The 60948-nt window shown below is 38.2% G+C and overlaps 3 protein-coding genes, 1 long non-coding RNA gene and 1 pseudogene across 5 annotated transcripts; 2 read left to right on the top strand and 3 right to left on the bottom strand.

Annotated features, from left to right (window-relative positions):
- Window positions 1-23072: 23072 nt before the first annotated feature.
- Window positions 23073-24460, bottom strand: LOC130743185 (uncharacterized). The gene is made up of 3 exons (XR_009021392.1): window positions 24222-24460; window positions 23836-24126; window positions 23073-23728 (listed from the first exon to the last, which is right to left on the bottom strand). It is a non-coding gene; the product is annotated as an uncharacterized LOC130743185 (long non-coding RNA).
- Window positions 24461-28866: 4406 nt separating this feature from the next.
- On the bottom strand, window positions 28867-32069 carry LOC130743184 (putative pentatricopeptide repeat-containing protein At3g08820). 2 transcript variants are annotated; one of them, XM_057595324.1, is made up of 3 exons: window positions 29570-32069; window positions 29250-29496; window positions 28867-29079 (listed from the first exon to the last, which is right to left on the bottom strand). In XM_057595324.1, exon 1 carries the CDS (start codon window positions 31957-31959, stop codon window positions 29926-29928), a length of 2034 nt encoding a protein of 677 aa, XP_057451307.1. In that variant the 5' UTR covers window positions 31960-32069; the 3' UTR covers window positions 28867-29079; window positions 29250-29496; window positions 29570-29925. The 2 variants fall into 2 exon arrangements, with proteins under 2 accessions (XP_057451307.1, XP_057451306.1); XM_057595323.1 differs by having other exon boundaries at window positions 29250-32069.
- A 1186-nt stretch (window positions 32070-33255) lies between these two features.
- On the top strand, window positions 33256-49255 carry LOC130745576 (clustered mitochondria protein-like; annotated as a pseudogene).
- A 2893-nt stretch (window positions 49256-52148) lies between these two features.
- On the top strand, window positions 52149-55108 carry LOC130748308 (cytochrome P450 705A12-like). The gene is made up of 3 exons (XM_057601487.1): window positions 52149-52826; window positions 53205-53529; window positions 54256-55108. The coding sequence occupies exons 1-3, from the start codon at window positions 52234-52236 to the stop codon at window positions 54904-54906; spliced, it is 1569 nt and encodes a 522-aa protein (XP_057457470.1). The 5' UTR covers window positions 52149-52233; the 3' UTR covers window positions 54907-55108.
- Window positions 55109-55525: 417 nt separating this feature from the next.
- LOC130748309 (sm-like protein LSM7) lies at window positions 55526-59592 on the bottom strand. Its single transcript, XM_057601488.1, has 5 exons — window positions 59411-59592; window positions 59199-59280; window positions 58450-58521; window positions 57190-57242; window positions 55526-55806 (listed from the first exon to the last, which is right to left on the bottom strand). The coding sequence occupies exons 1-5, from the start codon at window positions 59411-59413 to the stop codon at window positions 55717-55719; spliced, it is 300 nt and encodes a 99-aa protein (XP_057457471.1). The 5' UTR covers window positions 59414-59592; the 3' UTR covers window positions 55526-55716.
- Window positions 59593-60948: the final 1356 nt, after the last annotated feature.

The following is a 60948-nucleotide window of genomic DNA, read 5'->3' on the forward strand; positions in this document are numbered from 1 at the left end:
CTCGAGCTACAGAACTCAGAATGACACGAAACCGGCGCCAAAATTTCGACAATTGAAAGAGCTACGCAATGGCTCAGGTCATAGAGACCCAAAAATTATTTTTGGACACGGAACCCAAGCAATTAGGTTTCGGCCACTATGGAAAATAGGGTTTTCGAACTTTTTCTTCGATCTAAATCAATTCACAAGGTAGTTTTAGGGTAAAACTAAGGCAAAGAAATTGTCGGAACAATTTTCGGACAATCGGGTCGAAATACGACTATCCAGGGGCATTTTGGTCCAAAATAAAGGCTCAAAACTTCAAAGTTATCAGTTCGGAAAACAAATTTGACAGCATTGATCCTCATGACATCCGTGACAACAAATCCTAAAGGCACGAAGTCAGATTACAGCTTTTCGACAATAAAGTTTCGAAATGTGCGACTAATGGGGTTTTGAATCAATTTTTCAGATCTTGGACAACTGAATCGCAATCGGCGATTACTGACAGAGGTTTTAGACTCATGGGAACATAAGGAACATAACCCAACCAAGAAATCAAGGAAATCGGACAATTTTAGAAAAAGCTCAAAACTGTGAGCACAGAAACGACTTCAGAAACGCAACAGAAACAGTAAACAGAGGTAGGATTCATGCTAGTTACCTCAATACCTAGAAGTAAGGACGAACTGCACGAAGATTGGTCAAGTTTTCGCGAAAATTTCCCCTATCCTCCTCTCTCCTTGCTCGCGGCCTTGAATGGGTGAGAATGAAGAGATTTTGCTTTTTCGAGCTATTTATAGGCAGGTGAAATCGCGGGAAAAATGAAAATTTCGCGATTCCGATTTTTGCAGCACGTCCACCGAGGAATTCTAAGAGAGATTCTGGCGTCAGAATTCCAGAACTCAAAACAATTATCTATGATTTGGGAAAAACGATATCTAAAATCCCAAAGGCGGTGTAAGTTAATCTGTCCCGTTAAACTACTTTTTGCTGTGATGCTCAGGCGACAAAACTTCCTTCTGAAGAAAGATTTGAAATGTCGAAACAAATCTGGCAACGCGGACGGAAACTTCGTTAGAAGTCCCGAATAGAAAAAGTCTTCATCCATCGCTCGAATCTAGGGTTTCGAAGCAAGGAAATTAGCGTCGTCGGACTTCCGAAAAGTGAATACTATCGTGCGTACAGTCTAGAGTTCCGAAATGAAACGCTGGTCGAAGGAAAAATAAAGAAAATCTTTAAATTTTCCAAGGATTCGAAATCTCACTTAAAACGTTGCTCTAAAGCGAAATTAGCCTATTCTGGACACGCTTGCCATAAGGCGGGTGTGCAGACGACTCGCTCTAATTCCTAAAATGACTACGCAACATTCCTCAAGCAATTCCTGAACTTTCTTCTTCATTAATCTTTCTCAAATATCAAACTCCTGTCACGCTTACACTGATTCTACGCGTGAGTCGGAAATTAGCTTGTTCTGAAAATCCAGGTCTTACAATACTACCCCCCAAAAAGAAAGTTTCGTCCTCGAAACTTAAGGCTCAGTGAAGAGTTCCGGATACTGTTCCTTCATCCTCTCTTCTAGTTCCCAAGTAGCATCGCCCGTGATTTGGTTCCAAATCACTTTTACCAGAGGAACCTGCTTGTTCCTCAACTGCTTGATCCTACGTTCCTCAATCCTCATTGGTGCCACTTCAAAAGACAAGTTGTCTCTAAGCTGAATATCATCTTCCTTGATGATGTGAGAGGGAATAGGAATATACTTCCTCAATTGTGACACGTGTAGCACATCATGAATCTTGGAAAGAAAAGGTGGCAACGCAATCCGATAAGCTACTTTACCGACTCGCTCGATAATCTGATACGGTCCAATGAACTTCGGTGTCAGCTTCCTCGACTTTATCGCTCTTCCCACTCCGGTAGTTGGTGTCACGCGAAGAAACACATGGTCTCCCGCCTCAAACTCTAACTCTCTCCGTCGTGTGTCAGCATAACTCTTCTGTCGACTCTGTGACGTCCTCATCTTCTCTTGTATTTGCTTCACTTTCTCAGTAGTTTGTTGTACTAATTCAGGTCCAACGAGAAGATGTTCGCCATCTTGAAACCAACATAAAGGAGTTCTACATCTCCTCCCATACAAAGCCTCATAAGGTGCCATTCCAATACTAGCATGAAAACTGTTGTTATAAGTAAACTCGATCAACGGCAACAGCTCATCCCAGCTTTCTTGACTATCCAGAACACAGGCTCGCAGCAAGTCTTCCAATGACTGTATTGTCCTCTCTGTCTGTCCATCCGTCTGAGGGTGATAGGCAGAGCTCAACCTCAACTTCGTCCCAAGCGCCTCGTGCAACGCCTTCCAGAAATGCGAAGTAAACTTCGGATCTCTGTCAGAAACAATACTCGATGGTACTCCATGAAGTCGTACAATCTCAGCGACATACACTTTTGCAAGTGCCTCCACATTGAACGTGGTCTTCACCGGTATGAAATGTGCTGACTTCGTCAGACGGTCCACAATGACCCAAATGGAATCAAATCTCTTCCTCGTAGCTGGCAAAGCTACCACGAAATCCATAGAGATACTGTCTCACTTCCACTCCGGCACATCAAGTGACTGTAACATACCCGCAGGCTTTTGATGTTCTATCTTCGCCTTCTGACATGTCAGACATGCCGCCACAAACTCTGCTACATTCTTCTTCATTCCTGGCCACCAAAAATTCAACTTTAGATCTTGATACATCTTTGTCGATCCCGGATGAATACTCAATCTGCTCTTGTGACCTTCGTCAAGAATCATCCTTCTCAACTCCATGTCCAATGGTACGCAGACACGTCCTTTGCAACGCAGAATGTTGTCGGTTCCTACCTCAAAATCCGGCGCTTTTCCCAAAATGATCAAGTTCCGTTTCTCGATCAGCTCCTCATCTAACAGTTGTTTCACCTTGATCTCGTTCAGAAAATCACTAGTGATCGTCACCATCCCAAAGCTCAATTTTCCAGGTGTCACTTGCATACCCAAACTGAGGTCGCGAAAAGTCTCGATAAGTTCCAATTCCTTAATCATCAACGATGAAACATGAATTGTCTGGCGACTCAGTGCGTCTGCTACAACATTTGCTTTTCCTGGGTGGTACAGCAAAGTGAAATCATAGTCCTTGATGAATTCCACCCAACGCCTTTGTCTCATATTCAGATCCTTCTGATCGAACAGGTACTTCAGGCTCTTATGATCACTAAAAACAGTGAAAGTGCTCCCATAAAGATAGTGCCTCCAAATCTTGAGCGCAAATACCACAGCCGCTAACTCCAAATCGTGCGTAGGATAGTTCCGTTCATGTATCTTCAATTGCCTTGAAGAATAAGCCACAACCTTTCGGTGTTGCATCAACACACAACCCAAACCTTGGTACGAAGCATCGCAGTAAACCTCGTAGGGTTCCTTCTCTTGTGGTAATGTCAGAACTGGCGCGGTCGTCAAACGCTTCTTCATATCTTGGAAACTCTGTTCACAATCCTCTGTCCAAGCAAAAGGTTGGTTCTTCCGGGTGAGTTTCGTCAATGGTCCTGCAATCTTAGCAAAACCTGCGATGAATCGTCGGTAATATCCAGCTAAACCGATGAAACTCCTTATATCTGTCACAGTCTTAGGACGCTCCCATGCAAGTACCGCTTCCACTTTACTGGGATCCACAGCAATACCCTCCTTTGAGATGACATGTCCTAAAAACTTTACTTCTTCGAGCCAAAATTCACACTTTGTCGCGTTAGCATACAGTACCTTATCCCGAAGAACTTGTAATACTTGACGTAGATGTTCCTCGTGTTCTTCACGATTCCTCGAGTAGATCAAGATGTCGTCGATGAACACCACAACGAAGCGATCCAAGAATGGATGAAAGATCCTATTCATGTAGTCCATGAATACAGCTGGTGCATTCGTAACTCCAAACGGCATCACCAAGTACTCATAGTGCCCATAGCGTGTCCTAAACGCCGTCTTTTGAATATCCTCATCCTTGACTCTAATCTGGTGATATCCCGATCTCAGGTCAATCTTCGAGAAAATAGCAGCACCCTTCAACTGATCCATCAAATCGTCAATCCTTGGCAACGGATAACGGTTCTTTATCGTGACTTTGTTCAACTGTCGATAATCCACACAAAGTCGCGATCTTCCGTCTTTCTTCTTCACAAGCAGCACTGGCGCTCCCCACGGAGAAACGCTAGGTCGGATAAACCCCTTCTTGGTTAAATCTTCGAGTTGACTCTTCAGCTCAGTCAGTTCTGCCGGTGCCATACGATACGGTGCGATTGATATAGGTCCAGTGCCTGGGACTATATCAATTGTGAACTCCATATCTCTGACCGGAGGTATTCCAGGTACGTCTTCGGGGAACACATCCTCGAAATCTTGCACAACAGCAATTCCGTGTACTCCATTCTCCTTAGCTTCCACCACGGTTGTAGACATGAGAGAACTCAAAGCTCCTTTCCTCAAAGAAAGCTTTGAAAAGTACGAGTTCAGGAACTCAGCGAGTCCAGCATCGGGAAAGATAACTACCTTATTGGCGCAATCAAGAAGAACATGATGGTGGGACAACCAATCCATGCCTATGATCACATCCAATCCCTTGAGAGGTAAACAGATTAAGTTTGCTACAAACTTCTTATCTAGGTACATCCAAGGACATTCCAGACATGCAGTGTTAGTTACTAGACTCTTAGATGCAGGGGTAGACACTGTCAAGTCAAACGGTAGCTTTGACACTTCTAGCTTTAACCTTGCCGCACAAGCTATATCTATAAATGAATGCGTAGCACCAGAATCAAATAGCGCGATAAGGGAATTACCCGCAATCTCGCATGTACTGCGGATCAGACCATCGTCTTCCTCAGCTTCAGTTCCACTGATCGAGTAGACCCTTCCACCAGCAGTAGGCCTCCTAGCCCCAGCAACATTTGCAGCAGCCTCAACTTTAGGAATCCTGCACTCTGCAGCAGTGTGGCCTGGCTTGTTGCAGTTCCAACACGCCGCAAGACTCTCAGAACAGTGGTTGGCATAGTGCCCCTTTTTGTTGCACCTGAAGCAAGTCACATCCTCCCGATTCCCAGATGGGGTTCTTAGTGCAATTGCATTTCCACCAGTAGGATAAAAGGACCCAGAAGTTGTCCCCCTACCCTGAGGACGAACATACGGCTTCTTCTGGAAATGCCTACCCTTGTCACCTCTTCCTTGGTTAGTCCTAGCCGGACCTCCACTTCCTTGGTAAGGCTTGTTCAGACCTTGGAATTTGCCCCTTGCATTATCAATGGCCTCAATCCCCTTGGTCTTCTCCACCAGCACTTGGTAGCGATTCAGTCCTAGTGGTTGCACCGCCCTCTGCAGCTCATAACACAGCCCCTCAATGAATCGCTCACACATGTAGCCTTCATCAATCTGTCCTCTAAAGTAACGGAAGTGTTTAGCCAACGACTCCAACTTTGCAGCATACTCAGCAACGGTCATGCCTCCTTGACGGAGTCTCAGAAATTGTGCTTCCTTAGCGGCTCTAGCACTTCTAGGAAAGTACTTGTCCAAGAAAGCTCCACGGAAACACTCCCAAGTGATGGCTTGATGGTCAGCCTCCATCATAGCCCTAGCCCCACGCCACCAATACTCAGCTTCACCCGTTAGCAGGTAGGTTGCATAATCAACTTTCATCTCTGCAGTTGTACGCAAGAAGGTAAAGATCTTCTCCAACTCTTGGAGCCATAAGTCAGCTTCTTCCGGATCGAAGCCCCCAGAGAACTTCGGCGGATCCTGACGCTTGAAATCATTCAGACCCCTGGTCTGAGCAGCAGCTAATTCACGTTCCTCCCGCTGAACACGGCGAGCATTCTCTTCAGCTTGGTTTTGTGCAGCCACCAAAGCAGCAGTAGCAGCACGTTGAGCTTCAGCTTCCTCCCTTGCAGCAGTGTTAGTAACTTGTTGTGCCATAAGGGCAGTCAGATTAGCAATAGCTTGCTCCATCGGATTCATGCTGTCTGAACCTTGAGTCTCGATCGGTTGTGGAAACCTCCTGTTCCTGTTTTCATGAACAGTCAAAGACCACAACAGATACTCAGGCCAGAACAACACAAAGTTCTATAATAACTAACTATGTATATACTTATATCAAATGTATAATTAACAATAACTAGCATAAGGTTATTCACTTACGAATAACCTTCAAAAATAATCTATATAAACAGTAATCAAGCACACTCTTCCTCCGATTGACACCCCATCAATCGGTCTCAGAGTTCAAACATCTTAAGCAGGCACTCTACCCAAAAGCTCTGGTTTTCTAGACCAAAGCTCTGATACCACAATTGTAACACCCCAATTTCTCAACTGAGGAGTCACATTAGTAACCTAACAAAGTCTAAGGACCAATCTGCAATCCCTAAAAACCAAGGGAATTTTTTTTCTGTAAAACAACTAAACACTTCGGCTAAAAGGTTGGAACATACCATAACTTTATTTAGATAACTTGTTTCCCGATATACAGTAATAATAGTTTACAATACCATAAGTAAGGTTCAGAATAAACATGCGCACTTTAACAGTGGCGGAAGCAAGACTTTAATAACAGAGTTCTCATAAAGTAAAAGAGACTCCAACATAATCCACAAGAAGAGAAGCAAAGCTGCTTCTCATACCTCTACTCCACCGCTTACAACTCGATCTCCAACTCGAGTAGCTATGCCTCGGCGGAAGGATCTCCATCGCCTAATAGCGTTAAGCGCCCAAACAACAAGTAGCAAATAGAAAGGGTTAACTCCATGCAATTACCATGTATAAAAGAGAAAAATCATGCTGTTCGAATTTAATTACCTGGCATGGTAAATAACTAGCAACATAACTCAACTCATATATCAACAACTTAAACATAAATCGGACTCAGATAATAATAACCTCAACAATGTAACATCAAATCAGATATCAATAAACCAATACGAAAATCCAACAACATAGGGTCAGGTGTTAGTTCCCTATAATGCAACTATATGCTGCTAACAAAATGGATCGATCAATATCGTCTCTCAAGACGGGACAATGATAGGACACACCTCCTCATCGCCACTTATAACGTCATACATGACGGGACAATCATAGGACACACCTCCTAATCGCCACTTAACGTCACACAAGACGGGACAATCATAGGACACACCTCCTGATCGCCACTTAGCACCTCGCAAGATGGGACAATGATAGGACACACCTCCTCATCGCCACTTGACTCAAGCCCTATATGCCAAGTCAGACAATAACAAAGCCCACCCAAGGACCAATCCAAAGTAACCACATGTTCCATCCACTAGGAAGCAGTAACGACAGAAACCAGTAAACGGCCGAAGCCTCTCAGAAAACATTTTCCAAATTCAGCATAATAATCATAATCATCTGCCAATCAATATAAACATCTTCATCTCAAACACAGGCAGTGCGATAAAAGCATGCAAGACTCAAAGACGCTCTAAAACCGAGTTACCCTTACCTTCGTGAGTAGAAGTTGGGCATGGAAATTGCGAACCTAGAACAAAGAAAACACAATCATCAACACAAGCTTCACTAGGAGCAACACGATCTACTAATACTAATCGAAATCGTAAAGAAAGCCTCTAAAGCTTCAGAGTTCCTATTTAGGCACAAATTGACAACGGAGACTTCGTTCGCTAAAACGAGCATAACTCGAGCTACAGAACTCAGAATGACACGAAACCGGCGCCAAAATTTCGACAATTGAAAGAGCTACGCAATGGCTCAGGTCATAGAGACCCAAAAATTATTTTTGGACACGGTACCCAAGCAATTAGGTTTCGGCCACTATGGAAAATAGGGTTTTCAAACTTTTTCTTCGATCTAAATCAATTCACAAGGTATTTTTAGGGTAAAACTAAGGCAAAGAAATTGTCGGAACAATTTTCGGACAATCGGGTCGAAATACGACTATCCAGGGGCATTTTGGTCCAAAATAAAGGCTCAAAACTTCAAAGTTATCAGTTCGGAAAACAAATTTGACAGCATTGATCCTCATGACATCCGTGACAACAAATCCTAAAGGCACGAAGTCAGATTACAGCTTTTCGACAATAAAGTTTCGAAATGTGCGACTAATGGGGTTTTGAATCAATTTTTCAGATCTTGGACAACTGAATCGCAATCGGCGATTACTGACAGAGGTTTTAGACTCATGGGAACATAAGGAACATAACCCAACCAAGAAATCAAGGAAATCGGACAATTTTAGAAAAAGCTCAAAACTGTGAGCACAGAAACGACTTCAGAAACGCAACAGAAACAGTAAACAGAGGTAGGATTCATGCTAGTTACCTCAATACCTAGAAGTAGGGACGAACTGCACGAAGATTGGTCAAGTTTTCGCGAAAATTTCTCCTATCCTCCTCTCTCCTTGCTCGCGGCCTTGAATGGGTGAGAATGAAGAGATTTTGCTTTTTCGAGCTATTTATAGGCAGGTGAAATCGCGGGAAAAATGAAAATTTCGCGATTCCGATTTTTGCAGCACGTCCACCGAGGAATTCTAAGAGAGATTCTGGCGTCAGAATTCCAGAACTCAAAACAATTATCTATGATTTGGGAAAAACGATATCTAAAATCCCAAAGGCGGTGTAAGTTAATCTGTCCCGTTAAACTACTTTTTGCTGTGATGCTCAGGCGACAAAACTTCCTTCTGAAGAAAGATTGGAAATGTCGAAACAAATCTGGCAACGCGAACGGAAACTTCGTTAGAAGTCTCGAATAGAAAAAGTCTTCATCCATCGCTCGAATCTAGGGTTTCGAAGCAAGGAAATTAGCGTCGTCGGACTTCCGAAAAGTGAATACTATCGTGCGTACAGTCTAGAGTTCCGAAATGAAACGCTGGTCGAAGGAAAAATAAAGAAAATCTTTAAATTTTCCAAGGATTCGAAATCTCACTTAAAACGTTGCTCTAAAGCGAAATTAGCCTATTCTGGACACGCTTGCCATAAGGCGGGTGTGCAGACGACTCGCTCTAATTCCTAAAATGACTACGCAACATTCCTCAAGCAATTCCTGAACTTTCTTCTTCATTAATCTTTCTCAAATATCAAACTCCTGTCACGCTTACACTGATTCTACGCGTGAGTCGGAAATTAGCTTGTTCTGAAAATCCAGGTCTTACAATACTACCCCCCAAAAAGAAAGTTTCGTCCTCGAAACTTAAGGCTCAGTGAAGAGTTCCGGATACTGTTCCTTCATCCTCTCTTCTAGTTCCCAAGTAGCATCGCCCGTGATTTGGTTCCAAATCACTTTTACCAGAGGAACCTGCTTGTTCCTCAACTGCTTGATCCTACGTTCCTCAATCCTCATTGGTGCCACTTCAAAAGACAAGTTGTCTCTAAGCTGAATATCATCTTCCTTGATGATGTGAGAGGGAATAGGAATATACTTCCTCAATTGTGACACGTGTAGCACATCATGAATCTTGGAAAGAAAAGGTGGCAACGCAATCCGATAAGCTACTTTACCGACTCGCTCGATAATCTGATACGGTCCAATGAACTTCGGTGTCAGCTTCCTCGACTTTATCGCTCTTCCCACTCCGGTAGTTGGTGTCACGCGAAGAAACACATGGTCTCCCGCCTCAAACTCTAACTCTCTCCGTCGTGTGTCAGCATAACTCTTCTGTCGACTCTGTGACGTCCTCATCTTCTCTTGTATTTGCTTCACTTTCTCAGTAGTTTGTTGTACTAATTCAGGTCCAACGAGAAGATGTTCGCCATCTTGAAACCAACATAAAGGAGTTCTACATCTCCTCCCATACAAAGCCTCATAAGGTGCCATTCCAATACTAGCATGAAAACTGTTGTTATAAGTAAACTCGATCAACGGCAACAGCTCATCCCAGCTTTCTTGACTATCCAGAACACAGGCTCGCAGCAAGTCTTCCAATGACTGTATTGTCCTCTCTGTCTGTCCATCCGTCTGAGGGTGATAGGCAGAGCTCAACCTCAACTTCGTCCCAAGCGCCTCGTGCAACGCCTTCCAGAAATGCGAAGTAAACTTCGGATCTCTGTCAGAAACAATACTCGATGGTACTCCATGAAGTCGTACAATCTCAGCGACATACACTTTTGCAAGTGCCTCCACATTGAACGTGGTCTTCACCGGTATGAAATGTGCTGACTTCGTCAGACGGTCCACAATGACCCAAATGGAATCAAATCTCTTCCTCGTAGCTGGCAAAGCTACCACGAAATCCATAGAGATACTGTCTCACTTCCACTCCGGCACATCAAGTGACTGTAACATACCCGCAGGCTTTTGATGTTCTATCTTCGCCTTCTGACATGTCAGACATGCCGCCACAAACTCTGCTACATTCTTCTTCATTCCTGGCCACCAAAAATTCAACTTTAGATCTTGATACATCTTTGTCGATCCCGGATGAATACTCAATCTGCTCTTGTGACCTTCGTCAAGAATCATCCTTCTCAACTCCATGTCCAATGGTACGCAGACACGTCCTTTGCAACGCAGAATGTTGTCGGTTCCTACCTCAAAATCCGGCGCTTTTCCCAAAATGATCAAGTTCCGTTTCTCGATCAGCTCCTCATCTAACAGTTGTTTCACCTTGATCTCGTTCAGAAAATCACTAGTGATCGTCACCATCCCAAAGCTCAATTTTCCAGGTGTCACTTGCATACCCAAACTGAGGTCGCGAAAAGTCTCGATAAGTTCCAATTCCTTAATCATCAACGATGAAACATGAATTGTCTGGCGACTCAGTGCGTCTGCTACAACATTTGCTTTTCCTGGGTGGTACAGCAAAGTGAAATCATAGTCCTTGATGAATTCCACCCAACGCCTTTGTCTCATATTCAGATCCTTCTGATCGAACAGGTACTTCAGGCTCTTATGATCACTAAAAACAGTGAAAGTGCTCCCATAAAGATAGTGCCTCCAAATCTTGAGCGCAAATACCACAGCCGCTAACTCCAAATCGTGCGTAGGATAGTTCCGTTCATGTATCTTCAATTGCCTTGAAGAATAAGCCACAACCTTTCGGTGTTGCATCAACACACAACCCAAACCTTGGTACGAAGCATCGCAGTAAACCTCGTAGGGTTCCTTCTCTTGTGGTAATGTCAGAACTGGCGCGGTCGTCAAACGCTTCTTCATATCTTGGAAACTCTGTTCACAATCCTCTGTCCAAGCAAAAGGTTGGTTCTTCCGGGTGAGTTTCGTCAATGGTCCTGCAATCTTAGCAAAACCTGCGATGAATCGTCGGTAATATCCAGCTAAACCGATGAAACTCCTTATATCTGTCACAGTCTTAGGACGCTCCCATGCAAGTACCGCTTCCACTTTACTGGGATCCACAGCAATACCCTCCTTTGAGATGACATGTCCTAAAAACTTTACTTCTTCGAGCCAAAATTCACACTTTGTCGCGTTAGCATACAGTACCTTATCCCGAAGAACTTGTAATACTTGACGTAGATGTTCCTCGTGTTCTTCACGATTCCTCGAGTAGATCAAGATGTCGTCGATGAACACCACAACGAAGCGATCCAAGAATGGATGAAAGATCCTATTCATGTAGTCCATGAATACAGCTGGTGCATTCGTAACTCCAAACGGCATCACCAAGTACTCATAGTGCCCATAGCGTGTCCTAAACGCCGTCTTTTGAATATCCTCATCCTTGACTCTAATCTGGTGATATCCCGATCTCAGGTCAATCTTCGAGAAAATAGCAGCACCCTTCAACTGATCCATCAAATCGTCAATCCTTGGCAACGGATAACGGTTCTTTATCGTGACTTTGTTCAACTGTCGATAATCCACACAAAGTCGCGATCTTCCGTCTTTCTTCTTCACAAGCAGCACTGGCGCTCCCCACGGAGAAACGCTAGGTCGGATAAACCCCTTCTTGGTTAAATCTTCGAGTTGACTCTTCAGCTCAGTCAGTTCTGCCGGTGCCATACGATACGGTGCGATTGATATAGGTCCAGTGCCTGGGACTATATCAATTGTGAACTCCATATCTCTGACCGGAGGTATTCCAGGTACGTCTTCGGGGAACACATCCTCGAAATCTTGCACAACAGCAATTCCGTGTACTCCATTCTCCTTAGCTTCCACCACGGTTGTAGACATGAGAGAACTCAAAGCTCCTTTCCTCAAAGAAAGCTTTGAAAAGTACGAGTTCAGGAACTCAGCGAGTCCAGCATCGGGAAAGATAACTACCTTATTGGCGCAATCAAGAAGAACATGATGGTGGGACAACCAATCCATGCCTATGATCACATCCAATCCCTTGAGAGGTAAACAGATTAAGTTTGCTACAAACTTCTTATCTAGGTACATCCAAGGACATTCCAGACATGCAGTGTTAGTTACTAGACTCTTAGATGCAGGGGTAGACACTGTCAAGTCAAACGGTAGCTTTGACACTTCTAGCTTTAACCTTGCCGCACAAGCTATATCTATAAATGAATGCGTAGCACCAGAATCAAATAGCGCGATAAGGGAATTACCCGCAATCTCGCATGTACTGCGGATCAGACCATCGTCTTCCTCAGCTTCAGTTCCACTGATCGAGTAGACCCTTCCACCAGCAGTAGGCCTCCTAGCCCCAGCAACATTTGCAGCAGCCTCAACTTTAGGAATCCTGCACTCTGCAGCAGTGTGGCCTGGCTTGTTGCAGTTCCAACACGCCGCAAGACTCTCAGAACAGTGGTTGGCATAGTGCCCCTTTTTGTTGCACCTGAAGCAAGTCACATCCTCCCGATTCCCAGATGGGGTTCTTAGTGCAATTGCATTTCCACCAGTAGGATAAAAGGACCCAGAAGTTGTCCCCCTACCCTGAGGACGAACATACGGCTTCTTCTGGAAATGCCTACCCTTGTCACCTCTTCCTTGGTTAGTCCTAGCCGGACCTCCACTTCCTTGGTAAGGCTTGTTCAGACCTTGGAATTTGCCCCTTGCATTATCAATGGCCTCAATCCCCTTGGTCTTCTCCACCAGCACTTGGTAGCGATTCAGTCCTAGTGGTTGCACCGCCCTCTGCAGCTCATAACACAGCCCCTCAATGAATCGCTCACACATGTAGCCTTCATCAATCTGTCCTCTAAAGTAACGGAAGTGTTTAGCCAACGACTCCAACTTTGCAGCATACTCAGCAACGGTCATGCCTCCTTGACGGAGTCTCAGAAATTGTGCTTCCTTAGCGGCTCTAGCACTTCTAGGAAAGTACTTGTCCAAGAAAGCTCCACGGAAACACTCCCAAGTGATGGCTTGATGGTCAGCCTCCATCATAGCCCTAGCCCCACGCCACCAATACTCAGCTTCACCCGTTAGCAGGTAGGTTGCATAATCAACTTTCATCTCTGCAGTTGTACGCAAGAAGGTAAAGATCTTCTCCAACTCTTGGAGCCATAAGTCAGCTTCTTCCGGATCGAAGCCCCCAGAGAACTTCGGCGGATCCTGACGCTTGAAATCATTCAGACCCCTGGTCTGAGCAGCAGCTAATTCACGTTCCTCCCGCTGAACACGGCGAGCATTCTCTTCAGCTTGGTTTTGTGCAGCCACCAAAGCAGCAGTAGCAGCACGTTGAGCTTCAGCTTCCTCCCTTGCAGCAGTGTTAGTAACTTGTTGTGCCATAAGGGCAGTCAGATTAGCAATAGCTTGCTCCATCGGATTCATGCTGTCTGAACCTTGAGTCTCGATCGGTTGTGGAAACCTCCTGTTCCTGTTTTCATGAACAGTCAAAGACCACAACAGATACTCAGGCCAGAACAACACAAAGTTCTATAATAACTAACTATGTATATACTTATATCAAATGTATAATTAACAATAACTAGCATAAGGTTATTCACTTACGAATAACCTTCAAAAATAATCTATATAAACAGTAATCAAGCACACTCTTCCTCCGATTGACACCCCATCAATCGGTCTCAGAGTTCAAACATCTTAAGCAGGCACTCTACCCAAAAGCTCTGGTTTTCTAGACCAAAGCTCTGATACCACAATTGTAACACCCCAATTTCTCAACTGAGGAGTCACATTAGTAACCTAACAAAGTCTAAGGACCAATCTGCAATCCCTAAAAACCAAGGGAATTTTTTTTCTGTAAAACAACTAAACACTTCGGCTAAAAGGTTGGAACATACCATAACTTTATTTAGATAACTTGTTTCCCGATATACAGTAATAATAGTTTACAATACCATAAGTAAGGTTCAGAATAAACATGCGCACTTTAACAGTGGCGGAAGCAAGACTTTAATAACAGAGTTCTCATAAAGTAAAAGAGACTCCAACATAATCCACAAGAAGAGAAGCAAAGCTGCTTCTCATACCTCTACTCCACCGCTTACAACTCGATCTCCAACTCGAGTAGCTATGCCTCGGCGGAAGGATCTCCATCGCCTAATAGCGTTAAGCGCCCAAACAACAAGTAGCAAATAGAAAGGGTTAACTCCATGCAATTACCATGTATAAAAGAGAAAAATCATGCTGTTCGAATTTAATTACCTGGCATGGTAAATAACTAGCAACATAACTCAACTCATATATCAACAACTTAAACATAAATCGGACTCAGATAATAATAACCTCAACAATGTAACATCAAATCAGATATCAATAAACCAATACGAAAATCCAACAACATAGGGTCAGGTGTTAGTTCCCTATAATGCAACTATATGCTGCTAACAAAATGGATCGATCAATATCGTCTCTCAAGACGGGACAATGATAGGACACACCTCCTCATCGCCACTTATAACGTCATACATGACGGGACAATCATAGGACACACCTCCTAATCGCCACTTAACGTCACACAAGACGGGACAATCATAGGACACACCTCCTGATCGCCACTTAGCACCTCGCAAGATGGGACAATGATAGGACACACCTCCTCATCGCCACTTGACTCAAGCCCTATATGCCAAGTCAGACAATAACAAAGCCCACCCAAGGACCAATCCAAAGTAACCACATGTTCCATCCACTAGGAAGCAGTAACGACAGAAACCAGTAAACGGCCGAAGCCTCTCAGAAAACATTTTCCAAATTCAGCATAATAATCATAATCATCTGCCAATCAATATAAACATCTTCATCTCAAACACAGGCAGTGCGATAAAAGCATGCAAGACTCAAAGACGCTCTAAAACCGAGTTACCCTTACCTTCGTGAGTAGAAGTTGGGCATGGAAATTGCGAACCTAGAACAAAGAAAACACAATCATCAACACAAGCTTCACTAGGAGCAACACGATCTACTAATACTAATCGAAATCGTAAAGAAAGCCTCTAAAGCTTCAGAGTTCCTATTTAGGCACAAATTGACAACGGAGACTTCGTTCGCTAAAACGAGCATAACTCGAGCTACAGAACTCAGAATGACACGAAACCGGCGCCAAAATTTCGACAATTGAAAGAGCTACGCAATGGCTCAGGTCATAGAGACCCAAAAATTATTTTTGGACACGGTACCCAAGCAATTAGGTTTCGGCCACTATGGAAAATAGGGTTTTCAAACTTTTTCTTCGATCTAAATCAATTCACAAGGTATTTTTAGGGTAAAACTAAGGCAAAGAAATTGTCGGAACAATTTTCGGACAATCGGGTCGAAATACGACTATCCAGGGGCATTTTGGTCCAAAATAAAGGCTCAAAACTTCAAAGTTATCAGTTCGGAAAACAAATTTGACAGCATTGATCCTCATGACATCCGTGACAACAAATCCTAAAGGCACGAAGTCAGATTACAGCTTTTCGACAATAAAGTTTCGAAATGTGCGACTAATGGGGTTTTGAATCAATTTTTCAGATCTTGGACAACTGAATCGCAATCGGCGATTACTGACAGAGGTTTTAGACTCATGGGAACATAAGGAACATAACCCAACCAAGAAATCAAGGAAATCGGACAATTTTAGAAAAAGCTCAAAACTGTGAGCACAGAAACGACTTCAGAAACGCAACAGAAACAGTAAACAGAGGTAGGATTCATGCTAGTTACCTCAATACCTAGAAGTAGGGACGAACTGCACGAAGATTGGTCAAGTTTTCGCGAAAATTTCTCCTATCCTCCTCTCTCCTTGCTCGCGGCCTTGAATGGGTGAGAATGAAGAGATTTTGCTTTTTCGAGCTATTTATAGGCAGGTGAAATCGCGGGAAAAATGAAAATTTCGCGATTCCGATTTTTGCAGCACGTCCACCGAGGAATTCTAAGAGAGATTCTGGCGTCAGAATTCCAGAACTCAAAACAATTATCTATGATTTGGGAAAAACGATATCTAAAATCCCAAAGGCGGTGTAAGTTAATCTGTCCCGTTAAACTACTTTTTGCTGTGATGCTCAGGCGACAAAACTTCCTTCTGAAGAAAGATTGGAAATGTCGAAACAAATCTGGCATCGCGGACGGAAACTTCGTTAGAAGTCTCGAATAGAAAAAGTCTTCATCCATCGCTCGAATCTAGGGTTTCGAAGCAAGGAAATTAGCGTCGTCGGACTTCCGAAAAGTGAATACTATCGTGCGTACAGTCTAGAGTTCCGAAATGAAACGCTGGTCGAAGGAAAAATAAATAAAATCTTTAAATTTTCCAAGGATTCGAAATCTCACTTAAAACGTTGCTCTAAAGCGAAATTAGCCTATTCTGGACACGCTTGCCATAAGGCGGGTGTGCAGACGACTCGCTCTAATTCCTAAAATGACTACGCAACATTCCTCAAGCAATTCCTGAACTTTCTTCTTCATTAATCTTTCTCAAATATCAAACTCCTGTCACGCTTACACTGATTCTACGCGTGAGTCGGAAATTAGCTTGTTCTGAAAATCCAGGTCTTACAATACTCGAACAAGCTAAATCCAAATGTATCCATTTGCATCTTTCTTGTGTATCATCTATATCTAATTATAACCAAAATAAAATAGATTTTACTTTAGGTTCATGTGAGAGAGCACAGCAAGCTAAAGCACCATGATTTATGGTCTCACAATCATTAAAGAGACAACGCACAAATATAGAGTGCACCTGGCATTGTATCCTTCCATGCGCTGCAACAATTTGGTTTGAGCATCAATCGGTTCTAGACATTGCAAGGGAAAATATTCCTCACCAAATCATAGAAAACTCCATTCTTCTCAATAGCTCACCAAATCAATGGGAAATTAACGGGCCACAACAGATCTTTGTGCCAAGGGCTTCTCCATCTAAGACATACCTTCCAACTACGGCACAACGCAATGCATAATCTCCGCCGTGCTTGGGTGCTACCGTTGAACTCCCCTCTGAACGTGACACAACTAAAGAAGGATGGAGGTTGGAGTGTGTCCAGGGAAAACAGTTTTGCTGCTCTTGATAGCGAAGACGTTATGTGTGGGGAGATCGTAACATGCGTGGGGAAGATTGAAGGGGATGTTAGGTTTCTTTTTGTTTTTGCAATTGACAATGGTAATTGGGGTGTGGGGCTGCAACGTGGGTTAGGGTAAGTTAGGTTTAGTGAATCCCTTTTTTTTTTCTTTTCCAATTTTCTAATAATAATATAATTATATAAAACGGGTCGTTTCACTGAGTTTAATTATGACCCTTGCCAGTTGCCACACATGCTGATTTTGAGCCATTTATCCAAAGGAATGCAGATGGGGGGACACTGGTCATGTCCAGTTGGTTCTTCTAACCTCTTATTAATTATACTAGTTTTTAACCCGTGCCTTGCACGGGGGAATTTGTTCTTTTTTTTTTTTAAAAAAAAAAATTTGTTTAATATTTATTTATTAATTATAGTGATGTTTTTTTTTTTTGGTTTTTTAAAGTTTTGTGGGTGTTATTTTGTTAGTTTAGCATATAGGTTTAGTGTACCAAAAAATGGCCAATTTTTCTATTGTTGTTTCAGAGCAATGTGTTTTTGTGTGAAAAGCACATATATATAATTCTACACTAAGATTTTCAAACAGATAACGATTCATTGAAAAATTGACAATCGTGGGTAATATACGAAAAATTTAAAAATTGTCAAAATGATTCAAATTGACCACCAAGGTCAACCCAAAAAAGTAGAAATTGTCAATGTAGATAAAGAAATATAAAGAAAAGTTTAGCACAGGCTATTTATGTGTAAGCAACATAAAGGGAATAGTTCTACATCTTCTCCACATTGATCTTCTTCATCATATTTGCACTTGTAAATTTGACTTGAATTTTGAAATTATTTGTGGTTCCATGCAAATTTTGAGCACATTAAATGCCGATTTGAACCACTTTTCGAATATATCCTTCTCTTCAACCTTGAAAAGAAATTTCTTGTGCAATAAATCACCAATTTCTTTGGGGGTGTTCCATGCAGCCGTTCTACAATTTATTTAAAATAAAATTAATATTTATGATTTCATTTTTCAATGTAAAAGTACTTATTTTTAAATGTATGTGTACCTTTTCCATTTCATCCAAAATTTCATTGCTTTTTTTGTTGATCAAAGAAATATCATCGCGATAAAAAATTGTCATAGTTGCAAATCCAATATTATCAGCAACATTCATCAACAGCTTGTACCTTAGGCAAACATCAATACTTAAATTAAATGTACTTTTTATTGAACAAAGTAATTTATTATTTCAAAATGGAGTTTACCGTATGGTCGGAGTTACGTGTTTGTTATATGTTGGACAAAAATATTATGCTCCGTCAGAGTATACTGTTGTGTGACATTTGCAATCATGATAATACCAATTATCTATACTCACTATTTTCACAATCGCAACATACATAATGAATATTGTCCGTTGTAGTAATGAATATGTGGTTTAAAATTTTGTTGTAGCTACAAATGTTTGTAATATTAACAATGATAATAACATATGTATATTTAATACATTTATATTTATCTACTCAATGACATGTTTTTTCTATTATGAATGTATTATAGTAGGTTTAGCTGTTATTATTTAGATAAAATTTAATGTGTAAAAAAAACATTAAATATAACTAAACTTATGTAAGGATTTTGGAGAGTAAAACATACCGATTTACACGCAACCAAATTTTTCATGTTTGTGCGTGGAAATAGTTTTAGAAACACATCTTCTTTAGTAGCTTTGAAGCGTTCAAGCAGGACATTCATTACATGTGTTTGAACCGCGTCATACTCAAATAAACTGAAAAAAAATAATTATTAGTTGGAATTGTCGTTAAAAGTTGTTGAAACGATTATTCAATATTTTGTACAAACTAACCTGTCTCTGTAGCACACCGCTTCATGAATGTTAGGATTGAACATGACTATTGTACAATTTAACCCAGTAGTTAACTGATATTCCCCTGCCAATATTTTTAGTGGTTAGATGTTATTTACATATTGGACACGTTAGTATTTTATTGAGAAGTTTATTTTAGAAATTAGCTAAAATTTGTAAAATGTACCTTGATGCCTTGTTACTGCTCCACAACAACATGTTTGTTATCTTCTCCACTTAGAGCTGCATCTAGATTTTTGACAAATTCGTCATATAACAAACATTTAAATTTTTTTCTACAAAAATAATCAATAAATCGCACTTATTTATTTCGTCGGCTGGTAAACATATTCTTTTTCTCCGTTTTATATGGTAAAAGCTAACTTACCCTTGAGATTCGATTTCAATGTCTCTGATATCAGTCGCTACTCCGTTCGAGGAAGATATAGGCCAACGTGGGACAATGACTGACCTTGACTTTTATTAATAGTCATTGAAAAGCACAAACTGATTGAAAATTGACGTCTTTCAAACTTAAACGGGTAACCTGAGTCAGATGGAACCATGTTCATTATTGGAATAAAAATTTCATCTTCAATGTTGGTTCCAGTTATTTTTGTGGCTTTTAAAACATTTGTTCCAAGATCAACCACTATTAGTCGTGTTCCATTGCATAAACCGGCTGCTTGATCTATATTTCTCAAAAGCATTATTGGAGCTTTTACCTTCAATGTTATTTTGTGATTTGATATTCCAGAGCATGTAATATCATTTAAGAACTCTGTAGTAAACCAATCAGACTCTAGTTTAGTGTGCTCATTGCACGTGCTATCTGAGCTTAAGTACTCTGTTGTATTACCCGGAAGTAAATCAAGCATAAATTCATTAACCTTCTCTACAGATTCTAATGCAGGGCACAATATGCATCTTTCTGCCAAAAACTTTTCAGTCTTCATGTTCTGCAGCAAATTAGGATATGAAAAATCAACCAGATCAAGAAGAGAATTTTCACTGTCTTCTATTAAAAGATCATCCAGAATTTCAATATTTGATTCACCACGCTCATTTGATTCGAAATCATCATAACCAATTTTGAGAATCCAATCAGCAAATTCTTATATTTATGTTGCATACTCTGGTGAACTTGATGTGCCTAATCTCATGTTTTTAGTGAGTTTTAAAATTTTACAGTGTTTCCAAAGATCAGACGAATTTACTGCTGCAGATACGATGTCTTGCCTTCCACCTTTTGGAATGACAAGAATGATTTGTCTAAAGTCACCACCAAGAACTACAACCTTACCGCCAAATGCCTTGTCCATGTTGCTTTTATTTTCATGTCTCATGATATTGCGCAAAGTCCTATCAAGTGCCTCAAAGCAATTCCTATTTAACATAGGACCTTCATCCCAAATGATCAATTTGGCACGCATGAGTAAATGTGCCCTTAAACTACCTTGTTTGATGTTGCAAGTAGTTATTTCATCGGTCTGCAATGGAATGCAAAATTTGGAATGTGATGTTCTTCCGCCTGTCAACAACAAAGAAGCAATACCACTTGAATCAACATTCAGAACAATCATACCCATTGAACGAATGGCTGCAGATAAAGTATTCCAGACGAAAGTTTTGCCTATTCCTCCATATCTATACAGAAAGAAAAATCTGCCACTATCAGACAACACCGACTGCATTATGTTGTCATATACTCCTTTCTGCTCTACTGTCATCATTGTTAGATAGGATGCGTGCATATTTGTCATTTCTTGTTTGTTGTAGTTAAGCTCATCCACTATGAACTTATTTTGGAACTGTTCCACATCATCGAAGATCGGATAGGGCAGACAACTATGATCTTTTAAAGACTTGCCATTTCGCTGAATTATTTTTTCTATTTCAACCAAACATAAATTTTGCAACTGGGCATCTTCAATATCAATATGTAGATCTGAATTTTTTTGACAAAGTTAACTTTTAATTTGCAACAATTTTTCTTTAATTTATAAATAAATTATCATTTTCGAGTGTTTTTTTATTCTAAAAAATGTAGTGTTGTAAAAAAGTAATTAAATGGGTATATTACATACTCCCTCCGTTCTAAAATGTAAGTTGTTTTAGAATTTGTACTATATTCCAAAATGTAAGTTGTTTTGCAAAACCAAAGCATTTTTCCTCTCTTTCTTCCTTATATACCCTCATTTAATGTTATATCTCTTAATTACCACCTTCAATTTTCACCTATCACAACTCCCACTATCCACTTAACCAATAATAACATTTGTCTCTCCTTAATATAAACAACTTTAAATAGGGGTATTTCAATCAAAATATTTATCAATTAATGAACTCTTAAACAATGTGCACAACCTAAAACAACTTATATTTTGGAACGGAGGGACTATTGTTTTTTTTTAAATGAATTGGGTATATTATTTAAAGTTTTTTTCATGGACATGACAGTCGATTGTAAACGTGTTCTTAAAAGGAAATTTTATAGGTGTTAATGTAAATTAATAAATTTTCATTAAAAATCATTTTAATTTTAATATTAAAAACGTTTTTTTTCGAATGGAAAGGATATAACGTAGTTAATGTATTATAAATACATTAAATACGTGTTTAAAAATCATTGACTAAAATTAATGTATTTTAAATACCTTAAATACTTGTTTTAAAAACGTTTTCCTTGGGCAATAAGTATTTTACTGGTGAATGTTTTTATTTTTAATTAAGTTTTTTTTCACTGTCATTAAATGACAAATAATTGTAAACGCGTTTTCAAAAGAAAATATTACAACAGTTAATGCAAATATGTTAATTCACATTAAATACCATTCAAATTATTATATCTAAACATATCTTTTTTAAAAAACGGAAAGGATATAACAACATAATTTTTGCACTAAATGTGGAACCTTAAATTTTTTTTTAAAAAAAATGATCAAGGTAATGTTGGTTGAGGAAGGTATAATTATATGAATGTTTGACTTATTATGTTCCAGTATTAAAATAATTTTAATTCAATTCAACTATAAATGTCCGTAATCTTTTTATCAAGTTTGGAATCATTTAATTTTTTTAGAAATAATTTGAACGTAATGTTGGCTCATAATTTGTGATAAAAAGATTTTAATTCAATTTAATTAAATGTCTGTTTGTACCTTATAAAACATACAGACATTTAATCATTTAATCCGGCTCGATTTTGTTTTAAAAAAATTATGTAACAATGTTAAAATTAAAATTTATTGTGACATTTAATATAACATGTTATAACCTGTTAAATGGAGTCTATTTATATTAAAACTGAGTAAATTTGAAAGTTCTAGAAGAAGACATTTATTTTGAATCCATGAACCTTTCCCAAACTTAATTGACATGAACAATACTTGGAGGGTAATGCTGAGTTGCACGACATGTGCTATGTACAACCCAGCACTACCCATGATTTTCGTCCACAATCTGTTTTTTAATAATAATAAAAAATTCAAAATGTTGGAAATAACTGAAATCAAAACTGGTCGTGTGTAGGGTAGTGCTAAAATTGGTCGTGGGATATAACTGCTACTTGGATCTCAACTTGTAAACCTGAAGGTAATATTTGAAATGGACTATGACGTTAGCTTATAGTCGAAGACTCGTTTTCTATTTTTTGGAAAAAAAATTCTATGAAAAACTGATTCCGTTATAAAGAGTCAAAGATAACGTGTGAACCATTGTAACGGGAAAATAGTTTCCTATTTTCACTAACAACGGGGTCACATTCAATAAGTAAAAAATAGAGAGTTTCCTATTTATAAGGGTAAAATATTTTGCTACTTATTGGAAAAAAAACTCATATTATAAATATGGTAGGGAAATGCCAAAATTACATAGGTGTCACATTAGTACATTACATAAAAAGTCTCAAACAATGGAACATTACAAACAGAAATGGAAAGCTAACACAAAGAAAAAAGGGAAACCATACAACTAATAGGTCTCAAAGAAAGCAGTGAAGCTGCATACAGACACTACAAAATCAGGTTCAGCAGGGCCAAATGACAATCCTCACTGGTCACTCACGTATCCCGTGAACAAAAAACAGCGATACTATCTTTAAGCTTGGCCCCCAGTGAATAAGAGACACCAGAACGATTTCCCTCATGATATTTCAGTAGGACACAACAGTTCAAAAAAAAAATCAGCGAAGGCATACTGGATAACAAACATTTCCCTAACTTAAGATCCTAAGAAGCCCAATTAATTAACATGAACAATCCTAGCATCTGAACTTGTAAACCTGAAGGTCAACTCATCAAATGGCAACACATTATTAATTCTGCAGAAATTTCTCCATCCGCTGCCTATCTTCACATATGCATGAGTGAGATGAATAATAACACGACACTCAACCCTCGCTCCGGAACGGCCGATGAAATCCAACTGTCAAGACGTGCTTCTATTAGATATTGACCAACACATTTAGGAACATGCTACATAGAAGGAAAGGAAAATAAACGTCATCAAGTTAGTATACTACCAACAGTGGAATATATAAAAAAACTCTTACAAATATATCTGCTTGTAACAATAAGCATACCGACTTGTAGTGAGGAGCTTCATATTTGGAAAGTGTGTGAGTCCAAACCCATTCATATTGACAATTGAACACAGGAATGTTCACAGCAGGATCTAATGCAGGGTACAAAATCTCCTTGTTGTCATGATAAGAAACTTTGAAATGAAAAAGACACTCACCAACATATCATATCCTAGAGAGAAAATGCAATCATATTAAATGTTGTAGAACCGCTGGGTCGATCAACCTCCATTGTTCTCTGAGATCCATCCTAAACTCTCTGACAAAACCAATCAGAATTTCTCCTTCATGCTGCATGAGAATCATACATTGGTGAGATAAATATGGTTTCCTATCAGTTTTGGGACTTGATTAAGATAGCTGAAGGACAGTGATCTTTTCTTTACACTTCATCATTTCATTGAAGAAGAAGCTGTTGATGTGTCTTGCTTAGGCTTTTTTGAGATTGCTTCTGATCTTTTCTTCTTTACTTCACGTGTTGTAGCCTCTCCTCCTCCATTATTAGTTCTCATCTGCATGGTGCACACATTTTATAGACAAATTAAATTATGCTAAAGCATGAGTTTCTTTTATCAAATTTTGACCAAGAAATTAAAGAAGCTTTTGATGAACATATAGCATATTACTTCACCTTTAATCATATCAGACAAATCACAGTAGCTAATTTTACACAAAATGTGTAAAGTATATGAAATTGCAGAACGCACAATTGGAAGCAAAATTGGAAAAGAAATACTTGAGAGTATCCAAAATCTCCTTGCTGCTGTGAAGTTAGATTGTGCAGCATTAGAAAAAAATACAGACAGTGAACAGCCTACAAAATACAGAAAATGAAATTTGAAGTTTGGTGTTATTTTTCAGAAAAATTAGAGAGGCTATATAGCAAACCTGTTGTTCCCAATTTATGCAACGTGTTATGATAGAGAGGGGATTTGGACTTGTGAGGTTTGCATCCAATCAGGCTATGAGAGATGCCATTGAAGCGACGAACGGTGAGAATATGTAATAGATGAATTGCAGGCTCGAAACGGCAGTTTGGGAAAAAATATGAGGGAGGGGAAAACCTTCAGGTTCTGAATCAACAAACTTGGCAAGAGCTGCTGCTATAAAATCAAATAGTCCCTGAAATAACCCAATGAATGTATATCAGAGTGTAGGCAAGGGTAATAATGTGATAGATTTCCCCTCAACAAACTTACCTCTGAAGTACCGGTCATCAAATGAGAAGGAATTGAAACTTCGTCAGACTCTTGGCCAATAACACCTTTCTCGTTCCCAACTAAATGTTCCTCACCCGCAATCTTTATCAATAGCGCAAAAGCTCCTTGCTGCTGTCAAAGTTAGAGAGTATGAGTAAATCCTAATTCCCCAGAAGCCATAAACATCATGAAACCATATATCAGCAAAAGAAATAATGTAGAAGAGATGAAACGAAAGAGCATGAAATTCGTACCTGTTGAAATCAATGATCGTGAGACTGGAAGGTCTAGGGTATTTGGATTTGTGACGTTTGCATCAGAGCAGGCTATGAAAGATGCGATTGAAGCCATGAATGGTTAGAATCTGGATGAGAGGGGAAAAAAGGGAAATCTGGAAGCCGATAAATACGCAAATAAATAAGTTCTTTGCGAATTTCATGCTCAAAGACTTGCTGCTACCTAACAATTACAAACTAAGCATGGACCTGTATATGATAAACTAAATGGCATAGCAAACATGGGATATTTGCTGCACTTCCAAACATTCTCAGAAAGCTAGTTAGCAAGTTGAAGAGTAGCTAGAAGAAAGCTATAGGATGGCAGAGGAGCAATCCATAGTATAGCTATGATTTTCACACTTATGTCTTAACTTCAGTAAAGGTCCTTCAAATGATCAGGAGGTCATGAAAAACTGAACAATAAAAATTACCTAGTAAATTTAAACATTCTTCAAATATCTTACATAATAGTGATCAAATAAGTATCACTCATTCCTCACAAATCATACATGTTCTAACAATTCGTTTCTGTATTTGAAGAAGATAAAGTGCTCATTTTCATAAACTATGTTAAATGGTGATAAAAAATGTCATTTTCACCTAATTAACAACGTCATTACGTTCAACTTCATTGTTGGAGCCCAGCCAAGTTTCTCAATTATGCTTATTCAGCTTGAGGAAATGAATAAAGAAAAGAAAATTTTACCATAAATATCTTATCATGCCGAACTTTAAAACTGTAAAAAGGACTTCTTGAGAAGGAGGTTTCTTCCAGCTTGCTTATTTCGTTATCCCTCCTGCCATCATTATGCTAAAATTAGTTCAGAAAAAGTGAATAAATTAAAAGGAAATGACATAATTAGATACATACTGCAGTGCAGAAGAGAAATAAGATGGTACTCCAACATACTGCTTCTTCTTCATATTCTTTCCACTGAAAAGAAAATGAAGCAATAGTTAAACACACAGATAGGGAAAAAAACCGTTCAAAGAATGAAAAGGGAAAACAAAAAAAGCTTCTTAAGGATAGAAGGCTACAGGAAGAGCAAGAGTTTCTTTAGTCAAAGGAACATAAAACACAGAAAAGAACATGCATTCGAAATTGTGCAGAATTTTACTTATAGATGGTAGTGCAGTTCCCCGAGATGTGGCAGCACAAGCAAGCTCTGAGAACGAATCGAAATGGTGAAAACTAAGAAGATAACCAATGCAATGAAGCTTGTTGCTGTCACCAGGGTTCAGCCAGCTATCTTTATCAATCAAGAATGCATTTGTGCCAGTTTTTGCTGCAATGGTTATTTTTCATATCAGCAAAATTGGACATAGAGAAGGGAAAAGGTTGTTGTAAAGGAATTTAAATGACCGATTCATATACCTGGCACTCAGCAAGCTCTCCTCTTCCTGATAAGTCCACCTTAAACAAAGAAATCATTGAATCTACAATCTGCCATAAGACAATTCTGTTAACTCTCCGCCATAAAGCTCTTCATATGCTCAGTGTTCAATCATATTTTGTGATGTTCAAGCTCTCACATGGAATACTTGAATGTTCTTCATGTACAGACACCTTAGTAAGCTGCTTCCAAAATCAGCACAGCAAAGAAAAGAAAAACAAAACCTCAGTTGAATGAGAACATACACGACTCAAAATAAACACAGTTCTAAAAATATAAAATATCAAGTGTGCAAAGGACAATGCAGAAGTAGCACTTAGAATGAGTAAATTTTGGATGTGAACTTGGTAGCTGTTGTAATTAGAGGATGCACCATGAATATTATGGAAAAAACTTGAGAGAAGCTCGAACTGTGCATGGCTCTTCCTCTACAGTCTCTCCAGAACCTGTGGCGAACCCGCTTTATCTCACTTTAAGCATCTTCAGAATAGAACACTAAAAAGATATGAAGGCAAAAAAATCAAAACCCAAATAAATGAAGATAACAGATTCAGAAGAAGAGAATACTTGTGTTATGCACAAAGTTAGCATAGAAAAGGGACATGCATTAAAATTTAAAAATCTCAATACCTGCAGCAGTTTCAGAGAGATCAAATTAAAAACTAATTTTTCTTCTATACAGATCAGAAACATAGGTGGGCAATTAAAAAAACCTGCATAAGAAATTGAAAAACGTGTTGATACAAAACCAATAGTATCACCATATCATTATGAACAACATAATACTGTTAGGATATCATCAAAGATCATTTCAAGATGCAGCCATGACAAAGAATGAAGTTTGATTAATTTGGGAAAGGAGCACTAACCTCTATATTCAGTGACTTCTTCACAGTCACTTATCATCATCCCCTCCATCCGTTTCCTCACCCCAAGATTACATGCCTGGTTGTCCTGTCATAATAAAATGGTTTACTCAGAAAGAGAATCACAATCTGGATGATTTGGGACCCTAAATCAAAGAGCAACTCTGATTTAGAAGACGTCGGGTTGAGAAACATGAACCAAGATGGAAGAACTTGAGTTGGAAGAGATATACGGATTTGTGTGAACCGGAAAGGATACGGTGGTGAGATAGAAGCGGCGATTTGGTTCATGGAACTGTGAAGATAGGAACGCACTTCGGTGCCTCATCATCCTCTCCCATGCTGCCATCAATTCTATGCCACCCATAAACATCCCAGATATCAAACCCATTTACACAGATTCGAAACAGGAACCGAAAGGGCAAGAGAGATGCGATTGAAGGGGAATTGGAAGGGCCATGAGAGATGCGATTGAAGGGGAAGAGAGGAAGGGAGCGATGGGTTGAAACGGATTTACTCCCTCCCAACCATTGAGACATGCGATTAAAACAGATTGGAAGAGGTGAAATTGAAGGTTGAAACTGTTTGAGGATGTTACGCTGAAACGCTTCTGGGGAATAAATGTCATTAAGGAGGGATGAGTGAAGGATAATGATAAAGGTGTAGGTTAAGAAGAATGAAGCATGGAGTGCCATGTAGGATTTTTCCTGATATTAACCAATCAGTAGATGACACATAAGCGATGACTGTGCTGAGATCTTTTCCTAAATATATATACTATGGATTCTTTATAGATATAAGGGTGGTTTTGAAAGCTTCTACAATTCACTTCTCTATCCCAGATAGAACTAACATTGGAGATGCAGGTGTTGTGACAACTGGAATTACAAAATGTAAAAGCAAAAACAGATAGAAAACAAAAATTGGAGTTGAACTCTGCAAAAGACTAAAAATAGTAGAGATTTCCAATGTAAGTGACGAAACAGCTACGTAATCATCAGCTAATATCTTGAGATTCTCCAAAAGAAGGGAATGAAAAATCCAAATTAGATAATCAGAAAATAAACTAAACTAAAAATTCTTATATGTAATCAAAACCAGCTAAAAAGTATTTTCTTATCAAGTATTCAATACCAGATAAGAACCAGTTAAGAAAATCATGGGTAGAGTCCTATTTGAAAGCAAATAAAGTGTAGAAAAAGAACCATCAAAAGCAAGTGCTCACCAAAAAACTTGGATAACTATATCAATAAGAGAAAAAAAGGCTTTAATAAAGAAAAGAAGTGCATGAACATTAATGGTTTAACTTCATCTTGTCTATATTTCCTTCAGATGCATTTCTAGCAATAGAACTTACACTCTCCTGCAGCATAAAACGATAACATGAAAGAAGAAAAATGATAACATTGGACAGAACACACCCTTTGCAGGCCTCTAGGAAAATCAGTAACCAAACCACTTCCATATTATGCTGGTACCGTGACTGTCCGCCTTGCTCCTTGACAATCTGAAGAGTTCAGGAAGATGTAAGCAATAGCAACATATAGAGAAAATTAGTCAGATAGAGAACTTTACTAAAACTAAAGTAACAAAATCCATTTTATTGCAAATTAGAAGGAGATAGAGAAAACCAATCAACCATAAATCAATTTTTCCCTCATAGATCGTAGCACCGACCTGAGCAATGTCATGCGAGTCTCGAAGGTAATCACACCAATCAGCCATGGGTAAACCCTAGACGAATGCGAAAGCATTTTGGGACGAACACTGGTAGTCGGCAATCCAGTCATCTCAAGATGGTGGCGACGGTGGAGATCGCCTTGGGTAAATCTGGATCGGGATTCTCTCTCTTCTTGACGCCAGGCTCCATGTCTTCTGAATGCGGGGACGTTGACGAAGAAACGGAAAGGGCAGATTAAATAATCTACAAAAGAACCCAGCTTAGTTTTGATCATTATGTGTTGAAACAAAAGTTCTACCTCAGTAGAATATTTCACATTTTCGTATTTGCATTCTCCAAGATGACAGCAACTTTCAAGTTCACATTTCAACCCAAATTGCTGCTTCAAATTGAGGGATGGAAGAAACTGTGACAGAAGGTATGCAGGTGCACTTAACAAGTGCCCATTTATCCATCTGATTGCATCAAAAGTCAAAACTATTTCCAATCTCCAGTGTATTCAAGTCAGGTGCAAGATGTCATAGATTTCATTTCTCCCCTTTCAGAATACTTGTAAAGGATTGAAGAGAATATTAAATTCCATTTTAACATACACAAGACAGAATCTGAAGTCTAACACTTTTGAAGGCAAACAAAGAGTTTAAACTTTAAACCCCAGAATCCATGAATATTTCACCAATAATCTCGACAAGAACATGAACCTTCACTGAAATAATGGAATCTGTTATTATCCCTAATGGTGATCGCTCTACCTGTAACTTTTGAAATGAGTTTAATAGCCTCATGGCAATCACCACATACACGAAGATTTTTAACAACACGAATCACATCTTTGGCACTGGTATTGATCAGTGCAAATGCAACAGCTAACTTCTCACTATGACATCCAAGGAAGTGCTCCTTCTCCTCCTCCTCTATATCAAAGAGCACAAACTCAGTGGTCGGATTATAACCAATTTCCCTAATGTCCTTAAATAAACTTTCAAGTTTTTCATATATCTTGTGTGCAAAAGGATGGGATGTGTCTCCTACAAGGAATTCATGAATGACCCCATCAATTTCAACCCAACTATACCCAGGTAATTTTTTCATTCCTTTCTCATTCAAAGTTGACCTGATTTTTTCAGCTTCATCCCATCTACGACTAGCTGAATATATATTTGCTAAGAGAACATAATGTCCTGAATTCCATGGTTCCAACTCAATGAGCTGCTTCAACGCATGTTCGGCCAATTGGGTACCCTGATGTAATCTACATCCTCCCAACAATGCCCCCCAAACAATAGCATTAGCCTTCATGGGCATACTCTTGATCAAATGATGTGCTTCAACCAACAAACCTGCACGCGCCAGGAGATCCACCATGCATCCATAGTGCTCAATCGTAGGAGTTACTGAAAAGACATAACTCATGCTATTAAAATAACGGCGACCATCACCAACCAAACCAGCATGAGTACATCCACAAAGCAAACCAAGAAAAGTATTCTCATCTGGCTGAATTCCAAGCTTTTCCATTTGGCCAAATACTCCAAATGCAGCTCCAACATGTCCATACATAGCCAGTCCAGAAATAACAGCATTGAAGACCACACGATCTTTTCTCTGCATCATCTTGAAAACCCCCAATGCCTGTGCCATGCTTCCACATTTCGCATACAAGTCAATCAAGGCAGTACCCAACACGGGATTAGACAAAAACTCCTCAGCGTCCATCAAACCCTTAGCCCTATTACCCAACTGTAGCGCTCCCAACCTTGCACATGCAGACAGAACCCCCACCATGGCAAAGCAATCGGGTCTTAGATTTTCCTTCTGCATCTCAAAGAACAACTGAAGTGCTTCTCTCGGAAGCCCGTTAGACGCATAACCCTGAATCATGGCACTCCAACAAACAACATCCCTCTCAAGCATCCCATCAAACACACGACGTGCTTCCTCCATGCTCCCACACTTTGCATACATATTCACCAAAGTGGTCCCCACAAAGACATTCCTATGCAAACCACTCTCACTCATATACCTATCTATCCACCGTCCACTTCCCAAATCCCCTAACCTTGCACATGCACCCAAAACATGAACAAGGTTAGCGCTATCAGGCCTCAAACCCATCTCCAATAACCCTCTAAACAAATCAACAGCCTCTTCACACAAGCCAGACTCACTGTACCCACAAATGAGAGCAGTCCAAGACGCAACATTTTTCTCAGGAATATCATCAAACACCTTCCGGGCATCCCTCAAATGCCCGCATTTGGAGTAGAACCCAAGAAGCCCAGTCTCCACAAACACGTCACCAACAAAGCCAGTTTTGACAACAAGCGAATGAAGGGTATGACCCAAATGGAAATGACAGAGCCTGGCACACGCCTTAAGTACAAAAGTGAAGGTGAAGCTTTCCGGGAAGAACCCCTGTTGGTGCATGGAGTGATAGAGCTGAATGCCGTCATGGAAACAGTCGTTGTCGACCATGCCGCGAATCATGGTGTTCCAGAGGAAGGTGTTTGGGTTGTGGGTTTGGTCGAAGAGGAGCTTGGGGTGGTGAGTGTTGCCGAAGTGGAAGGAAGAGCGTAAGACGAGGCTGACGAGGTAGTTGTCTTGGTGGAGGCAGAGGCAGAGGCGGAGGAGGCGGCAGTGGGCGACCTTCACTTGGTTGAAAGACTTGAGGCCTTGCATAAGCAAATTCTTCAACTCCAAGGCCATGGTGATGGTATATGGTTGTGGAGTTATATGAAAAACATTCTATGAGATGATCAAAAGAGTCAAGACTGAACAGAGAACAAGACCTTCATCACATATATAGATTTGGGTCGGGGTCCACCAAAAAACGGGTCAACGTTAGGGGTGAGCAAAAAATGACACCCGACCGAAAACCGACATATCCGAAACAGGCGGATTTGGGCGGGTATTCAGGTCAAACGGGTAAAGAAATGGTTTGCAACGGTTTGCTTTGCACTGGACGGGCTCTGAGCGGTATCCGAACGAAACCGAAGGTACAAGAGAAAATGTTTAAATTTCAAATTATATTAGTGTTCTCAAATCCATGACAAAGGCTTTTGTCATTACCAAAATTCAAAGAAATGAAGTTACATCTCTGACTTGCCAGCTATCATTACTTATGGAGTCGTGAACCACATGCTAGTATGCTACCCTATATCCCCTATTTTTTATATAATATTTCAAGCTATATAGTATCTATCTACTATGTCTAAATCAAATTCTAATTCTTCAATTCTATTCAACATATTTCAACGGTAAAATTCAAAAGGGAGAAAAAAAAAACCAAAGTCTAACCCATCCTCTCGGTTCTCTTTCTCTTGGTTGATGCATCGATCAAGTTCCAAACTTATGCTTAGAGGCAACCACCACCTCCGCCACCACAAGCGCCACTGCCACAACCACCATGTCACTGCAACCACCATCATCATCACAACCACCAAATAACACCCCTCCACCATTACACCTTCATTGCCACTACAACCACCTCCATCGTCACCACCAGTCCACCACCGCCATAGACACCACCATCGGTGTTGGCACCACCATCTGCAATACAACCTCCACTGGCATCACCACCGCCAACAAGGCCCCTGCCGCCACCTCCACCATTATTGTCGTTGCTGCCACCACCACAACCGCCACATCACCGTCGTTAGGTAACATCAAAATTCTACCACCGCTACTATATGACCCCTCCATTATCATGCCGCTGCCACCACCCACTGTCGTGAATTAACAAAGTTGATAATTGGTGTGACCATTGTGGATTTACTAAGTTGACAACTGGTTTTTTAAAACCCAAAACCACAAAAAAACAAAAAATTCAATTTATAAAACTGAAAACTAGTTTTGGTTTTCAAAAATTTCATAACATAAAACCAAAAACTTGCGGCGGCCTCGAGAAGCACCAAACCCTAAACGGTTATTAAAGGAAAACAGAGCTTCTCAAAATATAAAACCAACCCATAATAATTTAGAAATTGCTATTTACTCCCTATTCTTTCTCTCTTGTCCACTATTTAAGCGCCTCCTATGAGCTAGCCACCACGCTTCTTCCAAAACCTCCTTCCTTCACATTCCGTCACTCTAAAACCCTGTTACTCTTCCTCTATATGTTCGTTCTGTGATTACAAGTCACTCTTTCTGGTAACCTCGCTCGCTCTGCACACCACAAAATGACAATGAAATCTCTATCTGCATTTTACAAGCACTTGTTGTTTATTTATTTGTTTTGTTTTGATTCAGGAATGGCTGGAAAGTCGAATAAGGCGAAGAACAAAAGAGGATCGCACCACAATAACAACGGCGGCGGCGATGATAACCGAAACGCTGCGGAGAAAGTTCTGCCAATTGAAATGGACCAGGACCATGGTGAGGTAAAAGACAACAACGCTGCTGCTGCTGCTGCTGCTGCTGATGATGCTGCTGATGAAGCGCCAACTGCAGCCGAACAAGCGCCAAATGCAGCCGAGCAAGCGCAAGGTAAAGAGAATAATTCAAGTTGCATGGTTTTCAATTCAATGTATTAGAAATGTGTATATGTCATATGTGTATGTGTGTTTGATAATTTGATTAATGCCTTGATAATGCAGATGATGTTTTACTCTTTCCTGTCCCTGTCAAAACACTAACCGGGGACAAGCTCGAGCTACAGGTGAGTTTGTTTTTCACAATTCATGACAACTTGGTATAAAATTTGTTTGATTTGGGGTAGCTATGAAATTAAAATTTATTTTATCAAGCTTAGTAGTTAGTTAGGAGCCACAAATGTCGGCCACAAATTTGTTTGATTCCGGGTAGCAATGAAATTTAAATGATGGGAATTAATATTTTTTTTTTCCTTTATGAAAGTTCTATTGAAAAGCTATCGATGAAAAATGCGATTTTTCTATTAAATAAGTGAATCCGAGCTGTTAATTACTTGTTATTTGATGGATTGATTTACAGTTGAACCCTGGAGACACTGTCATGGGCGTAAGACAGTTCCTTCTTGAAGCTCCGGACACGTGTTTTGTCACGTGCTATGACTTGTTGTTACACACAAAGGATGGGGATGTTCATCACCTGGGAGATTACAGTGGAATTTCAGAGGTAGCTGACATCACTACTGGTGGTTGCTCCTTGGAAATGGTTCCTGGTAGGCTAATTGATGAGCTTGATTTCTTGGATGTTTAACAACGGCAGATTATAAGTTGGGAAATTTGTGTTTGCAGCTTTGTATGATGATATATCTATAAGGGCTCATGTTCACCATATTCGGGAATTGCTTTCCCTTTCCAACCTCCATTCTTCCTTATCCACCTCACTTGCCCTGCAGAATGAGCAAGCACAAAATAAAGCTGCAAATTCAGGAGGTATGGGATAATTCTTTTCTCTTTTGCTGCTGTTATGTTATGTTCTGTTCTATTCTGCGCTTTGTCCTTTTAGTTTTAGGAAACCTTATTAGAGGTCGGGGGCATGAGAAATTAGGATGTCGGCCCTCCTAAAGACCAGGAGAGATTCTGGTTGAGCCATGCTTAGCCAGATGCTGTTTTGTATGTTGTCTCTGAAATACATAATTACTCATCTGCTTGTGCTTTTCCTGAAATGTCAGATGCATTGAAGGTTTCTGAGCTTGATGGACTTGGTTGTATGGACGATGTCCTTGGTTCGGTGGGTAATTTGCTAACGGCCCCATTGAAGGATGTTAAATGTGTGGAAAGCATAGCGTTTTCGTCCTTCAATCCTCCTCCAAGCTATAGAAGGTAACTTGAGAAATGTCCTCTTCAGTTATTACATCATGTCATATCCTTGTTGGGTTTAAAGGAATGTTTGACAAAGGTGTTCTGGGGTTTGCAGGCTTGTTGGAGATTTACTTTATTTGGATGTGGTAACCCTTGAGGGTAATACATTTTGTATAACAGGAAGTTCAAGGATGTTTTATGTCAACTCAAGTACAGGGAACACTTTTGACCCAATGCCTGGAAAAGCTGCTTTTGACGCAACAACTCTTGTTTCTCTCTTACAAAAGATTAGTCCCAAGTTTAAAAAAAGTAATGAAATGTTCTTAAGATTTAAGCACTCATAATTTAAGACTTAAGGAATATTTTGGATTTGAGAACCAAAACTTATATCCTTTCTTCAATTATGAAGCTTTCCGTGAAATTTTGGAGCTTAGAGCTTCTGCCCATCCTTTCGAAAATGTGCAATCTTTGTTGCTTCCCAATTCGTGGCTTGGATTATTCCCTGTTCCTGGTAAGCTCTGCCCCTGGCAAGTTGTGTTTTTTTTTTCTTCTGCCAGTATTATTTTTTCAATTCTTTGTTATAGTAACTTGTGCTCCTAGAGTTTTGGATAACCGGGTTGCTCTTCCTTTAGTGGTAGGTTATACATTTTTCTTTTTTCCGTCAGGGTAATTCTATGTGAGATGCTGTTGGGATATCTAAAAGTTGGTGTAGTTGGTTAGTTAGGTTGCATGCATTCTTTTATTATAACTGACATATGATAATGATGCCATTACTGCATATTTTCATGATAAATGATTTTTAACAACTTACATACAGGGGGATAAATGCTCCTGATACTTCTATAAAGCTTATTACATTTGATTATTCTTTTTTTGGTGATATATTACAGTGTGTCCATTGTACTTTAATTATATTTTGTGTGACCTGAAAATTGTTTTTATTGAGTGGTGACCTGAAAATTCCCTACTCCATTTACATTATTACAGTTCTACACTTTTTTCTATTAAAAAATGAGGCAGTCCTACTGACTTGGCATCCATTTCATGCTTTGTTAATATCTGGTAATTGACGTTATAAATACCTCATAAATATAAATGTTGTAAAATAGAAATCAACTATAGTTTGCTCCAGTATTATGAAATTCGCCAAGGCTTCGAACTGTGATCTAGGATTCATGTTCCATTTTGCAGTGTGTTTGAGTTCCAGTTCGCTGCAGAACATGTAATCAAACATAGGTCTGAGCTTTTCTCTGACTAATCAAAAGGAGGGGGGGTGTGGGGTGGGGGGGGGGGGGGGTAGGGGAGAGTCTATGCCAAAAAATTCAAAAATAAAGCCACCTACTTTGCAACAAAATAATCGAAGGGAAAGAGGGAGGGGGAGACTATTTTCCAATAGAAATAGAGGAGAAAGGGTGAAGGAGAAGGGAAGGGGGACGAGGGAAGGAAGCATTTTGCAATACAAAAGTCATGAGATTTTAGTCCCTCATGAGGTAGTAAAACCACGTACGTGTTGTATTTTAAGAGAATTAAAAACGAGTAAAAATTTAATAGGGACTAAAACAAAAGATTACAAATTTTATAGGGATGAACAACATATGTCACCCTTTATTTTATCATTTTGTTTTGTTTTACATGGCTATGCTTTCTGTACTGTAAGTGAATTGTAATTGTCAATGTTGTCCTGCTGTATGTTGTGATTTTGTTTCTTTTATTGGCAGAGCACAGGCGTGACTCAGCCAGGGCTGAGAATTCTTTGACTCTTCTATATGGAAGTGAGCCGATTGGCATGCAAAGAGATTGGAATGAAGAGCTACAATCTTGTCGAGAATTTCCTCATACATCTCCACAGGAGAGGTACCTTTATTTTTTCGTTCTTAACTTAATTCCTATAAAAAGTACGAATGTTCTTTAGTTGTAGTTTCTATTCGTGATTACCGACTCATTTATTATCTCTGCTTCTTGGGCAAGTTTTCCATTATGCAGGATTTTGCGGGATAGGGCACTTTATAAAGTGACATCAGACTTTGTTGATGCAGCAATTAATGGTGCTATTGGCGTGATCTCCGGTTGTATTCCTCCAATAAACCCAACTGACCCAGAATGTTTTCACATGTTAGTGGGACCTTCCATTCTACTTTTAAAGATTGGACAATTTATTCAAGACATTATTGTCTTTGTTGAAATTTTAAACTGTTTGGCCAGCACTCGGGTATTTTCCATTTATATACGGAAAGCATTTAACTTCACTGCAAACTGCATATTATTTTTTTCTAGGTTTTTCAGAGGTGAGGGTGAGGGTGGAATATACTCCTCCTTTGACCTATTAATTTTTCTTGAGAAGGGCATGCTCATTACATGGCTTGTCTTGAGCATGGCACAAAATTAAGGAAAAAAATGGATGGTACTTAATAGTTAATACATACTGTTCTTATGTGTATGAATCTTGTTCATATTGTCAATGTGTAGTTGATTAGTAAATGTTGTTTTCCATCTGTGAGAGTTTCATTTGCTTTGCACGAAAGCTTGCCTTTATTCATGGTATGTTCTTGATTCATCATTGTTTTTTGACTGTTTTGGTGTAATAGGTATGTGCACAACAGTATATTCTTTAGTTTTGCTGTTGATACGGACCTTGAGCAGCTGTCAAAGAAATCTACAGATGCTAACTCAAAAACATGGAGCACAGCCACTCTGCATGGTTCTTCTGAAAAGTCTTCCCAATTCCAGGTTTCCGATGGGAGCATAAATGATGGTTCAAGTTCAGAAGATCTTATTAATGATATTGAAGTCGCTCAAGATATTCCTCCTGAAACTCAACTGGCTGAGAGTGAGCAGGCCACATATGCTTCTGCAAATAATGATTTGAAGGGCACAAAAGCTTACCAAGAAGCTGATGTCCCAGGAATTTATACTCTTGCCATGGCTATAATTGACTACAGGGGCCACAGAGTGGTAGCTCAGGTATATTGTGAAGTTGAGTTAATCTATAGACAAATTCCTCCTTTCAAGAAGATATGGCTGTTTGCTGTTTTGTCATATTCCCCCTTCCCTTCTCCTTCGTCGTCGCTGGCTGTCCCGCTTCCCTTGGTGAGGTGAAGTAGCTGCTGTCCTAGGTGGGGTGAGTGAGTGTTTCTGTGTTTGTTTGATCCTTGAGGTGAGGTAAGCTGTGAGTGAGTGTTTGTTTTTGAAATCTAGGGTTTTTAGAACTGGGTCGACCCAAAAATGGGTCAAAGTCCGTGAGAAAACAAATCTCTCTAAATCCCAACATCTCACTAAATCGAGATTTAGCTCCAATTTTGTGATTCAATACCCATTTAGCATGATTTGTGATTTCAGCATCGCTTAAATCGCCCAGGCTTCCTGAATGCACGAATTAGCGATTTGTATTGCGATTTTAACTACTATGCTGTGTAGTACTGGTTGGTGTTTTGTCAAATTCTCATATATAGATTTGTATGAATTTAGTATTTTTACTTTTTTTTGTTCTCATATGTAGATTTGCATTTATGAACATATATTGCATAGTACTGCTAATTCTAATACTTTTTTGTATTTAAATTTAAATTTTAATGTATATATTAATACAAGAATATATTTTTCAATATTTTATTTAAAGTACCCCTGGCATCCCAATATTGTAGTAGTTTGGATGTCCGTCCAGCATAGAATTTTGTCATTTCACAATGGTTGCTATTAATTATTCCACATTGGTTAAGAAATCTATATGAGTTCTACATTGGATCTTTCACTTGAGATGATAGCTGGATTTTATCCTGTATTTATTCATAATGAGATTAATACTAAGTTTACTGCTGTTTAGTGATTATAAACCCCAGGAATCCTTGTTCCAATGGTTATCTTAAACTTTATATATTGTTGCAGAGTGTCTTACCAGGCATTCTTCAAGGGGACAAGTCGGACTCTCTACTGTATGGCTCTGTTGATAATGGAAAGAAAATTAACTGGAATGAAAATTTTCATTCTAAAGTAAGGAAGTATGCTGATGTTTTAATTTATTTTAGAGCGTATCAGATTTGAAATTTGAGCATTTGATCACTTGAAACTTGCTTGCATGGGTAAAAATATAAGCAAATTTGCTGTCAAAGGAAATTATGTATATTTTCAATTACTTTATCTTTAAATTGGAAATAAGCATTCCTTTTTGGTGTTGCTGCTATTTTATGTCTTTCAGGTGGGTTTCTTTTCTATCTATTCTAAGCTCTTGTTGTTCAGGTATTAGATGCCGCGAAACGCCTTCATTTGAAGGAGCACTCAGTCATTGATGGATCTGGAAGTGTTTTCAAATTAGCTGCGCCAGTGGAATGCAAGGGCATTGCTGGCAGTGATGACCGGTAATCTTTTTCTTGGTTTGGAGTTTTTTTCTTTTATAGTCTGTATGTTTAGTTGATTAACTCTTCTCAGGAGATTTTCTAAACCTTCAACTGATAGGCAATTATGCATAATTTTCTACGACACTTGCAGTTCAGATTTGGACATTACTGATTTGTGACTTTTGTGTAACTTCCATTTCGGATTCGGACATAACTGATATATGTAACTCTTCCATTCTGTATTTCTTTTGCATGATATTTATGGTTGAGTTGCATATTGTTGAATAATGATAATAGTAAGTTCATCAACAATAATCACAATTCATACGTAACATCATTCAAGTTTAGCTTAGTAAGCTTAGATAGTGATTTGGCCATTGCTAATATTTCTAACTCCATTTTAGCTTTCTTTTCTATGTTATTTATGTTTGAAGACTGTAGTTAAACACTGATTGGTTAGAAGTTCATCGACCATAGATATTAGTTGCAAGGTTGTAGACTTGTGGTTTAGTTTTAAAATTTGATTTGGACTTTGCTTATATAAGATACTCCATTCTTGCTTTCCTTTGCATTCTATTTAATAATATTATTGAGTGTAGATAGGAGGTTATCAACCATGAGTTAGTAGTTACAACATTCTATTTTAGTTAAAACAGACTTCAATTTACTCAAATTGTTGTCTACTGTGCTATGAACTGATGTGTTTCTCTTTTGAAATCAACTCAGGCATTATATACTAGATTTGTTGAGGGTAACTCCTCGGGATGCAAACTATACTGGACCTGGTTCCCAATTTTGTATCTTAAGAGCAGAATTGATAGCTGCCTTTTGCCGGGTAACACAGTACTCTGATATAAACAGTATTTTGGGATTTCCTTTGGATTTTAAAATTTACATAGCTTCCCTTTATGGAAATAGGCCCAAGCAGCAGAGAAATCAAAATCCAAGGAGAATAATTCTGAGGGGCCAGATAACTTGGTTACTGTTTCCCAAGATGTTGCAGATGCTAACAAACCGGTAAGCATTGCTGCGTGTAAAATTGTTGTTTACTTTAACTGATTTTTTTCTGAAAGAAATCATTTTCTTTACTCATTCCTGTCTCAAAGGATAATGTGGAATCAACATTTTAAATCTGTATATGATGTATAACATTTTTTATTTAAGGGTCTCCATGCTTTATAACTTGATTTTTTTGTCATTACCACCTGTTTTCAAAATAAACTACTTGTTTCAACTCATCTAGTAGTAGTTCATGCTATGCTTATTCTATATTCTGTCAGTGTCAAATTACTTGTCTGGTTATCACATTTGCAGTTCTAGGGGATTTTTTAGGGAGATTGAGTTCCAATATATCAACATTAAACTGTGGTTGTGTTTTGGACTGCTCTCTGCAGGATTTGATGGAGGAAAGGAAGACTGAGGATGCTAAAGAACTTTCTCCTGCATGTGCTGAAGGCTTTGATCATTATGACGGAATAGTTTTTAACCCTAATGTTTTCACAGAATTCAAACTAGAGGGGAGCCCAGAGGTTTTTTCTTATTCTTATATTGCATTTATCCATGCCTAGCAATAGGTCTCACCCCTTTCTCTGAGTGAATGTGTGTTCTTTCTGTTTGAAATGCCATTGTTCACTCTTAGCTGATCCTACATTGCTATGTTTAATCATATTCACCAGGAAATAGCTGCTGATGAAAACAATGTGAGAGAAGTTAGTTTATATCTTAATGACGTAGTGATTCCAAAGTTTATACAAGATCTATGCACGCTGGAAGTTTCACCAATGGACGGCCAGACATTAACTGAAGCCCTCCATGCTCATGGAATTAATGTTCGCTATATTGGCAAAGTAAGCTCTATATTTTAGTTAATACTGCTGTAATGATTTCTTTTGACAGAAGGTAAACTGAATTAAGTTCCATTTTTGGTGGTTTGCTTGGCATTTCTTTTTCTTGAATTTTGGCATTTCTTATATTGCTTCTGATATGCCCCTTTTTCTGTCATTCTGTGAAAGGTGGCTGGTGGGACTAAACATCTACCCCATCTGTGGGACCTTTGTACTAATGAGATTGTTATGAGATCTTCCAAGCATATTATCAAGGTGATAAAATCTTTCTCACCTGGTCAGGCTTAGCTGCTTCAACATTTTGTTTTGCTCTAATATTTTTGGTCTCTTTTAAACTGTTTTTAAATCTGGAAGTGTTTTTGATATTGTGATTTCTGCTGAAAGAATCTGTGTAAAGGGGAGTTCTCCAATATATCCGGATATTGTTCATCTATGTAGCTGTGCATGTGAATGTTTGAGAGTTTAGTTTTCTGAATCTAACTGAAAGCTCCATGCTACTATTAGAGAATGTGTTTAACTTGACTCTTCTCATTTTCTTAGTGAGCTTGTGCATATCCCTTGTTATTTTTTATCACATCTTAGATACCTCCGATTGTGACTACGCTTATCTAGATTAAAAACTATCTCAACATCTTATGTTCCTCCTGTTTGGTATATACTAATACATGGATGCTCTCGTTACTACATTGACATGAGACATTGTGTGATCATGAGACATTTTGGCCATACGAAGGATAAGCCATTACTTGAAAATTACTTGTCCAATTTGTTCACTCTGCACCAATAACATTGATATTTTGCTTCTGATTTTCTGTGATTTTGTTTGGCAATGAAATACAAATTTCAGGACATACTGAGAGACACTGAGGATCATGATCTGGCGGGGGCAATATCTCATTTGTTTAACTGCCTATTTGGAAGTTGTCAAGCTACTGGTGGAAAAGTAGTTGCTAATGGCGTACATTCCAGTAGTCCTAAAAAGGTCTGCCAGTACCGTCATTTTGAGATATCGGCAACTACTTCCAGATAAACTGCTAGTTATTTTATTCTATGGTCTTTTGAATTGATCTGTGAACTTTGCCTTCTTAGGCTGTGCAAAGTATTTTTTGTCTAACCATTTTGTTTGAAGTTCCAGTTAATTAGTTTTTAAGATAGTACGCCTATGAGGTCCTTAGCCATCATTCATATTTGCCTTTTAATTTACAGGTACATGCAGGGCATCGTTCCACAGGAAACCATTCCAAAGGGCCAGCGCGATGGAAAGGAAGGGCATCTTTAAGAAAGAGTCAAGCTATCTATACGAGTATTAACTCTGAAGCTCTTTGGTCTAACATTCAAGAGTTTGCTGTGATCAAATACAAGGTACCAGTTTTTTTGCCTGACCTGGATACATAATTCTATCTGAGACAATGTGATACTATAAAACTAGGTCTTTTCAATCTTGTTAAATAAAAGTAAATGTCCACACATACATGTGTTGTTATTGTGACTATTTTTTGTTGAATGGTGCCTAATCGAAATACGTAATTCTAACTGAGACAACGTAATACTATAAGACTAGGTGTTTTCAATCTTGTTAAAAGTACATGTGAACACATACATGTGTTGTTATTTTGACTGCTTTAGTTGAATGGTGCCTCACCGGAATACATAATTCTATCTGAGACAATGTAATACTACGAGAATAGGTATGTTCGATCTTGTTAAAAGAACATCTGAATTGTTATTTGACTGTTTTGAATGGAATGTGTAGCTACAAAAGTATTCATTACAGGATATGTACTTAGTACATCCATATTATATGTCCATACATATATGTCTTTATGTATTAAGAAGTTGGACCTCCATGCATATTGTGTGTTTCTTTCTTTCTTTCTTTGTCTGTAACCGTTGCTATATATTATAACTACAAATCAACTTGTTGCAGTTTGACTTGCCTGATGATGCAAGGTCACGTGTAAAGAAAATTTCTGTTGTACGTAATCTCTGCCAAAAGGTAAATATGAATCATTTACTGTTAAGTCGGTTTTTATTTGAATTTGTAGGTGTTGTAATTATACGAGTGGTCTTTACTGAATTGTTCTATGACGGACTTTTGGTAGCATGAAACGTTTGAAAAATACTTTTTTCTTCTTTTTGCTCTAGATTTATGTTAACTAGGTAATCTTCGCATCATGTAAAAAAATTCTTATCTTAACCTTGTATATCATGATACATGTTTGAAAAGGGTTGATATGTAAAACTATCCTTTCTATCATATGTAAATAACTTCGTAATGTTTAGATATTTTTACCTTTTCTCCTTTTTTTTGGTCTTTGCTTATATATTGTGCAAGTAATGTCTGGGCTTGATGGCTATAAATGATGATTTATGAATAATATTGTATTGTCATGTTGTGACATGGTAATATCTGTAAATGGCTTTTGAGAGTCTCTGAACATTATTCACCAATTCCTCTCGTGTGTATAGTGCTTTTTTGCCTCTTTGTCAGTATTCTGTTAAATATAATTCCTGTCAGGCTTAGTTACAATTCCACCATGCCTAAACAATGCTTGGTTTGCAGATTGGTATAACCATCGCAGCTCGTAAATATGATCTTAATTCTACAACACCTTTCCAAACATCAGATATCCTGGATCTCCGTCCTGTTGTCAAGCATTCAATTCCTGTGTGTTCAGAAGCCAAGGAACTTGTGGAAACAGGAAAACTTCAATTGGCTGAGGTATTTACAATATTTTTGTAACTTAGGGTAATTTAGATTATTCTTTAGGACTGGTTTTGTTATATTCTTATTTATATTTATCTGTTTGTTATTTAAATAGGATTAGGAGTCTTAAGTATTTTGCCTATTTAACTTGGATTAGGAGTCCACTGTTAGTATACATAAGAGTGTTTGGTCTTCTGTAAGATCAAACCCAATATATTACATCAATACAATTTTATTCTCTATTTTCCCTTTTCAACTTTCTATACCTTAAAGAGTAAACCCTTTAATTTCGTCATGATTTCAAAACCTATCCTAGTCCATTCAGTTATGGGGCCATCCATGGTGGGCCTCTTGCAGTTTAAAGTGGCATGTTGCAATGTTCACGCTCCAGATGTTCGACCTTGTGCGTGAGGAGGTTTTGTTAAGGTCCCACACTGAGAGGAGATATGACCAAAGAAGTCCTTATAAATGGTAGAGCAGTCCTCACCCCCTTTTGGGGTAAAGCTTGGTCTAACCCAAATTCTTAAGATGGTATTAGAGCACAGCCATTGTTCATGACCTGTCCCATCATTATTTAGAAGGGGCACCCATGGTAGTCCTCCTGCAGTTTAAAGTGGCTTGCAATCTTCACGCTCCAAATGTCTGACCTTTGGCTTGAGGAGGGTGTGTTATGGTCCCACATTGGCTGAAGATATGGCCAAAGAAGTCCTTATAAATAGTAGAGTCATCCTCACCCTTATACACTTTTGGGATAGAGTTAGGTCTAATTCAAATTTTTAAGATGGTATTAGGGCGGTACCTTTGACCTTTCTCATCATTATTCCACTATTGAGTTCCCCAAAGTTTGGAACTCTATTGTAAGAATGGCATTCTCTCCCTAACAAGCAATCTGATGAACCCTTGTTATCCCTGTTTTTCTAGGTACTTTGTTTGTGTTTGTATTCCTGTTTTTTGTGCTTCAGATGAATCGTTTTGGGTTTTCATCAGTCCCGCCGAATGGAAGCCACATAGAGGGATATCCCCCTGATGGCTACTTTTCCACTGTTTAAGGGCTGCAACATCCTCTGTACTAAACCATGACACTATGGAGCATCCAGAGGGGTTGCTTCGTGCCGCAAAGGCCCTATAACATTGCTATTGACAACCCTGTTTGAAAGTATAGAGTGAGACATTTATGCATTGATTGTGAACTACACAGTAACTATTATCTGTAACACTCTTTGTATGTTGAAGTCATTAGGCTGTTGGTTTCGGCATTTGGCTTTAATTCTTGTTTTTTTGTTTAAGTGAAGTTTGTAATCATTTCCACCAAACATAGGATATATATATATATATGCATATATACACCTAAGCGGTTGGGGTTATCTTCTTGAGTTTAAACCTGGGTGGATTAAAGTAGTTATGCTTCTTAACATGACATTCTCTTAAATGCATTCATTTCTGTGATGAATTTATGTCCTGGATAAACTTGAGGAATTGTGTAGTGTTTAAATGGTTGTGCCTCTTGATAAAAATGTAGATTTAGGTAGTTTGGTGCTTGATTTTTTGTTATCTGACAAAAAAAATGCGTTAATTTGGGTTATCATTTTTCTGATGCAGGGCATGCTCAATGAAGCCTATTCTTTATTTTCAGAGGCATACTCAATTCTACAACAGGTATGAATTTTGATATTGGTGTCTCTCTCTTAGAAGAGTTTCCTGTGCGTAAAATAATTGTGTGTAATGGGTTGCAGGTTACTGGTCCAATGCATCGTGAGGTAGCTAATTGCTGTCGGTATGTCATAGCTATTTGTCATGTTAGAACAATTCTAAGTGTTTTTGTTAGTTTAATCATAGTCTGCATTCCATGCCGCTTTATACCTGGGTAATGGATGTGAAATAATTCTTAGATATGATTTACAATTGCTCTGCCTTATAAATTTAAAGAATTATGGCCAATATTGAGTCCTTTGTCATTGAGTTCAGCTTATCAGTTATTTATTGTCTGTATTTGAATGTTGCATATTTAATCTCATTTTAAGGTATTAATTTTCAGGTATCTTGCCATGGTTTTGTATCATGCTGGAGACATGGCTGGGGCTATTTCTCAACAACATAAGGAGTTAATTATAAATGAACGTTCTCTTGGTCTAGATCATCCTGACACTGCTCACAGGCATTCCCTATTCTGTTGATCTTGTTTCATTTAATATCACTGCAGGGTTCTGTTTTCTTCTACATTCTTATATTTTGTATTTTTTAGTTTTTAAGATACGCCTTATTGGAATGCGACAATGTTGAAAAACATACTGGAATATGAAGTTACAGAAAATTTAGTTGATGTTACAAAAATTAAGCTCTAGAAAACTGTGTGATCTGAATATTGTGGTTACAGTTATGGCAATATGGCTCTCTTCTATCATGGACTCAACCGATCAGAACTTGCCCTTCGACACATGTCGCATGCTTTGCAACTATCAAGTTTGTCATCAGGCCCTGATCATCCTGATGTTGCAGGGACTTTTATCAATGTAGCAATGATGTATCAGGATATAGGAAAGATGGACATAGCTCTTCGTTATCTGCAAGAAGCTTTAAAGAAGAATGAAAGGCTTCTTGGCAAGGAACATATTCAAACTGCTATTTGTTATCATGCTCTTGCTATTGCATTTAACTGTATGGGTGCTTTCAAACTCTCTTATCAGGTATGTTCAATGGTAAAAGTTAGTTTGTGTTTCTTAACTTTATCAGTGTGTGGGAGTCATTCTGACATTTGGTTTGACAGCATGAAAAGAAAACATATGATTTACTTGTAAAACAACTTGGTGAAGATGATTCAAGGACTCAAGAATCACAAAACTGGATGAATGCATTTAAGATGCGTGAACTACAGGTACTTGCACATTTTCCCCTTCGTTGATAATTTATAAATTCCCATATGGTATCACTTTACTTGGAGTACATACCATTCTCAAGAAAGATAGATGGAATACATTTTTAAGGATTACTAAATAAATTTTTTACGGTGATAGTGTGTCAGGAATGAACGATAAATATGTTGGGTCCAATATCTGAATGAATTGGTATAATATTCTGATGATTCTATGTAAAATAGAATCACAATCTATTCATAACAGCTTAACATAATCTTGTACGTGACAAAAACGGGATGCAGTTTCACTTTTAGGAAACTGAACCTAAAACTGGCCAGACATGTTCAAAATATAAAGCACTGGAAAATAATTGTATTGACGACAACATGCACTAGAAAAGTAGAAACTATACCTCAAGCTAGTCAAAACTGGTTGAATTACACGGCATTTCAGTTACAATTTGTATATTACCAAACTAAAACATTTGAGAACCTACAGTTCTATCAGAGGTCTTAAAAATATTTAGTTTATGGTTTGACTTTGAGCATAGAACAACTTCTTGTAATATCCATTTATCATATTGAATTTTATGTATCACCGAAGGATATGGGATTATAATTTCACTGTAGATTCTGAACCATGTCATAATTAATTCTATCTGTATTTTACTTCACCTTATTTTATATCTGCGCACCTGATTATCAAAAGAAAACTACTTTCATTTTGGTCATGCTTGGTTCACATTTCACATCTAATTATGAGTGACAGATGAGTGCTCAAAAGCAGAAGGATCAAGCTCTAAATGCAGCATCTGCTCAGAAGGCTATTGATATCTTGAAGGTTTTTCCTTATGTTCCACTGTTTTCTCTTGCTTTTTCCTTAGAAAATTAGTGGCCAGTTTCGAGATTATGCTTCATTCTTGTGTACTAAAGAATTATGAAATTAGCTGGAAAAAAGGAAGGACATGATCAATTAATGAATTGGTTTAGGTGACTTCTTGTTCAAAAGCTTATCTTGGGCATAATATTGTCATCAATTTCATTTATTTCTTTATGGTGTCACGAACTAACTATCTCAAAAATTGAAGTTGTTAGGTGAAGACACATAAATGGTTTTATATTATACTTCTAAAACGCCCCTCACACAAGATCCCATTGGTCTTAATCTATTGGGCAGCCATGGTGCAAGCTGCATCACCAGATGCACAATTGGCTCTTGTATAGATAATGAGCAGACCTACCTTGTATTGAAATTCATCTTTTAACTAGAATAATTGAGGTAGCAAGAAGCGAACTCTAAACAACTTGAGTATAGAAGCTCTAATACCATGTCATGAATTAACTCCCCCAAAAGCATAAGCCGTAAATTGTTGGGTGACGAAGACACATGAATGGTTCTATAATGTATTTCTAACAGTAGGCATATATAATTGGTCCCAGTTTTCTGTGAAGGCTTCAAAATCTGTCTATTTTAAGATTCCAAGTTGGTGATGATCGCTTGGTTTATACTTCTTTTAATTGCTTGAGGTGAATGCATGTTAGTTTTAGATCCTTTTCTTTTGAGGTGTATCTGATTCTATGTTTTTGATATCTATCCGACTATGTACTTTCTTCTGAGAATTGAGAATTTTCTATACTGGCAGGCACGTCCTGATTTAATACCTGCACTCCAAGCTGCTTCAATTACTGGGGGATCCAGAAGTTCAGGTTCATCTACAAACAAATCCCTCAATGGTGCAATAGAGACTCTCCCCAGAGGAAGGGGAACTGATGAAAGGGCTGCACGCGCAGCTGCAGAAGTCAGGAAGAAGGCTGCAGCAAGGGGCCTGTTAGTACGTCCTCATAACGCACCAGTTCAAACATTGCCTCCCCTTACCCAGCTTCTCAATATTATAAATTCAGGTGTGACTCCAGGTGGTGTGGAGAACAGGGAGGATGCCGGCGGCCGGCGCAGTAAAGAAGGAAGACAATGACCTTCCTTGTAGTGATTCTACTAATGCCAAAACGGATCCATCACTGCCTGTGGAAGAACAGGCTCCAGTTGGATTGGGTAAAGGGTTGGCATCATTAGACACAAAGAAACAAAGCTCAGAACTGAAGGTTGGGGCTTGAGTTTTAATCATCTAATCTCTCGGCTAGTTAGCAATGGTAGATTTATTCAAGATCATAAATTTTTTTTGAAATGGCTAGGTTGACCAGGTACTCGGCTCTTCTTTTATAGAGTGTTGAGTTAGCGGTGACATAACTTTGGTTTTTCTTCTCTTCTTTTCACAGTAGGCTGGTAGATTTTAAACATCTAGAGTGTATGCAGGTGATTGTGATACAAACATAATTGTTTTGTTCATCCGGCCAATTACAGGATCTCACAATAAACTTGAGGAATTTCAGGATAGTAAGTTGGATTATAAATTATCTGATACAAATCTAATTGAGCAAATGCAAGGCATATTACAATTTGTGGTTGTTTTTGCTGCAACTTCTGTATGCCACTTTTGTATTCTGATCAAGAAAGTGGTTGATAATTTAATTTCTTTCTGCCTGCATTTATAAGCTTTTCATGCTATATAATTCTGATTTAATTTAGAAAACAGTGAATATCACATATATCATACTCCCTCCGTTCCTAAATATAAGACCTAATACAAAAAATTACGTTTATTAAGAAAACATTAAATGTGTCCAATTAGTGTATTGGTTTTTTAAAAATGCATACATTCCTCCATATTTATCCTTTGTCATTTTCTCTCACTAATTAATGGTAAGTGGTAATTAAAACTTGGGAATTGAAAACACACAATTAATGTGGGGGTATATATGAGAGAGTAGAATGTTTTTTGCTAGATTATTGTTAAAAGTCTTATATTTAGGAACATTAAAATTTTTAAACTAGATCTTATAATTAGGAACTGAGGGAGTATATGTAACATAAATAACTATGTCAGACTTGGTTTACATGGGAGAAATGATTTTGATAGCCAGGTAGATAATAGGAGAGGAAGACACATTAAAAATAATTTAGAATGGTCTATCAGGCATGATTTATAATACAATAACATGGTTCATGTGATCAACATTTGTATTTTTAAACTTTTGAAGGGTAGTTGAGCTAAGGGAATGAAGGGATTTGCAGGGTGAAGGGTCAGGGTTCAAATTCTGGCAAATGAACTAATTTACTAACAATTAACAACTAACATTGGCCTATCAAAAAAAACATTTGTATTTTTAAACTTTTGAAAGAAAGTTATTAAAATGTGCAAGTTCACGTTACTCCCTCCCTCCGTTCCTAATTATAAGACCTAATACAAAAAATTACGCTTATTAAGAAAATTTTAAATGTGTCTAATTAGTGTATTGGTTTTTTTAAAAATGCATACATTCTTCTATATTTACCCTTTGTCATTTTCTCTCACTGATTAATGGTAGGTGGTAATTAAAACCCTGGAATTGAAAACACATCATTAATGTGAGGGGTATATATGGAAGAGTGAAATACTTTTTACTAGATTATTGTAAAATGTCTTATATTTATGAATATGAAAAATCTAAAACTATGTCTTATAATTAGGAATAGAGGGAATAATATCTAACTGAAAAAAGCTACGTAATTGAATAGGATTGATTTGCCATATGTTCTTTTGTGAGGTGTAATATGCCAACTAATTTTTTTTTACATCGGAAAGATAAATTGCATCCACCAGGAATTGATCCCTTGATCGCTCCCTACCCAATCCATATACCCCCAGCTCCTACTACTTGAGCTATCCTACAAGGTTGTAATATGCCAACTATTACGAGTTCACAGTTACTGAGTCCAACTAATAAAAAAGAAAAAAAAACACGTATTCATCATCCTCCACCTTATGTAAGATAGAAATAAAGAAAATGTGAGATATGATAAATGATATGATAATAAAAAAACAAGAAAACAAGTAAATGTAATGTGAAAATTAAAGTGTGTATAAGTTTATAAAAGTGATATTATTTTTTCTTGTACATCGGAAGAAGTAAAACTAACGCTCGTCCAAAGGTTATCATCGAAAGCGATTCCGCTGAAGCCATTGATGCTTTATCGTTAGTTGGAGCCCTTGCCTCGCCGTACTTGGACATGGCAAACTCTGTTCGTCGGAGTATTCTGTCTCATCTTGAGGTGAAATTTTAGTTCGTTCGCCGAGAAGCTAATTTAGTGACTGATTGTCTAGTTAGGAGTGCTCATATGTTTGGTTTTACCATCCATGTTTTGCATTACCCTTTGGCAGAGTGTTGTATTGGGCTTTGTTTTCCCTTGATGCTCCTGCAATGTAGTGTTTTCGCTTTACAACACGTTCTCCATGTTAAAAAATGGTAATAAAATAACCTCGGAATAATTTTTTGAATAGACCACCGTAATCAGTATTTTATGCAAGTTGAGGGCCTATGTTAATGTGTGTAAATTTTAACTAAGAGTTTAATTTCTATGCACCGACGGTGTAAAGTTTTTTTACACCGTTAACCAATCAGATTTCAAGGATGTGAGAAAATCTCTCATTTTATTTAATTTCATTAATTGACGTGGCACATCCTTCAAATCTAATTGGTTGACGGTGTAAAAAAACTTTACACCGTCGGGGTCGGTGTATCAAACTTTTTCTCCTAATATAATCTTCATTTTGGAAATAAAGCACACATATTTCACATCTATAGAGATAAAATATAATAAAGAGAAGTAAATGAGATGATAGAATAAAAAGACTAAGATAAGAAGAAAATATTTGTTAAAATAGTATAGAAGAAAAAATAGATATGATGGTCTAAAATTGGTTTTGTAAAGTTTAAATGAGATCTCATATTTTGATCTAAGAGCATCTCCAACAATGGATTCAAGATATGTTGCTTAAACACTATTTTGGTGAGTCCAAGCTAGCACATAAGATTCAAGCAACTCATAACCAATTCATGCAAATTTTGCTTCAACTAGGTATCTTAATTTTACTTTTGATTGTCTCATTATATCTCATATATATATATATTATTTCAAGGTCATGATAATATTCAAGGTCATGAATGAAAGAGCAAATATAATTTGACACTAGATAGGAAAAGCTTTCAATCGAAGCTCTTAAACGTTGTTTCAAAGTCAGTTTAAGATTCAGTTGGTATTCCGACATCCCAAATCAAAGTCGCTCAAAAAGCTTGTTAGACTTCAACGTATGCCTATCTAAAAAAAAGTCACGAAACACAATCAATATCATCATAATAAAAAATTGCTTATACGTCTTTTAAAATAAGAATGTTACTAGTTCAGGATCCTAAGTGCAAAAGTTTTTTCTCTCCCAATCACGATGATCTCAGTAGCACGAACTATAGTAACAAGGAGTAAGTAGAAAGAGAATAAACAACCTTGCTTAAGCAACGTTGCTTAAATTTAAAGCAACGTTACTTAAGTGCTCCAACTAGATTAAGCGAGTGAAGATACTCTTACATCCTTTCTCCAAATGAGCCCGACCAGAAACACAAGGTCGTGAGAGTCCACGACAAAGCAACCATGATAGAGACACTGTTGCTCCTCCTCTGCCTCTCACCCTTCCTCATAGCTTGCTTTGTCTTCTTCTCCTCCTTCACCACCGTCAAATCCACCACCGCCGCCGCCACCATTCTTCCACCAACCCCACCGTCACTCCCTTTCATTGGCCACCTCCACCTCCTCTCCACATCCCTCCACAAATCCTTCCAATCCCTCTCATCCAACCACGGCCCCCTCCTCCACCTCCGCCTCGGCCCCTCTCGCCGCCTCCTCCTCGTCTCCTCCGCCGCCACCGCCGCCGAAGTCTTCAAGACCCACGACCTCGCTTTCTCTTCCCGACCCGCCTTCGCCTTCGCCGAGAGGCTCCCTTACGGCAATTCTGGGTTCATCACCGCCCCTTACGGCCCCTACTGGCGCTTCATGAAGAAGCTCTGCGTCACTGAGCTCCTCAGCGTGCGCCAGTTGGACCGCTCCATGAGGATCAGGAAGGAAGAGATAGAGCGTTCGCTCAAAAGGGTGTTGCAGAATGTGCATGGCAATGTCGCTATTGACTTGGGTGCTGAACTGATGAAGCTCACCAACAATGTCACTTGCAGAATGGCCATGAGCACCAGGTACCACATCCACATGTGGTTTTCCATTCCAGAGTAGATTATCAATTTAGGTCCCGTTTGGGAAAACAGCTTAATTAAGTGCTTATGGTCATAATGGTCATAAGCGCTTATGCGCGTATTCATAAGCTATTTTAAAAAATTTATTGAAATAAATTGAAAATAAGTTATGAGCATAAGCTCTTTTTCATAAGCAATAGCTTATGAAAATAAGCTCAAAACAGCTTATGGTAGGTCATAAGTTGTTTGCATAAGCTCTTCCAAACACTGACATAAGCGCTTATGCTATCGGATAAGCTCAAATAAGCTCCTCTAAACAGGGTCTTAGTTCCTCAAATTGAGTGAAAACAATCAATTTTAAGAACCCGTTTGGTCTTGAAGGTGTTCGGAGAAATGCGAGGAAGCTGAGAAGATAAGGAAGTTGGTGAAGGAGTCATTTGAGCTTGCTGCAAAGTTGTGCTTTGGTGATGTGTTGGGATGTCTGAAGGAGTTGAGTTTCTGGGTTTATGGGAAAAAGGCTATGGATGTGAGCAGAAGGTATGATGAGTTGCTGGAGAAAGTGCTGAAGGAGCATGAAGAGAAAAGATTATCAGGTGGGGATGGGAATGAGAGTGAGAGGGATTTAGTGGATATTATGTTGGATGTTCATCATGATGCTCAGGCTGAGTTCAAGATCACAAGGACTCATATCAAAGCCTTTTTAATGGTAATTTTCACTTATCATATCCTCCCACTTCGAAAAAATATTCACTGTTATAAGAGTATACACTCTTTGACTCTTCATATATACACATGTGATTGTCCTTGGGCCTGAACGAGATGATCTCAGATCAAGTAGAATGTGCTCGGCTGAGAATTCGATGATGCAGTGGCTGTGCACGATGGAACACGGTGGTGGAGGTACATGCAAAAGGCACTCCGACGCTAAGTCATGTTAAGATGAGAGAGAGAAGCTCTTAGCTAAGGAAGAGCAATAATAGAGTAAATGTGTTGTCTGAATAACTTAAGCGTGTGACATAACAAAATGTCCATGTGGCATAACGACTTAATCTTGGTTGAAACAACTTGACCATGGTTCTAACAACTTAACTTCTATGGTTAAGTCAGCTGGTTAGAATGATGGAAGTTTCGCCTTCCTTTGACTTTACTATAGAATTGGGTCTGATCGTCCTTGGCCGACCTTGATGACTCTTGGGCCACGTCGTTGGTCATCGGCCCAAAACAACATGTATAGTTTTTTCCCCTATTATAAAAATCCTTGAGAAAAAAAAAACCATGTCAAAACTGTAGATTTTGAACAGGTATCAAAGAAAGGAGTACTAAGTCGTCCTTTATATTATAGACCCACTTAATATGATTGTTAACAGTTTACAAGAACGTTAGGAGTTGCTTTAGTTTGTCATTGTTAAACTAGTATGTACTTCTGTGGCAGGATCTCTTCATTGCAGGCACAGACACCTCAGCAGAAGCAATGCAATGGGCAATGGCTGAGCTTCTTAACCATCCTGAAGCATTCCAGAAGGTGAGGAATGAGATAGAATCAGTCACTCAAAATGTTAGGCTAGTTGAAGAATCAGATATCCCAAACTTGCCATATCTGCAAGCAGTAGTGAAGGAAACACTGAGACTATACCCACCAGGACCAGTAACAACAAGAGAATGCCGCCAAGACTGCAAAATAAACTGCTTTGATGTACCAGCAAAAACAGCAGTAGCAGTCAACTTATATGCTATAATGAGGGACCCGGACTCATGGGACGATCCTAACGAGTTCCGCCCTGAAAGGTTCTTGGTTTTCCTGAGAGAACAGGATGATCCAATTGATGATCAGAGTGATGCTAAAAGAATGAGCTTCAATTTTGTTCCATTTGGAGGAGGAAGGAGAGGGTGCCCGGGGACAATGTTGGCATTCAACTTGATGAACACTGCAGTTGCTGCTATGGTGGAGTGCTTTGATTGGAAAATCGGTGAAGATGGGAAAGGAGAAAAGGTTGATATGCAATCTGGATCTGGCATGTCTTTGAACATGCTTCACCCACTCATTTGCATTCCTGTAGTGCATTTTAACCCATTTGATGGATAAATAACTCAATATGTAATACACACCCGCTTCTGAAAAACAAAAGTTTGATGAGGAAAACAATGTCTCACTATCCTCAACGACCAAGGGGATTGTATAGCTGATCTAATAATAACCTGTGGTAATTAAAAATTCGGAGGTTTGGATCATGTTCTTTTTAATCAGAATCAATTCTGTGTCAAAATTGATTTTAGCTTTAGGATCCGTTTAGTGGACAAGGTAAGGAGACATAATATGATAGTGTAATCGTATCTTTTGTAATGTATTTTTTATTGCGCTAGGATAGGATAATGTAACTCTTCATTCCAAAACCAACTCTTTCATTCTCTTCATTCCGTACTATTTACCAAAGCTGCTTAAAGCATATATTTAAGCGGTTCACAAACTTGACTTGAAATCGGGATGACAATTAAACCTAATACCCAATTGATTCCTATAAAAATTACCAATAATCTACATTGCAATGATACAAGTACGAGGTGCAAGATATATAAGTACTGAACGGATACCAGTACCGTGAAAGTACCTGGAATAGGACAACAGCCAAAATGAACTACCTATGCATCATTAGCCCATAATATATGTAATTTTACCTATCAAATATGACGTGTCAAGATATAAGTAAACTACGGAACCATGAAATCTTATATTAGTCAGTAAAACAAAAAACCAATGTGTTTTAATCAAAAAAAGATAAAAAAGTTAACACAGGATAGGAGAGCAAATACCAAGCTGATCACAATAATGAAGACTGGCTTGGTTAGCATACATTTATGAAAGTTAGCTGTTTTACACATGCATACATTTCAAATCTTAGGCCCCATCGGGCTGAATAAAGGGGTTCTCAATCTCATCTGTACCATCAGTTGGGGAAACAAGCATGACAGCAGTTCCTCTACAAACCTGCACAGTGCACAACAAAAGCAGTGTAAGTTTTTAGCCCAATGAATTCAGACCATAATCATTCAAATAAAGTTTTTGGTCATGTTGTGTGACTTCAAACTCACGGGAAATGCTTTTTTATACATAATAGGCATTTCCATTGCCAGTATGAATTATGAAATTTCAAATTTAGCTCACTTGTAAAGGAGGAAAACTGCTTTTCACACTCAAGAAACATTAAACATGTCCAACCATCACAAAAGTCACCTAATCATCACTCTTTTTCACAAAAACGGCTTTTATAATTTCATTACTTGCAAGTTTCAACTAAACACACAGAAATTGCCAAAAATGGTCTTATTAGCTTTTTGCCTTGTTTGTATTACTATGAAGGGATTAAAAGAGAGGAAATATAGTTTCTGGGAGATACATCTACATTGGAACAAAATTTCCACCTTTTCTTATGTCTCCCCCTATCCCTATAAACCTTCTCAGACATGATAAAGTAAGCTGACAATAATATACAGGAGCTGCCTATGGTTTTCCTGTATCAATATCTGAGATACAGATACTCGTGTGTTTAAAGTTAAGCTACCAGAGTACCTAACAATAAAGGTTAACCATTTTCATTTTTTTCCAGCTTTCAAAAGAAAATGATGCGTGATGCTTGATCATCAATAAGTAGCCCCAGGAACCCGCAGAAATAGAAGCAAAACACAGGATTTCGCTGCAGTATGGCATTTAAAGTATCCGAACCAAAGTTTTGTAAAATATAGGGCATAAACTATTAGCATTAACAGACCCCCAAATGTGCAACAAAACAAATTTCAAGTTTGGGAACTTGAATATCACAAAACAAAGCTCCCAGGCCCTTTTTTGTCACAGATCTTCATGTGACAAGACTGTAAAAGTTTAGTCATAGTCATTTGAAATATAAAACAGCAATTTCAGGTTCTTAACTTACAATTTTATTTCTTCCCAATAAAGTTATATACAAACAAGAATTTTGATCAGTCCCAATTGACAAATGCTTCTCCTTCTTCATCTACTCATCTGGCCCAAGTCATGACAAGCTAACTTATTGATATTAGGCATAGGCGTATAGCCATTGATATTAAAACCAACGGTTCAAATAGTGACCACATGCATGTATTTATATGACAAACACTGAAGTTGTTTAAATCTCACCAGCTGAATTACTAATCAATGACTATAGCAACTTATTTTACCCTCTAAAGAAGAGCCAAACCGCAACAACTAATTGATTAAGAAAACAATCTAGCAGCATTCTGATAAAATAGACCAGCCATTCATTCATCCAAATTCCAAATTAAATTTCAGCATTTGATTTTAAGATGGTAATTAATGCTTTAGATAAATTACAGGGAAAAGAAAGGAACTTACAATTAAGCCAAGACTTCTGGTCTGAGCTGTAGTTTTCAGTGGATCATCAGGATCTACAGAGCAAAACAAAGTACCACAGAATTTGGTTAAGAATTGAAATGGAATATATTATAAAAGAATAAGTAAAGATTTTCTTACGTTTAATAAAAGATTTAACTATTCAACTCTATTTCTAGAAACAAAATAGTAAAGATGTTCTTATGCAAATAGTTTCCTTGCAAAGGGCACTGTTGACTCCATCATCAAGTATAATGGAAGCCCATTAGTTTAAGAAGTTAAGTAGTATTAAGCAAACAAAACATACTTGAATTCTTAAAATACAGTATCGGGTATTGACAGTTTTTCTTTAGTTATGTTACCAATTAGTTGGAGTAGTCTACAATGATCGTATTTACATTACTATAAAATCACATCAAAATGATAGACCTCATTATACTATACATGAAAGGTTTTGTTGCATGTATGGAAATATGAATAATGTTGTTTGAGGATTCACACTAGAATTTATCAATGAAATATAATAATTATATGAAAAGGTGCACTGACATGGCTTCTTTGTTCATGTAAGTTTCGTTGAGGAATTGTCCTTTCAAGCAGGTGATCATAAAGATGTTGTGTCGCTTTACTAGTTTACACACACACACACACACACACACACACACACACACATATATATATATATATATATTATCAACTCCATAGAGTTAAAGAAGTATGAATTTTGGTCCTTTTAGCTGTTGAAAAATTTTAATAAAGCTTGTCATTTTTAAGTCAGGCTTTCATGAGTTGGCAAAGGCCCTTTTAGTACTAAGATAATTTTGCGAAATAAGCAAGAAATTTTTGGACAGCAGAAAACTGACCATGAAAAAGGGAAAAAAAATACATAAATCTAATCTTTAGTTAATAAAGGTGCTTGGATAATCTTTGTTAAAAAGCCCTTTTATCATATACCTCTCTTACAAGCTACTTTTCTACCTTTTAAGAAAAGCACTAAACTGCTTTTTCGGTTTGTTTTACTTTGAAAAGCTTATCTAAGCATCATATATTTAAAAAATAAAAAAATATTTTTAAAAAATACAAAACACGGGGCCCTAAATTTCCCTCTCCAACTACCCGTCCAAAAAACCCATCTCACTTAAACATGCTGTCAGAAAACTGAAGTCACGGGCATAATATTCGCGCAATATATAAATGCTAAAAGATATTTATCATTGAGTCACTATATGTGAAAACAAGGGGCTGGTAATATTTGGAATTTACCTCTCAGAAATTCAACAGCTTCATCCAGGACAAGGTTTAGTAACTGGTCATACCCTTTCAGAGTTCCTGTCACTGAAATCCAACAAGTTGAAACGTCAGACCCCACATTACCCAAGTGAACACTAGTAAAAAAAAGCAAATGGGAAAAGGAGGAATAGTGGTTATGGGGGTTATTGTTTTGTTAATTTGCTAAAGGTCAAAATGCAAAGAACATAAGTAAAGGTCAAGACTCAAGAGTGCATCAAGGCAGTCATATCTTCTTGCTTATCAGAAAGATCAAACCCCTTGAAACAGCAGTAGAGGAAACACAAAAGGGAGGCTATAAACATAACCTCATCCTATAGCAAATTTTAAGGGAAAAGAGACACTCTTAAAGATGTAAACATTAGGATCCAGTCAATTGCAGCAAAGAGTTGCATAAGGTTCATGCTGCCACAAAAAATTGTTCCAAAGATCACACCCAATGCTCACCAGTAACACCTCCAAAATTGTTCAATATGAAAGTAAGAAAATCAGCTACAATTACACTTAAACACCATTACTTGTGAGTTCATTTAACACTAACATACATACTAAAGGTTTCTTAAATCATAATATTAAAAAAATCAATCAAGAACACAACAGAGAAACCCAGAATTAAACATTAAAAGCAAATAAAAAACACAGACCACCACAATGACAGACAGCACGAAAATAACTGAATCTGATGAGAAAACCTAAAAAGAAGAATGAATTAGGGTGACACACACCTTGTCTGCCACCAGTGAGCTTAACTTGAACACCTTTGTCAACGAATTTGGCCAAGTCCAGAACCGTTTCTTTCCTCCCTGACTGATGAAATCAATCAGAAAACCCCAAATCAAAAACTGAGATTATTTATTTTGCAGAAGAATGAATGATGCATTCATTAATCACAGTGAAAGAAAGGTGATGAATGGAGAAAGAGAAAGAAACTACTCACCATGTCTGTCTGTCTGTCTGATACAAAGAAGAGAGATTATTTATGCGTCTCGTCGTCGTTTGATAGAAATAGATTGCAGTGCCAGTGACGGAAAGTAAGTAAGTACCTTGCGGCTGAGCCTGAGACGTTGGCTGGGCTTGCTACTTTTTTTTTAACTTATACAGACTAATCTATTTTGGTTTCGATTATTACTCTTTTTATATTTATAAAAACACTAAACCCTTATTATTTTTATTTTTAAATAATTACTATTCAATTTTTAATACTAAAAATATATTTTTTTTAATATTTTTTGGTGAAGCAGTGAAAGCGAAAAACAAACTACACTAATCTGGCACATGGGCTATACATGTTTTTTTTTAGCTTAAGATCCAATTGAACCATATAGCAATTGACTACATATGTGTTCGTAAATGAAGAATCCATTTTTTACTTAGCATTACCTACAAAGAAATTAAAAGCACGGTAATGTAGCTGGAAACTACTTTGTTGTCGGTTGTAATATAAGAGGAAACTAATTGGTCACGCATGTGAGTGCAATTGGTTTGTCATTGAACCAAAATATAAGTATAAAAGCACAGTAATGCTTATTTTTTTGTGAGTCAACCTGAAAAACAGTGAGTTTGTAACCTGAGTTTAACCAATCCTTTTGTAAGGCAAGCATATTATTACTACATTGTTTTGGCTAGCACAACACAAATGCTAAGGCAAAAATGTCCAAGCAAAATAATTCAGACTGTAACCTTAATGTAAATGCCATAATTATTAAAACATAAAAATATAGCCATTGAACAACAAACATTAGGCAACATCGTCTGAAATAAAAATCACAGTCAAACATAAATAACACTACATCATCCTACAATTTAGTGGGGGCGAACTTCAAGCCGGTAGGTGTCTGGCTGATGCGTCTTATAGAACCGCAATTGGTCCCTAGTACGGATGCGTTTCTCTTTACCGAACTCATACCAGCCATGACCAAACTCAACTGAATTGGGCCTACCATCTGCCCATTTCAGGATCCACACATCTAAATTGTCATATGGTAATATGATGTTTAGTGATGGAGGTCTATGTGGAATAAGACGAAGCACGACACTGGCAGGGACATGCTGGAAAAATGTAACAAACAAAAAAAATCACTTACTGAACAGTTATACTTGATAACATGAAAAGAATAGTGAGATGAGTAATATCAGGCATTGCCTTCCAAATGACCTTGGCTCAGTGATATCACTTAACCAAGCAAGCTCCTCTTCATCATCAGAATCCTCCTCCTCTTGGACTAAGTAATCATCATCAGAATCCTCCTGGACTATGTAAGCTACCTCAGTGTATTCATCAAGGAATATCCGAATGTTGAACTGGCTCCCTCTGATGTATGTGTAATGCACCCTGACAGTTCCATTAATATGGTGCGCTTGACAGATTTCTTGAAAACCTTCTATTCCCTTGTCTCCGTCCACTGTTCTAAGACCGACTGAAAATGTGTTGTTCGCCGGATCAGTGAGGAGAGCATTCTGGTATGGCCTGATAGC

This window comes from Lotus japonicus, chromosome 3 (assembly GCF_012489685.1).
Source record: "Lotus japonicus ecotype B-129 chromosome 3, LjGifu_v1.2".
NCBI lineage: Eukaryota > Viridiplantae > Streptophyta > Magnoliopsida > Fabales > Fabaceae > Lotus > Lotus japonicus.

Coding starts and splice junctions, on each gene's coding strand:
- LOC130743184 (XM_057595324.1), bottom strand. CDS start 31,959: ATGGCCTTGGAGTTGAAGAATTTGCTTATGCAAGGCCTCAAGTCTTTC.
- LOC130748308 (XM_057601487.1), top strand. CDS start 52,234: ATGATAGAGACACTGTTGCTCCTCCTCTGCCTCTCACCCTTCCTCATA. Junction 52,827..53,204: donor AGAATGGCCATGAGCACCAG/GTACCACATCCA, acceptor TTGGTCTTGAAG/GTGTTCGGAGAAATGCGAGG. Junction 53,530..54,255: donor ATATCAAAGCCTTTTTAATG/GTAATTTTCACT, acceptor CTTCTGTGGCAG/GATCTCTTCATTGCAGGCAC.
- LOC130748309 (XM_057601488.1), bottom strand. Junction 58,522..59,198: donor GCTCACTGGTGGCAGACAAG/GTGTGTGTCACC, acceptor GTTGGATTTCAG/TGACAGGAACTCTGAAAGGG. Junction 55,807..57,189: donor CCAGAAGTCTTGGCTTAATT/GTAAGTTCCTTT, acceptor TGCACTGTGCAG/GTTTGTAGAGGAACTGCTGT.